Raw genomic sequence first — 72089 nt, forward strand, 5'->3', positions numbered from 1 at the left:
ATTCAAACATTTACTTTTATATAGTAAACGGTGCTGTGATGGTTCCTCTGGCCAAAGCCAATACAAGCAGAAACTTCCAGAGGAATCTGAACTTATTTCTGATGCAAATGTGTTTATTAGTTCTTTGGTGCCTATCAAATGAATTGATAAAGCAACTGACGTTGTTTGATACCTTCATCTTTTCGTTTTTGTCGAACTATATGCATAGAATTTTGCAAAGAGATTCCCGAGAAAGCTAAAGCCATTGTAGATGAAATAAAGAGCCAAGTAAACTCTTTGGGGCCGTCTGTAATTAATAAAAATGGTAAAAGTGTACAAGTAAAACATGAACTTTTTCTAACAATGATAAATGGAAAAGTGGCTCAGGCATTAACGGATAAGCCTTCTGGGTCTACATGTACAATATGTGGAGCTACTCCACGGCAAATGAAAGATTTGACCAAAGTGGCTTCTAGGCCTAAAAATGAAAATTCGTATCAGGTGTTATGATAAATGCTGAAAGCTTTAGTAGTTATCAATACGGATTGTCTTCATTTTTTTTTGTCTTTATCAGCAATCCTTATTGATTCCACAAGTTTTGCTTCTGCTTCTTCTCCTATTGAACGCAACGCCTGAAGATATGCAATAAAGATGTGCCCGAATCCATATTTCTTTAGTAACATGGAATTTTTTCTTTTTTTGCTGGATTCTGACGAATCTCCATAAGGCACGCACGGTCTTCCGCGTTTTTCAAAAAAAGTAGATGGCATGGAGTCGGTAATTGCCTCTTCTGAGTTCAATAAAGATACACAATATTTAGAATCCAACCAATCACTGTTCTTAGATAAAAAAGCATCCTTTTTCCGTGACACCTGTATCCCTCGTTTATTAAACGACGGAATAATGTGCCCTTGAATATCACTAATGGTGAAACACAAGTTGTCCTCAGAAAGTTGATAATTTTCTTTTAAAATTGTTGACAGTGCCTCACCTGCCCTTCCTCCATCAATATAGGAAAGCAATAATTTACACTTCGAACACTTAAAAGTTGTCATTTTAACAAGTCACAAAAGTAACGTACGTAATATTCAATAGTCAAACGAGTTGGTTCAATTTCCACTGAGATTTGTTATACTGATATAAATGTTTCAACTCTTTATATATTGGCAGTGTAAATTTACCACAAAATGAGTGCAAAAATACAAGAATGCCATGATATAAAAAAAAATTGATAATAAATTAAAAAGCATATACCAAGCTTTTGTTATAAATGAACAAAATTTGAAACCACGATAAAAAGCGGTTTACTGTTTTTTTTTTACTTTTATTAATTTTTTCCCGATAATTTTGGAAACCGTACGTTTCTGTAGCTCATTCTTATACATGTTTTTAATAAACACCTAGGCTACAATACTATATTAAATGTAAAGCGTGGGGAGGCAAGGGTAAATGCAAAAAGTCTCAATGAACTTAATGAATTTTTTTTTTCATTTGTTTTATTGCTCAAATAATTACTCCTAAACTGAATCATATAATTAAAAATGTATAATTTTCTTAAAATCTCCATAAGATGAGCTTTTCAAAAATGTATAATACTTTATAATTATTCCAAGAAATGGTTTGAATTGAGGATCCACAAAAGTAATAAACAGTTGGGCTTCACAACTTTTTTTTTTTACATAACATTATGTGAAATTCCTTCATTATTGTAATAATTGACTATTAAACAATTGAATAAAAGTGAAATATAATGGCTGTAGCGCCATAAGTAAAAAACATTTATGATACGCTGTTGCTCTCCAATTTTCCACAGTGCACCGGTTAGACTTCTTGGCTGTATTTTTGTATTCTGGATGAACAGACTTGTTCATTCCTCTCCAATTACGCGTCGTTGTAATAAACTGCTACGGTTTATTACAAAGAAGTGTAACAGTTAAGGATAGAGTAAATGTTACATATCACTTTGCAATATTAAAGTTCACAAGATATAAAACTACAATTTTTTTTAGCACTAGCGATGATGTTTGTATATATTAGCACTATGTATATATTAGATGCTATTTTATAACTTTTTTTTTTTAAACACTTGCACATTTAGACAACAACAATAGCATTGCTAACAAGTAAAGTTTCACTTGCTTGAAAAATTTTTTTTTCATAAATCTCCTAAATAGTGCATTTTTAATTCAAAATAATTAAGGTAAGTTTTTCAATTCCATTTCATAGCACTTTTTTCCATTATTTGAAGAACTTTAGTTGGTACAAATGGGAATTTGTGCTCATGAGATTGTCCTGACCCGTATTCTGTTTAATATATTTTACATATCATAATATATTCACTTCTTACCCATGTTTGCAGTTTATTATCCCATCTCTTTGTTTTATCGTTTCCATCCTAATAGCACGTTTTTCAGTTCTTAATATAACACTTACAGTAAATGGCTAAGGTGCATGCGGCATAAAGAACAAACAATATTAGGATTAGAGAAAAGTCTTATGTCGAAGTCTTAGAGACCCTCAGAATTACTGCTTTATAAACCATTTTTCTTTAAGGGTTAGTGAAACAACTGTTACGACGTTAGGTATTTCAAAATTCATTACTTGTTCTGGATTGTAAACTGGGATTTGAGTTTCGTTATTTTCGGCTCGGTACGTAACAGAAAATCTTTTTTCCGGAAAAAAGTGAAATTGTCCGACCAAGAAATCTTTTTTAAAAATATTCAGTAGTTTTTTTGTATAAAATGTATTTTGAATATAAAACCGTTTAATCAAAATTCCCTTTTTCCAGGTTTATCTTTCATTAATTAATAGATTTCCATTTGGCAAGTGTTTCAGTTAAATTCAGTTAATCTAAGTGTAGAAAATATCCAATTACTTTGAAAAGGTTCGGATTGTTTTTATAAGAGGGCGGTCAATTGAAAAGAGAACTTTATGATCTAAACTTAGTTAAATTGAGGTTAAAGTTGAAGTTGCATTTGTGGAAAAATTATAATTCAACAAAAAATAAGTTTATTATTTTCTGAATCAAGAGATTGGTCCAAAGAAGAAGGAATTAAATATAATAAAATGAAAACAATTAATGTTTCAACATATTTTACAACTAGAGCTCATATATATATATATACATATACATACACACACATATATTGACATATATATATACACATTAATGTTTTGTGTGTGGGTGTATTTATATCTGTATGTGTGTGTATAAATAAATACATATATAAATGTATACATACACACACATATATATAGACATGTGTGTATATATATTTTACATATATCTATAAATATATATATATATATATATATACATATATATATATATATATATATATATATATATATATATATATATATATATATATATCTGTGTGTGTGTATGTGTGTGTGTGTGTGTGTGTGTGTGTGTGTGTGTGTGTGTGTGTGTGTGTGTGTGTGTGTGTGTGTATGTGACTAATAGGAAAGGCCGATTCTAGCTCATCAACCATGAGCGAACCATTATTTATTCCGTGCAGTAAAGCAGCATGCCATATATCATGTAACATTAAATTACTTTTTTCTTGATATAATTAAAGACGTAATGAATAGAAAACGTAAAACTTTATATTTTTTTAATTTTTCACGTCGTGACGCGATTTTTCTTTTGATGTATTTTTAATTAGAATCAATTTTTTTCAATCTGTGAGCATTATCATGCGTATGTGTGCATTTTTTTCTTATGTGTTTGAAGAACCTAAGCATATTTTGTGCGCATTATTATGCGTAGCAATTAACTTGTCCAAGAAGCAGATAAAAGCTTCCGGTTTGACCCACTTGCGCGTCTCCAGAGTTTAAGGTGATGACTAGCCTTCTACCATTAGAAACACTAGGCATAGAGTCAGCTTCTCCAAAATTTCTATAAAACGAGATGATGATTGTTGAACCGATTGAAGCACTGGATTGATACAACAATCCAGACGACTTGTTGTTGTTGAACGAGTTTATGTTTGATCCGTTCCACGAGGACAAGTAAAAATCTTCCAATCCAGACGAGGAGAAGATGCACTTACTGTCGTTATTGTATCCAACAAAGTGAGTGTAGTTGTTTGCAAAGGGTGATCAGATCAGAGATTATATTTCCTATTCCAGAAGGTGTATGGGTATCAACATAATAAGAACGGTTTAGACACATTTATCAATTTGTGTGAGTTCAAATCAAGGTCTCCACTGAGCGTGCTAGATCCATCTGTTTTTACACACATGTTTGTGCTTACATCAACATAGTTAATTGTAGCAGCATCGTGCAAGCTTGAACGCTCATTCACATTAATTAAATTGTGAAAGTTCAAATGTAGGTCTGAAGTGATGCTGCTTGTAATGCTTCCTCCTCCAGTATCAGTTGTTGAATGTGTCGACGTAATTTTTAGTAGCAGCGTCATGTGAGTTGACGGGTTCAGCCACGTTAATCAATTTGAAAGAGTTCAAATCAATGTCTTCAACAATAGTGCTACATCCGTCTGTTCTTATAAACATTATTAGCCAGTGAGGGTGTGAGCATATCATAGTAATATCTTCCCATTTCTGTTCTGCCGAATTTTTCAACCATTTTTATGTATGCATTTTTTTAATTCACCAAAGCGTATTGACAACGCTTTGAAAGTCATACCCTTCATCAAGCTTTTTCAAGACGTATAGACACAAGTGACCGCAGTAAGAAGTGTCACCAAACTGAACTCTTTCGCTATTGTAACAAACTGGACTTTTTAAATAGTTTACGAGCTCGACGGGAGGAGGTTGAGCGAAAGAGTCGAAGCTAAATTTTTTATTTCCGTCTTTATACCAACATATCCAATGAAACCCACTTGTGCTTGAATCTCCCGTATTGACTATACCGCATTCTTTTTTCCTTACCTTTGTTTTGAGGTCATCTCTAACAAAAACACTTTTAAAGTTTTTTATTTTTAGTTTTTTTGCTGCCTCTATCAGCTGAAAGTTTGTAAGAGGCTCGTTTATGCAAGACAATTCTATCCTCTATATTTATAAATTTGTTCATCATTTTTTACTTCGTTGTTTTTTAAAAAAATCATTTAGTTTGTAATGACCGTATACCAACGTGTGTATTCCGTCTTCCAAGATGACTCTTTTATCACCATCTGCACTGAGCGCTACTTTGTTAATATCTTCTGTGTAAACTTCATGTAAATTGGATCTTATCACGTTCATGCTCCTTACCTGTTCTTTTTTACTTACCAAGCAGTCTTTGTAATCTCTATGTGTGATGTATTTCTTAACAACATTTGTCTTCACCCCTTTGCATTTTTTACATTCTTTTTCATGCAGTTTGTATGAATATAACTTTGATCTGACTCCAACAAATTCCTCAATCTGTTTTCCAAATGTTTCATCTTTAAACATTCCTAGGACCTTTTTGTTTACCTTAAACCCAACACTGTTAATGGCTGGATGGTTTTTATCAAATTCGATAGTGTTGAATTTAATCTCAACATCATTTGAAATGTCTTTGTAAAAATCAACTGTTTTTATTTGCTAGGCTCGATAGTCTGTGTCTGTGAATAACAGCTTTATGTAACCGTAGTGAAATTCATACATGAGTCTTGCTTAAGTCCAATATGCACATTCCTAAGTAGGTCGGTTTGTCATAACCCAGCTTTGTTCTTTTCATCTGAACTGCGATCAAGTTTTCATCAAATATCGTGTGACTTTCTTAATTAGGTTTGGAAGACAAATTCTTAGCGTCATCCCTTTTCGTCACAAGTCTCACATCCACTCTATTTTCAATATTCTCCATTGTTTTGCCAAACACCGAGTTGTTCATCAACTTGAAAAAATCCTTTTCAAAGTCGTTTGTGGCTTTAGTTCTTAAATTTGTATTAAGATCAATGTACTCTTTCATCCAATCTTGCTCTTTAAACTTTATTCCTCTGTGTATCTTTGCAATTTTTAATCCCAATCGCTCGTACAGTTTAAGATTCTCATAGTGAATGACAATTCTTCTTATCACTCAAGTTTGGTATTAGCTTGTCCACTTTGTCTATAGTCATTCTTTCAGGAGCTAATGGATAATCATTGTGATCGTCATGAAGACTTTCCGGATAATCCAAATCCACTAATATAAACGACTTAGATTTCTAATGTGTTAACTCGCTTTCGCTCATCCACTCAAACCAGTGTGTTGGAAGAGGCTTGCTCACAGCCCATCCGTAAAAGTTGTTAGCGTCTAAGTATTGAATGAACGTCGACTCTTCGCTTTTATCAAACGAATCTCCCATGTATTTATTATTCGAAATTCTTAATCGGTTTGATATCATGCTAATTCCTCCGCCTATCCCTTTCTTGATCATTAATATCATGTCAAAATCGCTAAGCAGCTCCAATCTTATTTTTGTTATCTTTAGAGCAGCATCCCATGCCAATCCTGGAGATGTATAGTACCAAGCAGGATCTAGTTTACAGTTGTTAATGCAAACATGCAAGTATGAACACATCTGAAACATTGTATAAATCATGATAGCCCCTAAACGTTTTGCAGTTAACCTCATCCCATACCGTTTTGGCAGGTGAGCAGTTTTCATCACTTATTCCTTCTTCGTTGAGTTTAGAGAAGAACGATTTTTTTGGTGGTAATTGTGTTTCAGAGAGTTTATCAATCGAGTCAACCCAATCGTAGGGGTACACACCTTTTCTAAGCAACAGATCAAACTAATCGCCAGAATAGTAACTGCTAATGCTCTTGCATTGGTCTTTTGTCAGATTTGTGGATAAACAGTCTAAACTGAAAGCCTTGAATCTGAAACTGTCGATGAATCTCAACTCTCGTTTTACTTCAACCACCTTACTCTCTTTTTTAAACTCACCCACTTTAGTTTCTTTAGAAAAGCTGATGTACTTTTCTTCATTGTTGGGGATGCAATTTAGTTTACCTCCTGAAAGTTTCTTTATGAGCAAATGACTGTCATATACTGACAAGTTGTGAAATACGACAGGAAAGAATTTAGGAATTTTATATTTTGTATTACAATGGTTATTAGCAGCACCTCTATACTTTCCTGTAATATGCCAGTGGTCGCGTACTTTATCACTTAAAAGATCTTCTCCACAAATGTGACACACTGTTGCAGCATTAAAATCATATCTATCCTCATAGTTCATGATCATCTTTTTTGGAAATATAATCATCTCGTAAATCTCCTTGATGTCTTCTTGCAACCTATCCGAATATTTCTACCCAACCAAATATTTTTGCAACGACATCATTCTCACTAATTGCAGTAAACGTGACTTTTGTCGAACCATTTTATGCAATAGCAGAATGAACTTGGCGTATGCTTTTGGTACTGCTCAGTATAAAATTTGTTAGGACCAGGGATGCATGTGTTGATCAGTGTAATAAAACTCTCAAAATCATCATACACCACAAACGGAACTCTCATCGATCTTTCTTTATGGCTGAACTGCATTAATGAAATCTTTTTTAGAAATTCGATTCTAACAGATCTGTGTGGGTTGCAATAGATTATATGCTTGAATAGCGCTTCTTCAGACTTTAGTCCCTGTAAACAATTTCTGCAATATTGTGTTTTGTGTTGAGTATTGGATGATTGTGAGGATATTAATTGACTCAAACTTTTGATAAAGCAATAATGAGCAGTCTCCTCGTTTGAAATAAGAAGCAAATCGATTTGATTCTTTCTAGTACTAATTTTGATATTCTCAAACGGTTGATGGATTTATTTTCATATTCAAAAACATTGACGCTTATATCTTAATTATTTTTCTCAAATTTCTTGATTTGTTGTAATGAGACTGGAAATTCTATCCCATCCCAATTCAACTCTTTCGACTTTTCTATAAGATCTTCATCAATTCTCTCTTGGTTTTTATCTTTCATATTCAAAGCCCTTGTGATACACCATTTAAAGCGTTAATTGTTTTTGTTGATCATGTTGATAATAGCCTTTTTGCTTAATAGAAAAGGGTCCAGAGGTATGTATGACCTTGCACTGATGGGATTGTAATCAATCATGTTTATATCCATTATTATGTTTATATTCACGATGGAAGAAACTCTGCAATTCGATCCCAACTTGTTGTACTTTGGTCATGTTTTCCATGATTGTTTCCTTCACTCTATCATTAAACTTTTCCAAATCAGTCGACTCTAACACAATCCAGAGCTAGATGAAAATGGTACTATTCGAGTTGTTGACTCTCCAGTTAAAATGTTAATGTGTTCCATCTCACATGTCAGTACAATGTACACTTTTTTAATTTCTATTTTCTCTCATTATTTTTAATGCTCCTTCTCTCGCCAAGTTTAAGAATGAAGAGGCGTCAAGCTGTTCGTCTTTGACTTTATACGAAAATTGTTTAGTGACACGATCCTCTGCATGCTTTACCAATTTAAACTCAATCTTATTTTTTGTCTTGTTTGCTGTTTTGAATACGAGCGATTTGAGAGATTCTACTCTTTTTTTGATTTCGCTTCCTGTATGACTCACTTTTTTCTTCACCACCTCTGGTACGTACTAGTGAATCCAATTACGATAATCGATTACCCGAGTACCCGAGTAATTGATACTTTATAAGCAAGTTCCGAGTAGTCGACTACTCGGAATATTTTTTTCGAGTATCGAGTATAATATTTAAACAAAAAAATGTAAATATTGCACATTCATTTAACTATTAATCAATCGAGTGTCGGTATTCTACCGTTTTTTTCTTCTTTTACTTCTATAATAAAGTTGCTTAGCAACCGTTGATTTTTAACTAAGTTTCAAAAGTTTTTTTTTAACTAAGTTACATAAAATAAACAACATTTGTAATTTGAAGTTGTACGACGTAAAATTTGCAAGAAAGTGAAATATTAAAAAAAAAATTTGTGAAATAAACAAAATAAATACTTAATTTTCTAATATATATAGCTGCCTTTGGTAAGTGAAGTGTTTTGAGTAAAATGTACTAAATTTCAAGTAATAAATACATATTTAAATACGTATAAATTTCAATTTTCAATTTTTATGTTGTGATTTTTTATTTTAGTGATTTATTTACCTATACCCAGAAATGTCTTCGAAAAAATCAGAGGTATGGAAATATTTTACAAAAAAAGAGAAATCGGAGTCAGTTTGTAACATATGCAAATCTATAATTCAACGTCCGGGATCTAATACTACTGGAATGATTAATCATTTAAAATTACATAGCATATCTTTACAAAAAAGAAATTTGGGCGACACAAATGAAACTGATGCGTCTTCTTCGAAATACAAAAAATCAGTTGGAAATGGAATAATAAATTTCATAAGTCGAGAATCATTGAATGAAATATTGGCGAAATGTGCGACAAAAGATGGATTTAGCATCAAAGGAATTACTTCATCTGAAGCCATTAGTAGGGTTTCGTAGCAAGTCGTAATTATAAAATGGCAAAAAGTGAAACAACGGTAATGAAATATATAATGGATTTTTATAAAGAAAAAAAAGAAGAATTAATGGCGTCGTTATTAGAGCAAAAAAAATCTGGAGAGAGATTCAGTATTACTGTCGATGAATGGAGTGATATAAACGTTAGAAGGTTCATGAATATCACTCTTCATTCAGCAACAAAGCCACCTGTAGTCTTGGGTCTATCTGCAATAATAGGTTCTTGTGATTCAAATGCCACTATCGATTTGGTAAAAGCAAAACTTAAAAATTATGGAATTGAAATGGATAATGATATCGTCGGATCCACACATGATGGAGCATCAGTCATGGTAAAATATGGGAAAAATATTTTACCATTTTCTCAGTTATGCTACAACCATGCTATACATCTTGCTGTACTTGATGTATTTTATAAAAAAAGTGGGAGTTTTATTACAAATGATGATGCGGTAATTGATACAAATTTCCAAGATGATGAGAATTTAGAATATGATGAAAATTTAGCAGATGATGATTGTGTTGAAACTACCGAACGAAATGATGAGGCAGCTGATGCATTTGCTTTTGATGGTAACTTAAATTTCCAAAATGATTTAGTTAGACAATTACCAATCTTTCGTGAAGACATTGGCAAAATTCTTGATGAAACACGAAAAATTATTAAATTTTTCAAATATTCTTCAGTTCGAAGCAGTTTTCTTGAAAAGCATATAATAGATCAAGAAGGCAAAAAGTTACGATTGCTACTCGATTGCAAAACAAGATGGAACTCAATAATACCAATGGTAAATCGTTTCATAAAAATATACGTTTGTATACAAAAGGCTCTAATGGAATTAGGTCAGCAAAAATGTTCACAAAAAAATATCAAAGTTTTAGAAGAAGTATCACATGTTTTACAACCGGTTGAGCTTGCTGTTAAAGAGCTCAGTAAAGATAATAATAATCTTTTAAAAGCTGAAGGAGTATGCATTTTTTTGCTAAACAAACTAAAAGAAACAAATACGCAGTTATCCATGGAAATGTTCACTGCTTTGAAGAAAAGAATTGAAGAAAGACGAAATGAGGATGTTGTATCACTCTTGCGTTTCTTACAATCTGGAAACTATCCTAAACCAGAGATTACCTGCCATTTTACTTATTTAAAAAAAAGTTCTTTTCATTTATTGGCTAAAGAAACTTTCAAAAGGCTGTTTAATGAAGATCCTGCAAACACACAGATGGATACAGAGTTAACAATTGAAAATGAAGAAATAATTTCAAATAATGGTTTGGTTTCAAATTATGATGAACTCCAAAAAACAATTGAATTAATTATGACTGTTCCGAAAGAAAATAATGAGAGAAAATCCACATTGGGAAAAAGAAATGAAGTTGTGGGAGAAAGATTGTTCAAAACGAGGTGACTCTATTGGAAAACTTTTTACAGCATTATTGGCAATACAACCAACGTCAACAGTAAGTGAAAGAGTGTTTTCGGTAGCTTCAGCTTTTGTCACAAAAACCCGAAATCAGTTGAAAATGGAAACGGTTGACTAACTTGTATTTTTAAAGTATTATTTTTTAAATAAAAAATAGATTAAAAACTAAAATTGTTGCATTTTATTTTAAATTTATATTAACACAACATGGTGTGGGTAAATTTTTTTTTCTTTACCCGGATACCCGGGTACCCGGGTAATTAAAAAAATAAATACTCGATTACCCGGAAAACGTTAAAATACGATTATTTGGACTCACTAGTACGTACGGATTTATCAAATTGAAAACATCGTTATAACTATTCATAATGAAAGAAGAAATACTTTTTGCTGTATTGGCCAATCTCGAAAAAATTCCTGTACTTTCAGCACCTACCGGTCTTGGAGCAGGAACCGGTCTTACAGTCGGTCTTGGAGCAGGTACAGGACGCGGAGCAGCCTATAAAAGTATACTCCTTTGAGATGATCCAGCGTTTAAGGCTCTAACAAGATCATCCTTACGCATTTTGTAAATATTATTATTATTTTTTTTTTATGCGTTTTGTCGCAACTCTTTTACATTTTTGTTTTCCATTTTTATAGCGGGTAATTCCATGTAAAAGTGGGACAAAAAATTGAAATTTTTCAGTCACCCTCTCAGATTTCTTTCAAATTTGAACTAGTGGTACCTATCAATATAACAAAAAAAGATATTAAAAATGAGCTCCCGAATCCAAACGGTTCAAAAGTTATGACATTTTGAAATTCAGCCTAAAACGTTCCTTTTTTTACGAAGTCCGTCATCACGAACTTTGTAGTAGTACTTTTAATTGAACAATTTAAGATCTAGAAGAAGAATGTGGCTAAAAATTGGTACCTGACCACTTTTGAGGGTGCTGAATTAAAAAATGTAGATAAAATAGTGAAATTTAAATTTTTTGATAGTTATTCTTTTATTTTGAAATGACCAGTCAAGTTTTTTGTCTTGTTACCATGGGTTGCGCTTTCATTAACTCCTGGAGTTGCTCGAGTCTCATGTATTCATTTTTTTTTCCAAATGAGTTAGGTGATCCTAGGCTATCTTTGTAAAAAAGATGGTTTTGGTTTCTTAAAGCATAATAAAGATATGTCATTTTGAAATTTAGACAAAAAATTTCTATTTTTGGGCGCTATTCTCTATTACAGATTTTACAGCGATACTTTTTGTGTGAATAATTTAAGTTCTAGAAGAGAAATATGACTGAAAGTTAGTACCTGACCATTTTTAAAGGTGTTGAATACAAAGATGAAGAGAAATTAACCCAATTCCAAATATTTTAGAATAATTTTTGAATTTTAAAATGTCAACAGTCCTTTTTTTTTTCCTTGTAACCATAATTTACATTTCACTTATTTCTTGAGTTGCTTTACTCCTATTGTGAAATATTGAATGAGAAGATAGTATAAATTGATGAAAACTTCTTGTCCTAGGAATATTGGTTGCTATTAAAAGTCTATCAGTAAGTTTGTTTCTTACTAGCTCCATTTCTTCAGCAGTGATGTACACAAATTTAATCCCACTGATTGACTTTTGACAGTATTCAATAATTGCTTGAGAAGACAGTATATGACCTGTGGTTGGACTCTGCAAGCTAACTGTCGCAACATACCTTTTAACAGTGCCATCTATTCCATTGCATGGAGATTTGCCATGGCTTGTTGCAAAGAAATTTCAGATGCAACATACAAAAAAATCTAAAGCATGGTGACATAAATTTTAAAAATGTTTGCAACTTTTATACTGCCCTGCACAGCCATCAGAAAAGTAATGAATTTTTGTAATTGTGGGACAAAGATGAGTTTTTATATGATTAATGGTTTTATGCATAACTTCATTTATAAATCCAACATCATGATTCAAATCATCTGAAATTACACAAAAAGAAGATATTTCCAAATTCACTTTCTTGTAGTAGATGACAACAGGATGAAGGGAACATTGACTCTTGCTCCAATAGTAACTCTGTATTTCGTCTTGTACAACAAAAGTGTAATTCTCTGCGAAATCTGCCAGTACAATAGCCTCATCAATACTAATTGTTTTTTTGAGATGCTTTAGATAGCTAGATTGTAACTTTTCTATAAATGAACGAGAAGTAATATTATCAAATTTTTCACACAGGAGCTCTATGAATTCATTTAATGGAAGTTTTATTGTTAATAGTTCAGTTCTATCTATTGTTGTCCACTGTTTGAAATCCATTGACTGTTCAATTTCATCACTGTCATATTGCTCTTTTGGACCATCATTTTGTGTGAGATACTGCTGAAAAAAATTTTGGGCAGATTGTATGCAAGGACAATTATTGCATCAGTAAATCATGCAAACTTTAGATTTTCTTCTGCAGACAATCTTTCAATGATTTCATGGTAAGATGTTTCAAGGCCTATAGCACTCAACATTAATTTACCATTTTGGTGTATTGTACACACAAACAGAATGTGTACCTTTTGAACCAAGAAGGATGCACCATTTAGGCATTTAGGACGAAGACTGCAAAGTTTAGAAAAACCAATCTATGGCTTGGGTACTTTGTCTTATATGCCACATAGAGCTCCCTTAAGTTACACAAAATCAATTTTTTCTACATGTATTTTTTTCCCCAACACTTACACAGTCTTTTTTACCTGGCATTTGCTTACAATACTCTTCGTCACAGTAAAAAAGCTTTACAAGTTCTACAACATCTTTACTGATTTGATGATGTTCAACCAAATCAGGGTATGGTATGATGCCTTTTTGGTCGCGTAAAAATTTTGTATTTTGAATTTTGTGTTTAGAAACTGAAAGCTCTCTTGCTGCTTTTCTGATAGACCAAGATTTTGGGGTTAATGTCAAAATTTGAAGCTGCTGCCATCTGTTAGAAACCTTAAGCTTTTCTTTCATGCATTCTACAAGGAAGTGTAGATCGCCAGCTTTGGTTTGAATTTCCTTTAGATCTTCATTTTTTGGTGCAACAAGATCGGATTCGGTTACATCCAGAGCAGTTGCAAGCTTCTTAATAACTGCTTCTTCAACTTGCTTTATCTTTCTCTTTCCAAGTGAAGGCTTGTTAGAGGTTTTGGGTAAATGAACTTTTAGAGGAGACACTTCAAGTTCGCATAAAGTACTGTTAAGCAATGATCTTGTTGATTCCAGTATAATTTCTTTTTCCATATTATCTTCAGTTATTTTTATCTCCGACTCGTTCTCTTCTGATTCTTCACTTGATGCTAATTTATGTCTGCATTGTGGACAAAGTTTTTCACCTGGAACTCCGAATTTTTGAATGTCTAAATTTCAAAATGACATATCTTTATTATGCTTTAAGAAACCAAAACCATCTTTTTTACAAAGATAGCCTAGGATCACCTAACTCATTTGGAAAAAAAAAAGAATACATGAGACTCGAGCAACTCCGGGAGTTAATGAAAGCGCAACCCATGGTAACAAGACAAAAAACTTGACTGGTCATTTTAAAATAAAAGAATAACTATCAAAAAATTTAAATTTCACTATTTTATCTACATTTTTTAATTCAGCACCCTCAAAAGTGGTCAGGTACCAATTTTTAGCCACATTCTTCTTCTAGATCTTAAATTGTTCAATTAAAAGTACTACTACAAAGTTCGTGATGACGGACTTCGTAAAAAAAGGAACGTTTTAGGCTGAATTTCAAAATGTCATAACTTTTGAACCGTTTGGATTTGGGAGCTCAAACTTTGCATTTTTTCATGTTTCATTAATAGGTATCACTGGTTAAAATTTAAAGAAAATCTAATTGGTGACTGAAATGACTGTCCCACTTTTACATGGAATTACCCTAGTGCAAGATTTTTATTTATATAATTTCAATTTTTTAACTTCTTTTGGTTAAAAAATTTTAATTCTATTCACGCGTTTTCGGCCAGTTTTGAAAAAAAGTCTTCATTAATGTCTCCTGAAATTGTTTTAATTTCGTAGTCCTTGTACACAACGTCGTTTGATTTAAGCAATTGAAGAGTGAACGTGATGCTGATGACGCTTTTTTTTTCTCTTTAAAATCCCAATCCAACTTAAGCACATACTTGTCGATAACTCTTAGCTTGTCTCTTTTCTTCAAGTTTCTCTAACTAATGATATGCTCTTTGATCTCTTTCTCAGATCGTGAAAATTCTGTCTCATCACTCCGTACGAGTTTGTAAAGCTTGAAAAATTCCGTTTTCGGAGACATAAATAGAATCTTTAATAATAACACCTCCTATTCCAAACGCAAGAAGCTCTAGATGCTTTTTCTTATGGATATCTGTTTCTCTCTTGCAGCATTCCAGAAGAAAAGGATAAAAATTGCGCATTTTTTTCTTCTTGTTAAATTATGCGATAAAAATGTTAAGTTTTTTAAACATGATTTTTTTAAAAAAATTTCTATAGGAAATTACCAGGAAAAATCTGCGATTTTTTTTAGATTCTTTAGATCAGCATTTTTTTAGCTTCTTAGAATTAAATATTTCGATTTTAAATCCATTATCCACCTTTCCATCTCGAAGCTCCAAGTACTTCCTTTCATACTTAGGATCAATCCTTTTTTCTATTTTTACTTTTTCAGTTTTTTCTTTTCTAGGTCTTCCAACAGGTCTCTTTTCTTCCTCTTCTTTCACATTCTCCATCACCAAATTTTTGTCTATCTAATTATTTTCAATAGCGATCGTCAACAGCGCTAATAAACTGTCTGACAATTTAGAAATCCCGTTTTCTTTTAACAATTTTTTCAAATCCTTTTTCGTATCTCATTTTTATTGTCAAGAAAAAATTTCTTTAACTCATTTTTTATTTATGAATTAAAGAAATTTAAAAAACTTGTTAAACTTAAAATATTTTTCATGAATTTCATGAGTAAAATTTAGTAGACAAAGCTCATTATGTTTCCGTCTGATTGAAACTTCATCATTCTATAATAGATTAAAACAGCAAAGGCATGAGTGTCTGCAGGAACGTTTGAGTTGAAATGAAGCTTTAATTTGCAAGTCCACTCCTGAAGATTTTAATCTCTCTGACTGCTCGTTCACATCAAACACCATACGTGGGCAAGTATTTTTGTTGTCCAACATAGACAAGCTCGGTTGTGTAATCAACTCGCTAGTTCCATAAAAATTGTTATCAAAATTGGTAGCATCTCTGTAAGCTCTCGAGTTTTGGTTGTTGGGGAAGGACAAGTTGTAATCAACATCAGGATATCTTTCACAATTTAAACTGATATACATGTTTTTCAAGTCTCAATTATCAAATACTGATGGGTTCAGTCTTTTCCACCATCTCTTTTTTTTTTTTTGGAATCCAACAATAATGTATCTTGGTCTTTCACTAGATGATATAGTACTTAGCCTCCAATCGAATGTAGTGTCTTGAGATACACCGGTTAATTTACACTGTATCGACTTGTATGCTATTGGCACAGTTACTTTAGGTTCAATCGTTTTGTAAAGATTGTCTCTTTCCATATAAGATGGCATGACGTGCGGCATAAACAATGACAATTTGCTCAATTCTTTTTTTCCCGCGGGTGTATCTTTGTGTCTAAAATTGGCATTATCATCGCTCTATCTAACAAGAGTAAGAGTGTGTTTAAATCCATAAACAACTTTATTATATTCATTGCAGAATCTAAAAATGTGCTTTAACGGAATGCCGAACAAAAATGATTCTTTTGCAACAGTTTGCATAATGATGTAGCAATGTCGTTTTTTAAATCCTTAGTTTTCATTAAGGTCTGCTTTATCTGTTGTGTCTGGTTGCCAAAGCTGATTCATTCCTTCTGAAATTTGAAAACCTGCTAAATTTTTTATATATCCTAGCAATGTTGTTGTTTGTCCTGGACTAAATACTATTTCCACTTTTCGACCCGACAATTTATATGATATTTATAAACAAGTGCGTTATACCATTGTTTTCAAGCGTAACTACATCTGTATCTGCATAGGATGTTCCGTCAGCTTTTAAAAGTCTTCCTTCAATGAAGATGTATGCTTCAGATGGAAGCGTGAACAAATCCTGCTGATAGATGTTGATTTCTATTTCTTCACTAGTATTTAAATTTGTGTTGTATGGCTTGTACTCGTGAAACTCAAATCTATCTATTCCCTCATCAACAGTCGGGATTTCTGTAAAATTTAAAATATCGGAAGTTGTCATTTTTTTATATCGCAAGATTTTTATTTATATCATTTAATTTTTTTCATGATAAATTAAAAAGAAAGTTTTCACGGATTTCAAGTAATTCTTTTAAAGAATCTAATAGACAATGCTCATTTTGTTTCCGTCTGATTGAAACTGCATCATTCTATCAGAAATGGCAACAATAAAGGCATGAGTGTTTGCCTTAACATTTTCATTAAATGTAGCTTTAATTTGCACATCGAACACTGAAGATTTTAATCTCTCTGACTGCTTGCCCACATCAAACACCATAAGTGGGCAAATATATCTCTAGTCTACAGCAGACAAGGCAGGCTGTGCGATTATCTCAGTAGTTCCATAAAACTTATTATCGAACTTGACAGCATCTCTATAGGCTCTTGAGTATTAGTTGTTTTTGATTGACAAGTTGTAATCAACAGCAGGATACCTCTCCAGATTTAGAGTGACATACATGAAGAAGAAGCTAGCACTTTTCCTGCTGATTTTGCTGCAGTGATCGCTTCTCTCCTCAACTCAGTAGCAGCCACTTTATTGAGTAAAACTAGTGATGATTCAGACGCTTTTGTTGCTGTGCTCTTCTTAAGAAATTCTTAATAGTATCGATTATTCCACTTCCACCAAAAACATGTTTCTTTGCTAATCTCTTATTGCTAATAATGAGCATTTTTGTAAATCTTTTTTTTTTTCTGCTCATCGAAAAATACTTTGCATTGCTTTATATTCCTCTCTATTTATCGTTCCTTGTCTTAAAAGCTCATCGCATATGGCTACAGCCTCATTTCTAGAACCTGTATTTCCAGTTCTCCATGAAGCAACGTTCATTGACCACTTATCAACAAGCGCGTTTGAATCTCCTTGAAGAACAATTACACCTGACGCTTTTTTACCCTTATTTTTAAACTTCTCACTCCTCCAAATGGGAACTATTATTTTTTTATACTTCACGCTTCTAGCACAACACTCTCGCATGCAATCACAACTGGAGCTGCGATGATTGTTGTTAAAAAATCCAATCCAATAGTTCCAAGTACAATTCCAACTGCTTGCAATGTGCTATTTACGGATGAGATGGTTCTTACAGCTCTGTGATACTTTTTACTCAGCATCAGCCTCTTCTCCTTCTCACTATCTATCTCTTTCTGTATTTCGCTGATTTTGTGAAGTCTATAGCTATGTCCATCTTCCACTGGCGCGTTTGGAAGAACTGGATACAGTTTATTATTACAATTAATATCACAATTATATTCCATTTTATAAAGTAAAGAAAAAAATTAAAAAAAATAAAAGATTTTTCCATGGATTTCACAAGTGAAATTTAAAAAAAATCAACTTATAAAATTTATAAAGCATAAACTCTCTCCTTTTTCGATGATTACGTCTGACTTGCTGTTGTTGATAATTTCCATTCTAATATTATCAGTTGACTCTGCTAATATAATATCATGTTTAAAATAATCTAGGTTTGATTCTATATCCTCCCTCAACGTCACTAAAGCTACACCTCTTGTTACTTGAAGACCAATCATTAAAGATAATTTCTGATGCTATTCACGATTGAGTTTAATGTCTTTTTGTGCAAATATCTCGTATCTCCATTATTCTTTTTATGATCAAGTTTTTCAGGATCTGGCACATCATCATCAGACTCAAAAAACTCACACACTACATCCGATTTTCCACCTATATTATTTAAAATATAATCCACTACAAAATCACTATCTGCATTTAGGTTAAACAGATTAAAGGTTAAACAGATTAAAGGTTAAACAGATTAAAAATGACATCTTTTTCTAATTTTTTATCAAACGACTTTTTCAATATTTTATACTCTGGCTAATGTCCAGACTTTGACAAAAAATTTAAAACATTATAATCCAACCACATCTCTCGCAACAACAAATTTAAAAGGTAAAAACATGCTGTTGTACCTTTTGCTCTTACCTAATTTCCATGACAAATCTACAGTCTCCATTTTTTTATAATGCAAAGAAATTTTTTTATTTATAAAATAAGATGTACTGCGTCAAATGTAGAAGAAAAACAGAAAAACAAAACTTGAGAAATTCTATAAGCAAAAACAATAGAAATATGCTTAAAGGAACTTGCGTCGTTTGCGGAACAACAAAAACAAATTTGTTTCAGTAAAAACAGGAGGTGACTTGGTTAATTCAATCAACTCGTTCACAAATAAAATAAAGCTACCGTGGGCAAAGTTCCCTGGAGAGATGCACATTCCTGGTATGAACTATGCCGGTCCAGGTACCAACTTGGATGAAAGGCTCGCTTCTACCAATGCATATAAAGATTGGAGTAAACCTATTGGCAGGGTTTATTATGCAGTCTATCATCACAATCTCGCCTATAAGTATTTTACAGATAAAAATATGAGAAATGAAGCCGATAATATGATGATAGAAGAAACTGATTCTGTAAGAAACCCAATACAGCGTGAAAAAGTAGAATCAAACCTATCATATCCGCCAAAGCAAAGTTTGGTCTGGGTTTTCAAAAAAACTACCAGCGATCAGTGAAAAAGAAAAAAATGAAGACCTGAAATGGACTGATCAACTTGCAAACGAACTTCATAAGCCAGTTATACATCATTTCAGAAGAAGAAAGTGACTGTAAATGATATCGATGAAATATGGGCTGCTGATTTAGTTGACATGCAATCTTTTTCAAAATTCAATAACGGTATAAAATACTTACTCTTGGTTATAGATGTATTTTCAATGTACGGATGGATTGCCCCATTAAAAAGTAAAACTGGCCTTGATGTATCTATTGCTTTAAGTAAAATCTTTAAAGAAGGAAGGTGTACTAAAATGTGGGTGGATAAAGGAAAAGATTTTTATAATAAGCATATAAAAGCGTTGGGCGTGCAGTTATACTCAACTGAAAATGAAGAAAAAAGTTGTGTAGTTGAAGGTTGGAATAGAACGATGGAAGAAAAAATTTTCAAGTACTTTTCAGCTAATAATACTAAAAAATATATTTTATATGAAATGGTGAATAGCTACAACAACACAAGACACTCTTCAATTAAAATGACTCTAGTTGAAGCTAGCGATAAAAAGAATAAGAATACTGTCTGGTTTAATCTCAATTAAAATGGATCCGAAAGACCAAATTCTTTCAAATTTTCTATTGGTGATAAAAAAATTGGTGAAAATAGACGCTTCAGCACGCATGATAATGCGCATTACGCATAAGAAAAAAATGCACACATACGCATGATAATGCGCACAGATTGAAAAAAATTGAATCAAACTGAAAAAAATACATGAAATGAAAAATCACGTCAGGACGTGAAAAATTAAAAAAATATATAAAATTTTGCTTTTTCTATTCATTACATCACAAGTTATATCAAGAAAAAAATAATTAAATGTAACATGATATATGGCATGCTGCTTTACTGCACGGAATAAATAATGGTTCGCTTATGGTTGATGAGCTAGAATCGGCCTTTCCTATTAGTCACACACACAGACACAGATATATATATATATATATATATATATATATATATATATATATATATATATATATATATATATATATATATATATATATATATATATATATATATATATATATATATATATACACACACATATATATATACATATATATATACACACATACATATATAAACACATATGTGTGTGTAAAGGCGCGGATCTAAGGGGTGGTCATTGCGGCAATTGCTACATTGTTTAAATTTATCGGCAGCCACGTTAATTATCGGTTTTTCTGCTTAAGGAATATCCCTAAAAATGTAAATTTGTATGCCATAATTTACCGATTTTGGTTATAGAGATTCCTGTCATGGCCACAACGGTTCTTATTATACGTAACCGACATTTTATTCAATCAATAAATGCTGTGAAAAAATATTAAAGTATCAATCTTTTATCGAAGTTTCAACTGTGAAAATAAAATTTGGCCACAGAGTTACAAATTCCTGGATCTGCGCCTGGTGAATGTGTGTGTGTATTAAACCTGGAAAATATTAGATGTAGGGAAAAAACTAAATAATTGATTTATGCAGCAATAAAATGATATTTTCTTATGAATGCAGCAACATTCAATTATCATTTGGTAAAGTTTGAGAAACTTTTCCTGCCAACCATATCCAAGCAAGGAAATTAAATTTAACAAATAGTCTTTATTTTTAAAATCAATTTCTAAACATTGCAATAAGTTTTATTTTAAATTGAAGAATAATATATATTCAGAAACTATTATATATTGTGTATTTATCTAGAGTATATATATCATTTACCATAGGGGAGAGCAGGGTTGGTTGTCATGCGGGGTTGGTTGTCACAAAGTTTATTACAGGAAATGTAGATAAGATTTAGAACTTTAAAATCATATAATCAAAGTTTTATATAAAAAAAAATGTTTTCCCTGTAATTTTCAGCTTTTTTTAGCGTGTAGAAAACAAGTTATTTTATAGGTTTTTGATATGAAAAAGTTAAATTTTGCTCACTTAAAAATTTTCTTTTACCTAACGAAAATTATTTTATTGTGCTTTGAATGTACATTTTAAAAGTTTTTTATACATTTGAGTAACTTAATTCACAAAAAAGTCTCATAAAATTCACGCGCTTTTAGGTAAATTTACAGATGCCTTGCAACTTACATAGAATGGGTAGCTTGTCACAAATATATGGGGATGGTTGTCACAATTGCCTCGACTACATGTGCTGCAAATTAAACGCCGCTTTTAGATATTCCTTGTTTATTTGTCCGTATTATTGAGGAATAATTTAATGTTTAAGATGTTATTTAAAAATCTAAAGTCAATGTGATATATTTGGTTAACTTAATATCCATAATCTAAATTACTTTTTATTTCAATGTGTATAACTTTAAATTTTGATCCAATGCTTAGTGTAGTTATAGAAAAAGGAATACAGAAGTTCAAACTATTTTCTTTGCTTTGTAAAAACATGGTACGAAATTTTAAAAGAAAAACTTAGGGAAGTTATACTTCTGGAGATGTCATTATGTGTGCTATTAAAGATGTAAAGTTCCTAGATTATTCAGATTTATTCTTGGTATTAGATAAACAAAATTTATTGGTACCAGTTATAAATATAATCAAAACATACCAAGAAATGTGACAACCAACCCCGTGGGTGGGGTTGGTTGTCACACGGAAGAGGCATTTGATAAATGATTTTATAGCAAAAAATATTTCACTCAATCTCATAAAAATATTCTTATAGTTACCGGAAATAGTTAAACTACTTTTGTGCAAACTTTGGCATTGATTTGATGAAAAATAAAAGCTGAGCAGTGAAAAATGTAAAAAGTGTGACAACCAACCCCGCTCTCCCCTACTTATGCGATTTCTTTAAAATAAATGCTAAGTAGCTAATTAATCCGGTTTGAATTTAATGAAAAAATCATTACAAACTATTCGGTTGAAATTTTGTTCAATTCTTAACATTCGATCTTAAAAATGATGTTATCTTTAGATGTAATTTTTAACCATAAATTGTTCTGAAGACAGTAAAAACTTTTTTTTAAGTTTAAACTTTTCTTAATGAGTTTTGAAAATAAAAAAATTTGTGCGATACCTTTGATTCGGAAGAATGAGTTTATCGATTAACCGAGTGTTTTTTTTTCTTTTAATTGCGATTAAATGGAATTCTTTCCAGACATTATACGTGATTAATCGATATTGTTCTGGCTTTCATTTCAGACAATTTTTTTACATCATGGAATAATTTTTGGAAATTGCTATTCGAGCCTGTTTGATCAAAAATTTATATGGTGTTGGTTATAGATTATTTTAATTTATAAAAAATTTAACGAAATAAACATTTTTACAGAAATAACTGAAAGTTATGTTTGATTTAATCGATTTAACGAAAAGTTTCCAAACAAAGTCATTGGTTGGTTCCTAAGATTTAGGGTTGGTTTGGGCTACATCAAAACAAATGCTGTTGCTTACAATATAATACCGTGTTATATATAAAATCGTCTATCTGCGTTACTTATGAAATCATTTAACAGTGTTTTCTCACTGATCATAAGCATTTAAAGAGTTCATATAAAAATTACAACCCATAACTCGCATTAGTAAACCTGTGACCATTATTTGCATATTTATTCAAAATAATTTGTAATTTTCATAATATCATATTTATAAGAGCTAATTATAACTGATCAAGTGTCATTGTATACAAATCTAATTTGTCTATGTTTTCAAAAAAAACCATGTGAACAGGATTTTATAAGCAGTGCCCACTATTGTGTCTACAGCAGTTTCTCACCATAAATATAGTATATATATAGGGGTGCCAGTTCATCAGTGAGTTTGATGAAACTGCAAATGACGCAAGAGGAGCAGGTTTTATCTTCTTTTTCTTCTCGGAAAAATTATAAAAAGATTTACTAGGAATCAGTCGTCATCTTAGAGCACGTACTACTATGGAAGGATTGAATTTATTTTCGAACCTATGTCTATGCTTTTGTTCACTTATTAATGGGAATCATTCAATCTTTTTCTGAAATCTTTTAAGAAACTGCTGATGCTTAGGTTTTATTACTTTGTCTTGATTGTAGCAATTTTACATGAAATTTGATTATTTAATTTTCTCCCTAAAAAGTTTTTAAGTCAGTATACTCCATAAATTCACAATAAAACCTAATATTAAAAGTATCTATTTATAAGAGTTAAAGTTTTTGATATAATATGGAAGATGGTTTACAAAGGTTTCTTCATACTTAAAACTCTCTGATAGGCCAATTTTAAATATCTATCTGCGGCACATATTTGCGGCTGTAGTAATATTATTTTTATGAAAAAAGATTTAAAGTTAAAAAACTGACAATTAAAAAAAAAAAAATTTAAATTAATAAAAATTAAAAGAATTTAAAAAATCAAAAAATATAAAAAGATTTGAAAAAAAATTAAAAATGAAATAAAAAACACAAGAAAATAAAAATAGAGTCAGTTGCATTTTGTTGCAAAGAAAAATGGTAAGAAATGTTTTGCTGATTTGTCAAATTTCCATTATAAGTAAACCACTAGCCGCTCTAAAAACTGATTAAAGGAATCATTTTTAGAAGAAATTAACAAAAATAATTTTTAAATCTTACCTGCTGTTGTGAAGAATACAACGTGGATAAAATTAAGTTTTCTTTTTAAAATGATATCTTGTAATTGATTATACAAGTGCAGAAAGTATTATAAGCAACGTCCTCTAAAATATTATTTAACTCTAGCTAACTATGTCAAACTAGACTAAAATTGAAAAATTGCATATTAGCTATTAAAATATTTTAATCAAAAGCTGAAGTTTTTAGTTGTGAAAAACGAGCGTTTAACGTGAATCTTAAAAGTTGTTTAAAATAACTTTTTACGAAACATAAAACGCATAGATGTTAGCTAATCTTCTAAGCTTAATCGCATTTTAAGTACCTCACACAAAGAGCATCAAATCTGTTATCAAAATTCACTCCATGGTTTGGTGTCTTAGAACTTTACGTTAGTAATTCTGATGGTTAGAAATATTTCATAATGAGACGTTTTTATTGACGACATAGGAGATTTATAAAAATCTCATTGACTAGCTATTATTAAACACGAAGATAATTTTTTCTGCAAAAACATTTTCTTTAATAATGTAGGCAAAAAGTCTCTCAATAGATTTTTTTACAAAGTTTAAAGTTTTTTGAAACTCAAATAAATTCTTATATAGGATTGAAGACATCCTGAATGATAATAAGAAATGTTTTGATGTATGTTTGATGAATGACTTTCTTAGCGTGAGCAGAATGCGAGCAGTTAACTTCTAAAAACGGATTAAATAATCATTTTTAAAAAAAATCAATAAAAATAGTTTTAAAACCTCACCTGTTGCCGTGAGAATGCTACGTACACAAAAGTAATATTTTTACTTAAAAAGATAACTTACAACTAATTAGATAACCTTTAAACGGCAAAGAGTTAAAAGCAACGTTCTCTATAATGGAAAAAAGTTGTAAAAGAAACATACAAGTCATTAAAATCGTTAAATCAAAACCTACAATATATAGGGAAAAGCCGGTTCTGGCGCATGAGCACAAAAAGCATGCACAACGCATCAATTTTTTTTAATGAAAGTAGTGTCTAAAATGCATATTTTGTTGTGTTTGAAGGTGATTTTGATGAATTTTCAGTTTTAAAAAGCGTGCATCCTTTTAAAAATGGTTTCTTCAAAAATTTAAAGCCTTGTTTTGTAGTGCCCAATGGCGAAGGTGGTGTGAGTGCCATCATTCGATAGGATCCTTTTGTCATCGTTAGCGCTGAGTGCGACCTTGTTGATTTCTTCGGTGTATACGTCATGATCATGGGATCGGAAAACGTTCATGGTTGTAAGCTTTTCTTCCTTATTTATTAGGCTGTCATAGTAGTCTTGATGAGTGAGGTGATTTTTGACCACGTTCTTTTTAACCCCTTTGCATTTTTTTTGTTCTTTATCTTCATCTTCTTTTTCTTCAGGGATGTAGTAAGAGTAGAACTTGGGTCGAAGTCCAACAAATTGCGTGATTTGCTTTTTACCGGTCTCATCTTTGAACATGCCAATAACCTTTTTATTTTTACCTACTTTGAATCCAACGTTTTGAATGGCAGGATGGTCTTTAGGAAAGTCGCTAGTGTCAAATTTGCTTTCTACGTCATCAGCAATGTCTTTGTAAAAGTCTTCTGTTTCAATTTCATAAATGAGCGAGTCAGTGTCTGTCATGAGTAATTTTAATCGATCACCGTATTTAGGTTTCATGTAGTCATAGTGGTGTTCAAACATGAGAGTCTTGCTCAGGTCGAGGATGCTCATTCCTAAGTAAACAGGTTTATCGTAAGTGACTTGTGTTTTCTTCATGTGAATGGCAGTGAGGTTTTCATCAAACAAGTGCGCACGACTAAACCTTTCCTTTTTGGATAGTTTCAAGACTTCTTTTTTTGTGGTAACCAGTTTAATATCGACATGTTTTAGAATGTTTTCCATGGTTTTACCAAAGACGGAGTTGTTCATGAGTTTGAAAAAATCCTTCTCAAATTCGTTTTTAGCGTCTTTTCTTTTATTGGTGTTACCATCAATGTATTTTTTCATGAAAGGTTCTTCTTCAAAGCTGATTCCACGATGAATTTTGGTGATGACAAGGCCAAGTCGTTCATAGAGTTTTAAGTTTTCGTGATGAATGACGTATTTTTCTTTGTTGTTTAAATTTGGAACGAGCTTGTTGACTTTTCCAATTTTTAATCTTTCAGGAGCCAAAGGGTAATCGTTGTGTAGATCGTGAAGCTCTTTAGGATAGCTCAAATTAACTTCGAGAAAGCAAGGAATGTTGCGCCAATGCTGAAGATCAGTCATCCATCTGAACTTTCTAACGGGAAGAGCTTTGCTCATAGCCCATCCATAAAGATTGTTGGCGTCCTGGTATTGAATAAATGTTGATGGTTTTGAAGGATCATAGTTTGACATGTATTTGTTGTTGGCTTTTCCAAGTCGATTCGAGATCATGCATATTCCACCGCGTATTCCTCTTTGGATCATGTGGAGCATATCGATATCGGTGATCAAGTCCAGCTCAATTTTAGTTTCTTTTAACATAGCGTCCCAAACCAAACCAGGAGAGGTGTAATACCAAAGAGGCTCGAGACTGTAATATTCCATGCAAGTGTCTCTAAAATTTTCAAAGACATCGGCAAGATTAAGAACGTCGGACTTGTTGTACAGCTCGTGATAGTCTTTAAAGGTTTTGCATCCAAATACTTTCCAAATGTTTAGAGCATGCGCATAGTCTTCTTCGCTGATGTGTTTATCGTTTAGTCTAGAATAAAAGGCTTCTTTTGACGGCAATTGCGTTTCGGAAAACTTTTCAATCGAGTCCACCCATTCGTAAGGGTAAACGCCTTTTCTTAGCAGCAAATTTCTTTGTTCTCCGCTGTAGAATGAATTGAGATGTTTGCACATGATGTCTCCTTTTTTAAATCTTCTGTGAGCGCAATCTTTGCAATTGGCTTTGCACTTGCATTTTTTGCCTTTCTTATCAAGACAGTCCTTTTTGCATGTCTTAGGGTCTAATTTAGAGCACTCCTCACACAAATCTTTAACAAGGTTGTCAGTTAAATCTTCTAAAGGGCTTTGCATGAACCTGCAGCTGTCAATAAACATCAAATCTCTATACACTTTTGTTGGCTTTCCTTTCTTATTAATCGAATCTTTTACTTTGATGCCTTTCGAGAAGCTAATGTACTTTTCTTCGCTGTTGGGTATGCAAGTTAGCTTTGCTTTTTTTCCACCTAATTTCTTGATGAACAAATGACTGTCGTAGCCAGACAAGTTATGAAAGGCAACGGGTATGAATTTTGGAATTTGATAATCAATGTTGCATTTTTTATGAGCAGCACCACGGTACTTTCCAGTCAAATGACAGAGGTCCCATACTTTATCACCGTTAAGATCCTTTTTGCAAATGTGACATTCAGTTGCATCTTCAAACTTCTTTTCATCCTCATCAGTCCTAGGTTTCTTGTTTTCCCATTGTTCTTTCCGTGATTCGATGTCGTCATAAATTTTTAAAAAGTCATCTTCAATCATAGTAACAAACTTTTCACCTACGTCATTGTCTTCGCTTTCGGCTGTGTACTTGACAGGTTTACTTTTAAAGCCATCAGGTCCTACGATGTAATAGTAGAACGAGCTTGGAACATGCTTTTGATATTTTTTGGTGTATGACTCTTTACTATCATATTCAGTGTTGTTATCAACGGGCTTGATGAAACTTTCAAAGTCGGCATAGACACAGTACGGAACTCTCATGGTGTTGTTGAAGTTTTTAAACTGAACAGTCGACCCTTCTTTTGGAAGATCGATTCTCATTGAAGCGTTATCGTAGCAGTATTTTCGATGGATTTGAAGCTTTTCTTCAAGGTCGTAACCATGCATGCAATTTCTGCAAAAGTATTGTTTATGTTGATGTTTTGATGCTGAAGAACAAGCAAACCGACTGAAATTGTTAATGAGGAAGTAATGGCTGTTTTTTTCGTTTGAGATAAGAAGCAAATCGATCTTGAAATTTCGATCATGAAATTTCGATATTTGCAAAGGTTGCGGTTTATTCTTTTCATACTCAAAGACTTTCACGCTAATGTCAGTATTATTTTTCTCAAACTTTTCAACATCAGTCACCTTTAGAGGAAATTCAATTCCTTCCCAATGAAGCTCTTTCGATTGTTTAATCAACTCATTATCAATTCTTTCGTTGTCTCTATTTTTCATGTTAAGAGCTCTGGTGACACACCACTTGAAACATTCATTGTCGTTGTTTTCCATGTTGATGATGGCTTTTTTGTTTTTCAACTTGACAGGTAGCTCCATGTAAGAAGATCCATTAAAAGGCTCATAATCAGTAAAGCTGATATCCATTCTTAAAATCTTAGACAAGACGCAATTAGATCCCATCTTGTTGTAATTGGCACTGCTTTCCAAGATTTTTTCTTCCATTTGACTCATGAGCGCTCTCACATCTGTACCCTTGAGTAATCTTTCTATGAAGGATGAAAAGTTTGCCGGCTGAGTAGTTTCTTCGCCTGTTAAGATGCTTACACGCTTCATTTCACAGACAAGAGTCATTTTTACCTTTGTGTTGATTTCTCCTTGCATGGTCTGAATAACAGACTCTCTCACCAAGTTTAAGAAAGAAACAATATCTTGATGTTGAGAAGACGGCTCGTAAGAAAATACTCTGGTGGAGCGCTCTGCTGAATGCTTAGTCATATCAAACTTTATGGTGTAAGATTTTTCACGCGGTTTAGGAGCAATAGGAGGTTTTACAACAGGACTTGGAGCAGCAAATGCAACATCTTTGATTGACTTGATCGTTTTTTCCACTCCGCTTTTTACGCTGTTCACTGCATTTTTCACCGTGGTTGGAATGAAAGAATCAACGAGAGCATTTATTTTGTCTAAGCCATCAGTAAGCACATTAATAGCAGTTGCCTTAAACCTTGAAAACCAGCCATCTTTTGCTGCAGTAGCAGGCGTCGGTTTTTGCAAATGAGCAGGTTTCGGAGCAATTGGGGGTTTTTGCACGACAGGTGGAATGATCGACGGCTTTGGAGCAATCGGCGGCTTTACAACAACAGGTCTTGGTGCAGGCAACGGTCTCGCCTTAGTCGTTCGTCTACGTGAACCACTTCCAATGATGGTAATATTTAAAGCTGCAATGAGATCAGCCTTTCTCATTCTTGAGACACCTTTGATATCATCACGACCTTTAGCCATCTTTCTTAATTCTTTTACAGTCATTTTGGAATAGTTTCGATCTTTTCGATCATTAACAGGCTCTTTGACACCAATGACAGGTTTTGTTGTTCTTATAGCTTCAACGAGCTGTTCACTTGTCATTTTGGTATAGCCTTTGATGTGCCTTTTTTTAGCATCTCTTCGTAATGATGCTATTGAGACTTTCGATTTATCTTCCATTTTTTATTAGTGAAAGAAAAAAATTTTCGGTGTTTTCTGAAGATTGGCGACTCATTTTATTTCCGCCGTGACTTTCCTTAAGTCAATTCAATTTTTTTAAAATCTCGGGACACTATCGGCTTCTTCGAAAAGTCTTCCGCAAAAAATTACGATGGTAACCATGACAACCGTTTTCAATTCTTAAAAAAGAATTAAAAAGGATCTTATGAAACAAGATAATTAGCAAAAATTTCGCTTATGGAGTCGTATACATGCGCTTGACCCGTTTCATCAAATCTAATCGTGTACTTTCTTCCCCACTCGTCATGTGCAGTAAATTCGCATCCAGCCGCATGAATTTCTTTGTCTTCATCGAACACCTGCGCACGACCCATTTCATCAAATTCAATCACATACTTCCTCTCCATTTTTATTGCCATGAAAATTTTTTAAAGTCAATTTAATTTTTCAGAAAAAAAACTTTTTAAAGCAGCAGGATCACAGTCAGATGTTTCAAGCAGCAGGAGCGCAAAATCGGCCCACTCTCCAAGAAGACGAAGAGAATTTTTCCCATTCTTCTGCAATAATATCATTTTCAGATTTCGACAAGTCATCCAACTCTCTTTCCAACATTCTTCCCATTTCTTCATCATCATCACCTTGCAAATTAATGTCTTCAGCTGTGAAACTGACAAGATGGTGATTGCCATCTCTGTACTCAATGACAATACTCTCTTCACCGAACTCTGTGTCTCCATATAAACTGTAAACATTAACAAGAACCTGGTCCCCTGATTCGTTCAAGACGACTGCATATGGAATACCATCTCTGTATTCAATGACAAGTCTAGCATCAAAATCAGAAAGTAAAAATACATGATGGCGATGACCATACTCATCCATCAAATACTCAATAATGTCCTCGTTGAAGCAGATATATTTTTTACCATTTTCATCAAACTCAACATCATCTTCAGGCTCTTCAAAAACAGTTATTTCGCTGACATAACCATGGAGCATTTCCACATACTGATGTCCCAAGTCGTCAACGCGAACGACATATTGATGTCCAGCCTCATCCGTTTGAATCAAAACCCTTTTTCCGAAAGAGTCAAGCTCATAAGGGAGGCTAAATCCATATCGACTTTCCCAAAGTTGCTCACCAGAGGGACCTGTCACGTATTGCCCATTTATTGCATCCATTTTTTTTTCTTGCTGCGTAAATGCCATTATTCGAATTCAATTTTTTTAATCTCGGCAAACTTTTTCAAACTTTTTTTTTCTTCATGTTCATGAAAAGCCATCGCTGTAAATCTATTTTTCAACTCTTTTTTTGAAGAATTGAAAAAATCAACGAGGGTAAAGAATTTCAAACTTGATTCCATTTTCAACCTTTCCATTTCGATTAGCAAAATATTCACATTTATGACCAGTTCCTTATACTGCCTTGTAAATAGACTTGTATTCAGTGACCTCACCTGTTTCAACGTTGGTCAATCTCACAGTGACTGGATTTTTTCTTGCTGAACGAAGCCATTCCCATTTTTGACTACCAACTGGCCTGCACTCTTTCACACTTTCCAAAAGATCATCTTTACTAATCAAGTTATTTTCAACTGCAAGCATCATCAGACCTAATAATTTGTTTGAGGTTTTGGTGACTCCGTTTTCCGTAAGCAAATTTTTCAAATACGACGTTGTATATCTCATTTTATTTACGGAAGAAAAAAAAATTTTTTAGATTATTTCATAATCCGTGGTGACAATGTCGCATTAGATTCTTCGAATCCATGGAAATTCTTTAAATTTTTAGATCCTTTCTGAAGGGTGTAAATATTCAAACTTGATTCCATTTTCAACCTTTCCATCTCGAAGCTTAAAATATCTCCATCCATGACCAGTTTCTTTCTCCGCTTTGTAAATAGACTTGTACTCAGTCACCTCACCCGTTTCAACGTTGGTCAATCTCACAGTTATTTTCTTAACAGGATCAGCAAGCTTCTTTTCTTTCGGTTCATGAATTCGCGGTCGACGTTTTCTCTTTTCTGTAGCTCTCTCCAAAATATCTTCTTTACTGATCAAGTTATTTTCAATCGCAAGCAACAACAACGTTGGCATATTTTTAGATGTTTTAGTAACACCGTTTTCATTCAGCAACTCTTTTAAAAACTTTTTTGTGTAGTACATTTTATTTACGCCGTGATTTTTTTTAAGTCAATTCAATTTTTTTTTCGCCAATAACAGGCTTTGTTGTCTTCACTGCTTTGATAAGATCCTCTTTTCTGTATAACCCTTTATCGCATGAGCTTTGCCTAATTCTTGCAATTCCTTTATCGTTTTGTTATCCATTTTTTAGATAAAAAAAAACTAATAACAGCAGTCATGTGAGTTCCATTTGAAACAAAATTAAGCATTTTATCAGATATTACCACGGCAAAGATAACGGTATTTGCAACAGTTGAAGTTCGAAATTTAAGGTTGATCACCAATTCAGCTGTTTCTGAAGCCACTCTTTCTTTTTGCTTGCTGATATCAACGAAGAACAAGGGATACAATTTTAAATAATGAAACAAGGTTAACCCAGATTGGCAAACAAGTTCGTTTGTGCCGTAATATTTTTCATCAAAAGAAAACGTATCTGCATAAGCCATGGTCACTTTCTTTTCTCCAAAATTCAAGTCGTAATTAAAATTTGGATACTTTATTCCATTGAAGGTCACGTTAAAATTGCTAATATCGCAATGGTCGAATATAGACGGATTAACAGTTTGACTGGATGGTCTGTTCGTCTGAAGTCCAAACAAAACAAACATCGGAACGCTTTTGTCGGTGATTCTTCCAAGCGACCAGGTAAATTCTGTTTGACCGGCAGGAATAAGCTGTCTTTCACATTTGTTTGACTTATAAGCTACTTCGATAGGTAACTTTTGAGCTATTAAACTCATGAATTCAGCATTTCTCGAAACACTCAATTCAACGCGTGGCATATAAAGCCTGAATTTTTTAAGATCGATCATTCCTATACTAGCGCTCTCCGCTCTGTAAATTGCATCATCGCATTCTTTCTTTGTAAAGGTGATGGTATGTCTAAACCCATAAACAACTTTATCATAGGTTTCACAAAAACCAAAAATGTGTCTTAAAGGTATCCTGAACGAAAAAGCGCCAACGGATGTAGTGTCTGCAAACAAATGGTCTCGTCTAACTTTAAATCCTTCATTTTCAACAAGATTTGATGTGTCCATAAACTACATTTGCTTCATACCATCTGTCATCTGAAATCCGTGAGGGTATTTCACTATTCCAAGAATGGTAGTGGCATGACCTGGATAAATAACTCTTTCCACTTGCTCTCCAGACAAGTCATAAGTCACGTCGTTGAACAAATACATCAAAGCATTATTCACCAAGGCGATCTTGTCTGTGGCTTCATAAAAGGTTCCATCACTCTTTTTCAACACTCCTTCAATAAGAATGTAAGCCTCTGATGGAAGTGTTTTAATGGATTGACAGTCAATCTCAAAAGTGATCGTGCCTGAAGAACTTAAATCAAGATTAGTGGGGAGGTACTCAAAAAAATCCAATTTTTCAATGCCAGTGTCATACTCTGGTTTATCAGTCAGTCTTAATCGATCAGTATTTATCATTTTATAGAAAGAAAAATTTTTTTATATCATTTCATGATCTGTGGTGACAATGTCGCATTATATCATTTCACACTCATCCTTCAAGCGATCTTCATTCCTCTTCCCATCTTCACTAGGTCTTGGATTCGAATCGCATTGTGTTTCGACATTTTACTAATGGATGAACCAGTCTTTAATTTCTCAATGGTCTTTTTACCTTTATCAACAGCCGCATCTTTAGCAGCAGAAATGGCAGAAAGAGCCAACTCTGTACCGGCAGATTTTGCAGCTGTAATCGCTTCTTATCCAATTTTGCTTGATGCAGCATTTTTAAGCATAGTCATTGTTGCTTTTGACATACTTGAAGCAGCTGCTCTTTTGATGAAATTTTTAATCAAGTCTAGAATACCGCCTCCTCCAACAACGTTCTTTTTCACATATCTTCTTTTGTTCACAATGAGCATTTTTCGTTAAGATCCTTTCATGTTAGATCATCTCATGGCGTTAAATTTTATCAATCGTCTTCATTATCGCTTTGTATTCACTTTTATTAATTTCCTTTTGTCTCAACAACTCATTGCAAATGCTTACAGCTACATTTCTAGATCCCGTATTTCCAGCATGCCAGGAAGCAATACTCAATTCAAGCTTTTCCACCAGCGCATTCGGATCGCTTGGAAGAATAATCACTCCACGACCTTTTTTCCCTTTTTCAATACGCACCATTTTTTCCCAAATAGGAGCAATAAGTTTCTGATACTTTGGTCTTCTTGAAGCTTTCGGTTTATTCGGCTTCGTATCAGATCGTATAGCATCACTGTCCATTAAAATTTTTTCATAATTCTCCAAATCTTCATCTGTATACTCGCTTGGTATTTCAAACTTTGTCATGAGCTCCCAAAGACCTTTTGTTCTTTCATACCTTTCATCACCAACAATAATGTCATCTCCATCCATTTCAACCTCCATTTTACCGATGAACATTTTATCTCCAACTTTATTCACTTCAAAAGGCATTTTGGATACAAACTTTTCTTTAAGCATCTTTTCGTTGCTTTCGATGAGCGGCCTAAACAGCTTGCTCGCATTAGCTTTAAAATCAGCATCTAAAATGTTGCCGTTGATGCTGTCTTGATGAATCCTCTTTCTTCTTTCATTAATTTCTTTCACAATTTCGTCCCTTTTATTAGCATCATATATTTTAAAAAAAGGCATCTTTTTAAAATTCGTTAATAAAAAATCATAAATCAGTTTTCACGTTAATGTTTATCAGATTCTTTGAATCCTTTGGATCCTTAATTTTTCTTGAACATATTGTTGAACGCTTGAATCGCGTCATCTCGACCTTTTTGGATCAAGTTTTCTTTCATCACTTCATTAATACCCTTTTTAGTTTTGGTTCGTATTTCCTCCATCAAGGTCTTAAACTTTTGAAGCTCATCAAGAATCAACTGAAACTCTGAATCGCTTATTCTTCCATCTACCAACGCCTTGTAAATGTGCTCGCTGATCGTGTTCAACTTTGACTCTGCCAGCACTTTTATCTTTTCATGCTTCTCCGCTTTCAAAGCCATTCTTTTGTTCACTTGACCTCCGATAATCGATAAAAAACCCATTCCAATAGCCGCACCTTCAAACGCAATCGCTACAGGACTAGCAATAATCGTTGACAAAAGACCTATTCCAGTCGCACCCAATGCTATGCATAATCCTTGCATCGTATTGTCCACATTTGAAATGATCCTGAAAACGCGATGATACTTTTTGCTCAAAGCCATTCTTTTCACTTTTTCAGTTTCTATTTCTTTCTGAATCTCGCCGATCTTCTGAAGACGATGGCCTTCATCTACAGGAGCTGATGGAAATTTTTTCATTCAATATCTCCATTTTTTCATTAAGAAAGATTATTTTAAATCAATGTGCGTAATCGTGCAGAGCTTTTCACCCTTTTTAACAATCACGTCCTCTTTGCTGTTGCTGTTCACGTCCATAATAACGTTTTCTACAGACTCTGAAATAATGACTTCGTTCTTTCTATAATTCAACTGCTCAGTGATTTTGTTCATTAATGTCACCACTGCAATACCTTTCTCAAACTTCAACCCAATGGATAAAGCTATCGTTGTATGTGAGAGAGCAGCAAATTTAATATCTTTCTGAGCAAAAATCTCATACTGTCCTTTGTCGTTATAATAGGGTGGATGATCCAACGTTTTCGCATACATAATAATATTATTTGGTTTTCTCTCTTCCAACTCTCTAATCCTCTCTTCTAAAAATTTTAGTTGCAATTCCAAACTGTGAACTTCAGCTGAGGCAACATTTCTAAAAAACTTGTGAGGAGCATGCATTTTCAAGATGAAGAAAATAATTTTAGATCATTTCATGATCCTGGAAAATCTTCGAATTTTTAAATCCTTTTTGGATCTTGCAAACTGATTAATTCATTGTTGTTCACCCACGAATTAAACGAGTCTGGATACCCTAACCATTTGACTAACGATCTGGTCTTTGTTTTACGAACGATTTTTTCAATCCTGAATATGTTTTGATGCGTCTTTTGCATTTCCTGCTCGTAAAAAGTACCTTGAATTTCTTCACCGTTAGCATCAGCGATTTTATACGTGGGAGGATTCGTATGCTGAACATTTGATACGGTAAAAACCTCCTCAGTCCATCTTGGCGTATACCCCTTTTCAAAATGAGACTTCTTTTTTACGATCCTCACTTGATCACCCATTAAAAATTTCGGTTTTGCTGGTAATTTTTGATCCTTTCCATACAGATTCCACCATACCCTACCTTTATTCTTTTCATCGCTAGCTTTCACTGGAGTCATTTTGATGGAAGAGTGACTTGTGTTGTTGTAATTTTTCACCATCTCATCCAAAACGTCAATGTATTTATTGGTATTGTTGGCCGAAAAATATTTAAACATTCTCTCTTTCATCGTTCTGTTCCATCGCTCGACGACACAGCTTTTTTCCTCGTTTTCAGTGGAATATAATTGTACACCCAGCGCTTTCACGTGCTTGTTGTAAAACTCTTTTCCTTTGTCCACCCACATTTTGGCAAATTTTATTTTTTCAAAAATTTTTTTCAACGCTTCAGCCACTTCAAGTCCCGTTTTGCTTTTCAACGGAACGATCCATCCATACTTTGAAAACACGTCGATCACCATGAGCAAATATTTCACGCCATTGTTAAACTTTGAAAACGATTGCATGTCCACCAAATCTGCAGCCCATATCTCATCCATGTCGTTCACAATCACCCTTCTTCTTTTAAAATGATGAATCACCGGTTTATGAAGCTCCTCTGCAAGCTGGTCTGTCCATTTCAAATCACTTACACCCAATCCAAATTTTGCTTTGGCTTTGATGATGGGAGCAATAAGCTTTCTCTCATTAATCTCTCTTTGAGTGGGATTGGGAATCGAATTCATCTCCTCAAGCATCATCTGATCTGCTAAATTTCTGCTTTTAACGTCGTTTAAATATTTATAAGCTAAATCATGGTGATACGCTGCATTGTCTACTCTGTCTACTGGCTTGCTCCAATCTTGATACATGTCCGTGGAAGTCAGTCGCTTGTCCAGGTTTGTGCCGGGTCCTGCAAAGTTCATTCCTGGAATATGCATTTCTCCTGGAAATTTTGCCCATGGAAGCTTCACTTTGCTCGATAGCTTATTGATCGATTCGACCAAATCACCTCCTTTTGTAGCAGATGATCTCGAAGAAGATGATCCATCGAGCGCATGCGAAGAAATAAATTGGCATTTGGTCGTTCCGCAAGAGTCGCAAGTCCCTTTCAACATAGGTCTATTGTTTTTTGTCATCTCCTTTTTCAAGTGAATGGTTTCAGTTTCTCTTTTGCATTTAACGCAGTACATTTTAACATATATAGATAAGTTATTTTAACATAAAAATGGACATTGTTGATTTGTCATATGATAAAGAAAGCACAAGAAATCATAACAAATTCTTTCCAAGAGACATTCGAGGACTCATCGTTGGAAAATCTGGCTGTGGAAAAACAACATTGATGTTAAACCTGTTATTAAGACCTGGATGGCTGGATTATTACCACTTGCAAGTCTTTGGTAAATCCCTTTTCCAACCCGAATATCAAATACTCAAAAAAGGCTTTGAAAATAACCTTCCAAAAGAGCTCATTTTCCAATTGCTTAATAAAATCAAGATGAAAAAATTGAATTTAAACCCTAAAAATGCGATTAATAAACTTTCAAAAAATTCTTTCCAAGGATCTGAAAACATAGAGTGTCAATTTTTCGAAAGTGAAGAAGATGTGCCTGACCTTTCCGAACTTGATAAAACCAAAAACAACTTGATGATCTTCGACGATTTAAAAGGAGAAAAGCAAAGCATGTGTAAAAAATATTACACGCACGGAAGGCACTACAACGTCGACATGTTTTACCTTGCTCAAAATTTTTTCGATCTTGACGGTCATGCTATTAGAACCAATCCTAATTTTATTTGTCTATTCCCTCAGGACGATAGAACTGTTGGTGAAATTTATAAAATACACGCCTCATGTGATATGGACATAAAAGAATTCAGAAAGTTTTTTAGAGATTGCTGGTCTAAACATCGTGGATTTGCTGTTATTGATCTCTCCTCTGAAAAAGATAATGGAAAATACCGAAGCGGATTTGACGATTTTTATTTTCTCGACTAATAAAAAGGATCTAAAAAAATTTCTCGACATAAAAAATGTCAGGTACTATAATCGATCTAGATGATAAATCAAGTGTTATCACGACTAATTTTTTAGACAAAATCGTCTTTGAAAAAGGAAAAAGCTACGAAATGGCTTTTCTCGGACTTGAGACCTATAACAGCATTCCAAACATAAACAGCAAAAATAATTCAATCAAATACAGCATGAACAATGGTGCTCATTGGGAAACCGTTATCATCCCTGACGGAAGCTACGAAATTAAAGACATCAATGAGTTTATGCAAAGGTCAATTTCATCCACCATACAAAAGGCTCAACGTGGAAGTTATATTATTGCGAATAAAATTAGCTACTCATCAAGCAACCTTCAAATTGCAGTGAATGTCAACACCTTAAAATCAACCATTAAACTTGGAGCGAATTATATAATCGACTTTAACGTGGATAACAGCATTGCTTCAGTTTTAGGGTTTACTAAAAGAAAATTAAACTCCAATTCAGAACACGAGTCAGATCATATCGCTAAAATTTTAAGCATCAACACCATTAGAATTGTTAATAACATCGTCGGATCATCCTACGTTAATGGCAAGCAATTAAACTGCATCTACTCCTTTTACCCGCAAGTTGACCCTGGTTACAAAATCATCGAAAGACCTATGCATTTGATTTATCTTCCATTTCAAGTTCCTGAAATTTCAACCATGGTTACTCGCATCATTGATAACAATGGAGATTTGGTTAATTTTCGTGGAGAGGATGTTACAATACGATATCATATTCGAGAAGTGAAATAAATAAATTTCTTAACTCTATAAAATGTATCAAAATATCAAACTCAACAAGGTCAAGCCGACAAAGTTAAAAAAGCGATGCATGATAAAACTGCAACCAGCATAAAACTCACTCATCAAGACTTGAACGGTGAACATGTTCTTGCTGTCACTAACGCGCAACTCAACCAAATTAGAAAGCCTACGAAGCTGGAAAAGGTGTCACGCTTAAACTCAGCAAAACTCAACTCATGCACAACGCAAAAGTAGAAGGAGGATTCATCGGTGCCCTTTTACCTTTATTAGGAACGCTTGCCTCTCGTGCAGCTCCAGTACTTGCAAAAGGTTTATTGGGCGGACTTGCCTCATCTGCCGGCTCAGCTATGGTTGATTCTATCGCTGGACGAGGTGTCAATAAACCCAAAACATTTTACTTGAGCAAAGATGGAAAAGGAATAAAAATAACCAAATTTGGCTCTGGCTTATTCTTAAAACCTTGGATTGGAAATACTCAAGGCGATGGACTCTTTGTTAAAACTGGAAAAGGACTCTTTGTTAAAACTGAAAAAGGACATGAAATAACAGGAGGATTCATCGGTGCTCTACTCCCCTTGCTCGGTACGCTTGCAACCACTCTTATTTCCGGTTCTGGTTTACTCCTCGGTCCCAATTCACCCTTCAATAGCATACCCATTTTAGGCTCCATTTTGTAGATTCTTCAAATCCATGGAAAATCTATGATTTTGTAGGTTTAAACTTTTTAACAAATTTAACAAATTTAAAAAATGATTAACGTTGAAGGAATTGTTTTACCCAACGAAGCCTTAACCAACTTTCAACTGATAAAGGCTGCTAAACAATTAAAATTAGAAAACTTTAGAGGTGTTCTTGTAAGAGACGAGTTACCGAAAAAACCGAGAAGAAAAGAATGCGGTATCGCTAACACAGGTGATTCAAGCACTGGAGGATTTCATTGGGTGTGCTGGTACAAAGACGGTGATAAGAAATACAGCTTTGATTCATACGCACAGCCTCCTCTTGTCGAACTGGTTGACTACTTAAAAAGCCCCGTTTATTACAACAGCGAAAGAGTACAGATTGGTAATACCTCTTATTGCGGTCATTTATGCCTTTACGTTCTGAAAAAATTGAATGAAGGTCTTGACTTTCAATGCATTATCAACACCTTGTGGTGATTTCCACTGTTTTTAAGAATAACAAACCAACAAACTAACAACAAAAACCACCCGCGCTCAGGCAAAAATGGATAAACATGAAAGCAGGCAGGCAGGCACTACAATGAAGATAAAGAACAAAAAAAATGCAAATGGGTTAAAAAGAACGTGGTCAAAAATCACCTCACTCATCAAGACTACTATGACAGCCTAATAAATAAGGAAGAAAAGCTTACAACCATGAACGTTTTCCGAACCCATGATCATGACGTATACACCGAAGAAATCAACAAGGTCGCACTCAGCGCTAACGATGACAAAAGGATCCTATCGAATGATGGCACTCACACCACCTTCGCCATTGGGCACTACAAAACAAGGCTTTAAATTTTTGAAGAAACCATTTTTAAAAGGATGCACGCTTTTTAAAACTGAAAATTCATCAAAATCACCTTCAAACACAACAAAATATGCATTTTAGACACTACTTTCATTAAAAAAATTGATGCGTTGTGCATGCTTTTTGTGCTCATGCGCCAGAACCGGCTTTTCCCTATATATCCTACAGTTTTTACTTGTTAAACTAATCTTTTAAGATGAAGGACAATTTAAAATATTTTTTTTACAATACATAAAACGCCACCAAAAGCAATAACCAAAAAAAGGAAAGTTTTTGAAAGCTTTATATAAAGATATAAAAGTTGCATTAAGTAAACTTTTGAAAGCGTAAAGCGAAGTGTGATCCAATAATAATAAAAATAATAATAATATTAATAATAATAATAATTACAATAATAATAGTTATAACAAAACTAATAAAAATAATAATAACAAAAACAACAAAAATGATAATAAAAATGATAATGATAATAATAATAATATAAACAATAATAACAATCATAACAATAATATAATCAATAATAATAATGATAACACTAATAATAATAAAAATAACAATAACAATAATAACAACAATATTAATAAATTATTACTATTATTATTATTACTATTATTACTATTATTGTTACTATTACTATTATTATTATTATTATATATGTTATTATTATTTTTATTATTATTATAACTGTTGTTGTTGTTATTATTATTATTATTATTTTTATTATTATTATTATTATTATTATTATTATTACTTTTATTATTATTATTATTATTATTATTATTATTATTATTATTATTATTATTATTATTATTATTATTATTATTACTTTTATTATTATTATTATTATTATTATTATTATTATTATTATTATTATTATTATTATTATTATTATTATTATTATTATTATTATTATTATTATTATTATTATTATTATTATTGTTACTATTATTATTATTAGTATCATTATTATTATTATCATTATTATTATCATTATTGTTATTATTATTGTTATTATTATTATTAATATTTTTATTGTTATTATTATCATTATTAATAATATTTTTAATACTAATATTATTATTGTTGCTATTATTATTATTATTGTTATTATTGTTATTATTATTATTATTATTTATATTATTATAATTATTATTATTGTTATTATTGTGATTATTAATCTTTTTTATTATCTTCATTATTATTATTATCTTGTTACCATTGTTATTTTTGTTATTATTAATGTTAACATTATAATTGTTATTCTTATTATTTTATTATTCTTATTTTTGTTATTTTTACTAATATTATTACTATTATTACTTTACATAGATATTATTATCATTATTTATATTATTATTATAGAAATTTCTAATTATTGAAATAATCGTATACCACAGTTTAAATGGTCATTTAAATTATTATAATGAAACAAAGAAACATAAATGTTTTAATCTTTAAGTATAACAAATAATTCTAATTTTAATTTATTTAGAGTTTGTTAAAGAAATATAAAAAATTTAAGTTATAAATAATCACATTTTAGAAAAAATTCTATAAATCAGATATATTTAATCATGGATCAATAGGGGAAATAGATAGAAGCAGTCGGAAGACTTTTAGTTTTTTTTTAATTTTGCCCACATTGTTCCTCTGTAGTTCCTGCGGTAGAATCCCGTAAAATATTCGTTTGACATCCCAGATAGTTCCTGTTTGGGTCTCGTATGGTTGTGCTTGCTGAGTCTGGTGTTCTATCTCCAACTTGACTATTGAAGCACAAATTTGACGGCAACTTACAAACGAAATTATTCTGCATCACTGTTTCTGGTAAAATAATTTAAAAGTAAAATTAGACCCTGTTTTTTTTTGTTCACAATTCCAAAGCCAGGCATATTTGTACGAACTTTTTACACAATTGTCAGGACTTCGCTTTTTAACTTCTTAATCAGGTTCTTTGATAGTGAGTTGCACGAAGCGGACTTGCAGCTTACTTTTCTTTTTGTTGCGAAAAATGGTAGCAAATTCTTTGAGATTGTAGTTATTTTTATCGTCACAAAAACGCTTATAACCTCTGAAGCAGTGTTTCTATTTAAATTTAAATTACGTTTTGATTACAGAGTTTGAACAATCTTGTCTTAAAATGCTGTTTTATATAAATTAGTAAAAGTTCTCGACTTTAAATAACATTCGTTAGGAATTCTTTTAAAGCTTTCTTTAAACTAATCACTACCTTTTCCTTCAGTTGAACCATGGAAAATGTCGGTGGTGATGCATAAAGATTTATTTTAGAATTTGGTTTAAGTCCTTGTTTGTGTGAAAAAAGTTCAGAGTTCAATTTTAAATGCTGCTTAAGTGTACCCTGCAGCAATACGCAGCTTATCTTTGGCGTCGGGTTTTTGCGCGAAAACTCAAAACTTCGGGGAATATGGGGTAAGATGACGAATGGGGCAAGATGAAAACATATTGTTATCTTCAAAACTCAACTAAATATGAAATCTGACTGTAGCTGAAAGGGTAGTAGATTACATCTACTAGATTTATTTATGCTCTCTTTATAAATATTATTTTGAGAATCAAAGATAATTATTAAAAGGGTTTTTCCTATATTAAGGGAAAATAAAAATTTATCCACTTGTATTTGATTTATTTCATCATTACATCACCAGCCAAAGGTAAGCAAGAATTTCTCATTCAGTTAGTTCAATTTGGAAGCCATACAAGTAGTATTAAGCTATGATAACTTACTTATGTAGAGCTCTGAGTCATTTTGAAGGTTAAGTAGCCTAGGGGTAAGATGAACGGGGCAAGATGACTCGTTTGTCGTTTCGCCAAAGTACATTTTTTACCATAACCTGTACTGTAATAACTTTTGTGTAGCTTAATCATTATTACATTGCTTTATTATGCATTAAAATATTTTGTTTGACATTTGCTTTATTTTGTTGCGTTGGAATTAGCTATGAACTGATTAGTAGACTTTTTTTTGCATAGCTCTATATAAATATATAGTTTAATTGTTTAAAAAATTACATAACCGTTTGTATTACATATCTTATTAACTAGAATTTATGATAAAGTCGCCATCTTGCCCCTCATATGGGGCAAGATGATAATTTGAGTTAACTTTGGTTAATGAATTTTTTCCAGACAATTTTTAATTTTAATATGTTTTTTTTTGTACATATGTGACGCATAAATTTTTTTTCCACTTTTTGATAAAGTTTTACTTATTGAAACAGTTATTGAATAAGATATAAGTGCTTTTCAAAACGTTCGTCATCTTGACCCATGTTCCCTTAACTGGTGAAATAAAAACCTTTCATAATATCCATTCTTCATTATGCAATTGTTTATAGAATTTCAATAAAGCCATGACACCAGCAGGGAGAATCCTGTAAAGTTTTGAAAACCATCTTTTGGTTTTCATTAAATGAAAACTTTTATGTGCTCCAGATCACTGACAAAAAAATAATTGTAAGTTTTTCTGGAGCTTTTTAAAATTATTTGCCCTTTTTTTAAACCTTCATGGCATTTGAGGCAATTTCATTTAAATACCCTCCTTCATTTTTAAATTTTATCAGACCAAATATTAGACAATAATACTTGCTCTTTCTCTTATTGAAATGAACGTTTAAAACTCTTTTTCACCTTAGAACGTTTATTATAAAAAGTAAAGAATTCCACAAGCATATTATATATTGCACTGTATATGAAAATCCGGTGTCACGTTGAGTAGCTTGTAAAGTAGACAAGATAGCTATCTACACATGCGTCTTATTACGGCAACTTATTTAATGCAGCCGTTAACAAAATTGTTCGTTAAAAGTAGAAAAATTGAACTATGTACGCATGCGTTGTATAAACAAACAAGCAGTCATTTATCATATAAAGTTTGGAAAATGCTAAACTGTGCACGCAATATTTTTTGCTATCAGAAGCCATTATTTGATGTTTTATCTTTTAGCTCATAGCTTTAATTTAAATTCTGAGTAAAACCCAGCTCGTTCATCAAAAAGAAATTTTAAAAGTTCATACTCTTGAAAAAAGATTTTTCAACTACAGAACTCATTTAAATGTTAAATTAGAATTCAATTTAAATTATATGAATAGATATACAAATTTGCAAATAAATGAGAACATAAACTCTAGATTGGTATTAACAGCATGAATTCGTGTACAACTATTCGGATACTTTTACAGGACCAGTTCGGGAGAAGTAAAATTAATTCAATTACTTTGCAGAAAACCGAGCTTTGTAAAACATAGGGTTCTTTAGAGCGGTTTCACCTAAACAGCCCGTGTTAAAAAAAACAAAATGTTACCTAAACTCTTTTTTTCGGTGTGAAGTACTTTAAATTAAAACGACGTTGAAGAAACTATACGGTTACTACTAAACATTTTATTTCCAAACTTTTATGCAAAGCAATTAGGTATATATATAAAATATTTATATATTCATTTCAATACAAAATTGGCTCAATGTAAAGTCAACCCTTGCTAAGAACGTTATCAAGAATATTGAACAAAACGCAATTCGTGCTCGAGGATTAGGATGACGCTCTTTTTCTGTCTTATTTATACCTCAAGTACAGTTAATTGTAAACTAATCAATCAAAACTCAAAAAACTAATTTGCTTCGATGTTTTTCCCTCCTGTTCAAATCCAAATGCAGACATTACTTTTGATACAGTGCTTTTTATAAACTCCAAACAAATCTGCTTTTTCTGTAATACAAGCGCCTGTTATAAGTCCTCCTTTGAAATCTGACTAAATGTCCGTCATTAAGCTTTTATTTTTTTATTTCTTAATTACGATATCTAAAAAAAAAAAAAATTTTAGAACATGATGAACCAGATGACTAATTAACTAAAAAACCACAAGAAATTCTTCATTTTGAAGATTTTTCTTTTTTAAAGCTGGTGTTCCTGGTATTTTGACCAACCCCTGTAAATGTAAAAATCTAAAAGACATTATCGATATTAGCAATTGAACATGAATGTTAAATTTTATTCAAATAATACAGACGAAATTTCCATTTATGATTATAAATGCAAAAAAAGAAAAATTCAAATGACAATCAATTATCATTCTCTTGTCTACACATACAAAAAGAATAACTGTCAAAGAAAAAGCAGACCTTTTATGATTGTCTTACACAGCAACAAAAGGAATCATCTTTAATTTACCGTTCTCAATACATTTCTGGTGATGTTGCCTCATTTCATTGTGTCTCCATAAAATCAAACTTGGATCAATTCGATTTCATAAAGAGGTTGCATTTGCAATTGCAAAAAGACCACGATCCATTTTGTCGTGTTTGACAATTCATTACTTCCACAGTTAAGTAGTTGCTTGTTTTACAATTCAAGTAGGAATGTGCAACTGTGTGCAGTGATAATGGCACATTATCTTTTTTTGAACTATTAAAAAGTGAATTATAGTACTGGACATAGGCACAGAGTCCACGGGGGCAACCGGGGCAATGGCCCCCCTGGAAATTTATACTTATAATACATTATGACGGATTATCATGAGGGCAAGAGTATCTATTCGCCCCTGTAATAATCCGTGATTATATTTTATTACTATAAATTTCTGGGGGAGCCACTGACCCTGTTACCCCTGTGAACTCGGCGCCAATGGTATTGGACACAGTTTTAATGTGAACCAACATCAGAGGACATATTACTTAAAAGTACCCAATTTCAAACACTAACTATTTGCATAAAAATATATCTTCTGAATGAATATTACTAACTGAATTAAAAAGAACTAAAAATAGACGAACTTTGAACCCAGATATTTAAGGAAACTAAAATGAAATTACTCGGATGATTTAAGGCCAGTCTAAGAATATTTCATTTTTTTCTTTTTATTTTTGTTTGAACGCGTGTGAAGTGTTTTTACCTCGCAGGATTGATCGCATAAAGAATTTGACGCTAAGTAAATAGTTTTCAATGGCCGACATTGTTTTTACAGAAACAGCCGATAATAGATAAAAATATACAGGCAAATATAAACATTTATATTTAATAAAAATAGTACTTTAATTTTACTAAATATAAATGTTTATATTTACCTACTATAAAGTGTATGATCTTATTGCACTTGAGGCTCCGAAATACACCATGCTTTTTAAAAATACTGCTCAGAAAATAATTTAATGGTTTACCAGCCAAACTCTTCTTTCGGAAAAAATTGGACAATACTCTAGATTTTCTGCAAAAGTATCTTTCTTCGATATGAATGTGAAGAAGCTGGGACCTTAAATCTTCATACCTTTTCTTTTTTTGAAAATGATAGATTTCTTTTAGGCCTCGTAAAATTTCAACTTTCATATAAAAACACTCAAACAGTTTAGTTATGTTCTTAGGTTTGAATTCAAATGTTCGAAACCGCTTCAACTATTTTTACTTGTTTTTTTTGCGAAATTCAAACTTTGCGCAGTAGAAATAGGCAAAGCGTAGTATATTATCATAATTTGAGCCTATATAAGTCTTCCGACTTCTAAGGGGCATTTGTCACTCAGCTATAATAAAAATAGGCTGAAGGTCGACCCTGGTGTATAATTATCATAATGTTTTTATTTTTTCACTTTTCATTACCCCAAGCATAGGTTTCATCCTAAACTTCGACTCAAACAAATCAGGAGATAATAACTTAATTGAGCTTAGGAAATAAAAATTTATAGATTAACATACAATATTAGTACAATATTTTCTTTTTAAAACAAAACACAGTTAAAGATTGTCTTTTAAGGTGGTAGAGCACAAAAAAGACACTTTTCATGAAAGATTTAAAAAATAGTTTTAAAAATATGCAGAAATGCTTCACTAAGAGAAATGAAATGTTTTTGCAAAAAAAAAATTTGAAAAACTTTACCAAAAACCCATAATGGCGCAAAAACAGTGTAAATAAAGATCTAATTCTTATGTTTTCAAAACACGTTAACTTGAGTTAGACTTAAGAACCATTAATTAAACTTTGCAGATCTGTTAATGAACTTATTTTATTCCATTTAACAGATAGAATTTTAATTAGTCCTTTTATATGTAAAGATATGACCTATTTTTTAAGATAAGTTAAATTTAGTACGATTTACAAGCAGTTTAAAGAAGTTAAAACTAAAAATAATGAGTTTTAAAAACAATTAAATAAAATCTATCTGTCAAATGAATTCTAATGTTGTTAGGAATATGTCCTGAAAATTTCAGAACAAAAGCTTTATTCAATCAGAAAAAATCATGTTTTGAAATCTTGATAAAATATGAAAAACTCAACTTGCAGAAAAAACAAAAATAAGTACAAAATAAAGAAAAACAAAATTCTCAAAATTCAAATTTCTTTAAAAGCAAAGTTGATAAATAAACAATAAAAAGCATGATAGACACAACAAAAAGACAAATTAGCTTGCAATTTTGCTCAACGTATATAATAAACGAGGGTATGTTTGTGGTTGCTATGGCGTTGCTAAGGTAAATAATTTTGCAAATGTAGGTTTCTAACACATTTCCAAAAATAGTTTCAGTTTCATACTAACATCAAAAGAAAGAGGATAAAATTTTAAATAAGATGAATGAAAAATTTTTTTTTCATATTTTGATCAAATATTTGTATTTTAATTGTGCTCTACCACCTTAAACTGGATAAGAAATACAATGCGCTTTACATAACCTTGCATAACTCACTGTGAGAATTGACACAATTATTTAAAGTGATCAATTATTGGAAATAAAAGATTAATTAGTATTTAACATCATTTCTTACTTTTGCAATGTATGTATGTATGTATGCATGCATGTATGTATGTATGCATGTATGTATGTATGTATGTATGTATGTATGTATGTATGTATGTATGTATGTATGTATGTATGTATGTATGTATGTATGTATGTATGTATGTATGTATGTATGTATGTATGTATGTATGTATGTATGTATGTATGTATGTATGTATGTATGTATGTATGTATGTATGTATGTATGTATGTATGTATGTATGTATGTATGTATGTATGTATGTATGTCACGGTTTGTAGATTTGGGGTCCTAATATCAATGAAATACCCTATGAAAATCCTTTTAAGGGGTGATAGTGCATGCCTATGGGAACCCAAAACAAAGGGTTTTGAAATCCCTCATTAATATCCAAAGCATAATTTTGGTCAAGAAGTTTATAAGCTTTTGCATACCATAATGCGATCTATTTAAATGCTTAAAATGCTACAAGACATGCTTTGTTTAAACAATATATATAATATAAAATGTAATGCATAAAAACAAAACTTTTTTATTTTAAAAGCTTTTATCCAAATATGCATTTTATTGCTGTTCCGATGTGTCATGAGAAATTCTCAAGTTCAAACTTTGCCCCTCGGTTAAAAAATTACCAGCCAATAATTTTTTCGGGAAATGGCAGTAATTATTCAAAGAAGAAAGCAAAATGGAAACACAGTGAGCGCTTTTTAAATAAATTTAAAGATGCCTACATTTGAAAAAACTCATGAAGATTGCAGAAAATCTGTTTGTGGTATATGCATGAAAAAGGGTGATCTAGAGTTGACTGAAAACTATAAGTTGAAAATTCTTCAACTGATTCAAACAGACATAGATTTCAGTGATGAAAGAGTGGCTTTGGCTACTTGTGTTTCATGCAGATCTCAAATTGGAAAACTTTGTGCTGGAAAAATCAATCATGTGCCTAAACTTTTTGACTTCAAGTCAATTTCTATTAAACCTACAACCAGAGTTTTGTCAGTTTGTGAGTGCCTTTTATGCCAAATTGCCAAGATCAAAGGAAAGGAGAAACATCCGCTTGACAAAGTCAAAGAATCCGAGGAAAAAATTCCAAAGCAAACTTCTCAGAGTTCTGAAAAGCGCTGCACAAAGTGCTTGTCAATTATTGGCCTAGGACTTCCTCACAACTGCACCATTGGAACTCGCCATGAAAACCTGAGAAGAATGGCCACAGATGATCCCGTTGGTGCAGAGCAAGTGGCTGCAGCAGTCTTAGCATCCAAAAGCACATCTCCAAATGGCACTATTAGACTCAGTCAGCCTTGTGGAAAACTTTTGTCATTGAGGAGAGGTAATTACTTCTATTGTCTAGTTAATTATCATAGTATCATTATGCTAAATTAAAAGCACTCAAAATGTTGATTCACAAACATCTAATTTATGACCTGTAATAATTAATTATGAGAAAAAGAAACCAGAATGCTTTTATATTAATTAAAATGCTAATTGCAACTGCTTTTATTGAAAATTCATCTCTTAATTAATTACCCTGCTTCAATTTTATTTCATCAACCTAATTTTACTTTAAATCATTCTCATTACAAGAATAATTTTTTTTTTTCCAAATGGATGTTATTTTATTGTTTTTAAAGGTCCGTCATCGGCTCAGCAGCTATTCAAAGAACCACTCACAACAGAAATTATGGTTCAAATTCAGCAATCAACCAAAAAAACGAGTGTTAAGCAGCAGATGCTGATAGCACTGTCACGAAACACTCCTGAGAGTTACCAGAATGTGAAGGCCATTTTCAACCTCATTCAAGTCAAAGAAAAATCCCAAACAGTTTCTTTGGTTGTCTCTTGTGACCTAAAGCTGGCCAACATTCTTTGTGGCATTCAGTCTCACAGTAGCAAACACCCTTGTTGTTGGTGTGATGCTGCATCTCCAGGTCTTGAAAACTGTGGACAACTTCGGACTTTTGGCCAGATCAGAAGACAGCATTCTGAATACATCCAGGCAGGAGGAGATTCAAGAATGTCAAAGGAATTCAAAAATGTCATTCATGTGCCTTTGATTGAATTTCAAAATGACAAGTTTTTCCTTGAGGCTATTCCACCAATGGAACTCCACTTATTACTTGGAGTTGTGAACCACATCTTTAAAAATCTTTGCGACCTGTGGCCAAGGGCCAAGGAATGGCCTCCATCACTTCATATCCCTATCCAGCCTTACCATGGGGAGCATTTCAATGGGAACGATTGCATGAAGCTTATAAGAGGTCTGGATAAGCTTCAACAGCTTTCAGAAAAAGAAGGTTTCAGTCCAGCTCTTGGCTTCATTCAAACACTCACACTATTCAAGACAGTGGTCACTTCGTGCTTTGGAAAAAGCCTGGACCCTGACTATGAATCCAAGATTGAACAGTTCAAACTTAGCTACATCAACCTTCCTGTTTCTGTGACTCCCAAAGTGCATGCAGTGTTTTACCACGTGCCACAGTTCATCAAGATGAAACAAATTGGACTCGGCCTCTTCAGTGAGCAGGCAACAGAAGCTCTACATTCCAACTTCAAATCTCACTGGGAGAGATATAAGAGAGATCCATTGCACCCAGATTATGCCAGTCACCTTTTAAAATGTGTCATTGACTACAACAGCAAGAGAATTTAATTTTTTTTAGAAAAGAAAATTTTCTTCAGAACATGCCTTTTCTCTGTAATCCATTAATGTAAATCCAAGGTTGTAACAGAGTTTGAAAACAAACTCACTTAGAAAATAAATTAGTTAAAGAATATTGGTTTGAATTTTACAGGCTAATATGTTGTGTTTTGTAAGAAAAAATGCAAAAAAATTTTTTTTCAACAAACTTTTTGGGCTACTGATAGCCTAAATGAATGGGTATTTCGTAGTAAAACATTTAAAGCTAAATAAGTCTGTTGGATTTTAATCCAGGATTTTCAAATCACTCATTTTGTGTTCCATATGACATGCACTATCACCCTTTAAAAGGGTTTCCATAGGGTATTTCATTGATATTAGAACCCCAAATCTACAAACCGTGGATAGCAAGAACTGGTTTTTGAAAGATTACCTAATTGGCATTGGCTAACTTCTGCTTTGTTTTCCTTTGTTCTTGGCTGAGTTGATCCTGAAATAAAATAAAACCATGTTCATTTTTCTAATTCATAAAAACCATCAACAGTTTCTAAGTGTTAGAGATGATAACAAGCTGTGCATGATTTCTAACGGTGATGTTTCTAACTTCATCATTAGAAATCGGGTAGACACAACTTTCTAAAAGTGCACTTAGCAATGATGGCTAGTTTTTGTTAACAGTTAACCATCTGAAATTGTGCAAGAAGAGGTTTGTGTTTATATATCTTTGTATAAATTAGGTTTTACATTACCGATGAGTTCTTGAGTGAAAGATGGCATTTCCAACTTGATTTTTTTTCTTCTTGGATCTTTTACTTCTAAAACATAATCAGTTTTAGTATCATTCACTTGTATAAACATTTAAGCAATCACAGAATTAGTCCTGCAACAAATACAAACACACTTCTGTGTTGTTTTTTTGTTTTGTTTTGTTTTTTTTACAGCTTTAACAATAACAATAGGGCAAGGAGTTGATTTGGGCATTTTCATTTTTTGAAAGCGTGTTGAGATTTGCATAAAAATCAAAAATCAAAAAGAATTTACCTCTGGATGTACAGGCAAGACTTTGGCTAAATAGGCTACCAACAGATTGAACAGCATAAGGTGAGAGCTGCTTTGCAAGAACAGTACCAGCCTGTTGGACTGGAACAGCTGAAACTGGATCAGATGAAAGAAACAAACTGGGTTTGGCCAATGTTTGCTGAAAAGCAACAAGGCTAGGAGTCAGAGGAACAGAAAAGACCTCTTTTGAAGGACAGAAAGCGACTTGCTGAGAAGGAGAAGCAGAAACAGGTTTGGCAACCACTTGCTCATTAAAGTAAACTGGAGAAAGTTTTGCATGGTGCTCAATAAAATCCGGTTCATCAGGAAATAATGTTAATGCAAGAGGAGAACAAGCTGTGCCAACAGGAACAGCTAGAGTCTGATCTACATCCATACAAACAGCTTGTTCATTAGGAACTAGTTGTGCAAGGGCAGGGGATAGTTCAAGAACTGGACCAGCGATTGTTTGTTCAGATGGAACAGACGAAACAGGAGTTGAGGTAGGTTCACATAAGAAATCTACGGCATGGTCGTTGCTATCCTCTAAAGGAACATTGTTTTCTACAGCTGGAGCAAACGGAGCCACTGTGGTACAGCTGAAAGTAGCAGCACATTCTTCAGAGTCAGAACCGGAGTCTAAATCTTCCTCAAAGATGTCCTCAACCTCATGAAAACCGTACTCCTCTGCATTAGTTTGGAGCCAGTCCATCACATCCTTCTCCTTCTTTGGTGGTCTCTCAGACTTTTCAACAGTCAAAGACTCTATGACTCCGAAGGACTCTCCGATGCCCAGGGCAAAGCGCAACTCCTCTGCAGCGTTCCACTGGGACACATAAAAGCTATCCATTGTGTTCCTGCTGTGCTTCATGTAGAGTGTAGCAAACCGCTCGCGGTCTTCTTTGCTGTTGTTGACAAAGTAAGTGGCTTTCGAACCGCGAATGCAAGTGGCAGTAAGACGCTTCATGGGAATGTTTACTTGGCTTTTTCTGAAGCAGGACGTCAGGCAAGAGGTGATAGCAGAGGAACCCATTTGGTAAACAGGCACTCTAGTTGCACCGAGTGTCACACATTCGTCTTTGTTGGGTCTCATCGATGGAAAAAGGGGCCTGTAGCAGTCGCTCAACTCCAAAACAGTCTTGGTGTCTGCAGCCATGTAGTGAGAGTCGTTGACAAGAAGGTCTCTGTATCTCAGCAAATAAATATCGATCAACACTTTCAAGTCGTTCGGCACTAGAATGTTTTTGGCTCCGTACTTGTATGCTGTTTTGTAGCGCTCTTGCACAATGCAATATCCACACTCACTCTTCTCAGCAGCCATGTAGTCTCTAATGTTTAAAAGAGCAATGTTAGATTTTCTTAAACTGTTAATTACAGTGACAGAGAGCAGAAGATGGTTTCGTAGAGACACAGCATTGTCTCTAGTCGGTGTAAGAGACGGCTTTCTAATCGATTCCACCAACTCTCTTACGTATGCAGACTTGCCATATTCGGTCAGCAAACTGTCATTGATGATGTTGATGCATTTTTTGCTTTTCACAAGGCTCCTCCTCAAAGAACGAAAGGGCCTCAGCACTTTTTGTAACTCCTCCACCTTGCAGCGCAAACGTCGGATGGCCTCATGAGAAAGTCCGAAATAGACGTTCCTGGCTTCACTGAAACGAAACAGGAGACAAAGGTAGACGAGGCGGTTGTACAACGTGTGACAAGACATGGCTTTTGTTTGGTCAAGTTCACTCAGCTTGGAATTGAGCTGAATGTTTTTAAAGTGCATGGAAAAGTATCTATCCTCCAAAACGTTGGAATTGGTGAGAGCGTTCGGGTGCAGCGTCAGCGTGCTGTCACAACATGTCAATATTTCAACAACTGCATTTTTGTAGATCTTTGCTTGTGACAAAGTGTTGTTGTTGGCTACCACAAGCCACTTTTCAAAATCTCTGAAGAGCTCATCTGCTGACTGGTAATAAAAGTGAAAAGCATCTTTGTCCAGCTGAAACAAAAGTCTCTTATCATCTGTCAAGACGGAGGAGTTGGAAACCAAGTGCTTTAAGGAATTAAAATCAGAGTCTAGGACGGATTCGGTTTTCAGCTCTTTGTTTTCTACAGAGGTGCAGTGGTTTGCAGAAGGAGCCTCGGACGAACCAGCAACTGATGAGGGCAAGCTTAAAAGAGGATCAGAGGAAAGAACCGGAGAAGAAAAAGACGAGGAAGGCCCAGGAGCAGAGGATGCAGAGCCTGATGCAGACGCTTGTTCAGCTACTGGCTTAATACCAAAGAAGGCAGGTCGAATAAATTGGGGGACATAGAGCTTCTCGTTGTCGTATCGCTTTGCCTCTGCAATCTTTTGTTTGATCATCTTGAAATCGTAGAAATGAGTCTCTTTCAAGTGTATGTCCAGTCGGTCGTAATATTTCCAACATTGCAAACAGGGGTAAGGTTTTGGACAGCCGGACTTGCGTTCGAGACGAGCATGCTGAAACTTCCTGACCATTGCAGAGTAAAAGATGGAAGCTTCATCCAAAGTCCAAGAATGATCTTTTTTAGTCAAGTGTCTTTTAATGCTTGTGGACGAATGTTTGCACAAAGGCATCGGACAGCTAACAGCGTACCTCTTCTTGGTACCATAGAAAGGTACAACCCTGTTTACGGACCCACACGCTGCAACTAATGCGGCCCTGACTTTGTTTTTGAGCTTTAAGTCTCTCTGTTCTTGTGACTGCTTTCTTTTCTTTTTTTTCGCTTTAGAGTTCAGAGAAGGGGCAACAACAGTGTTGTTTTCTTGTGAAGAAGACATGTTCAGGTGTTTGTTTGCAACGGTTTATGCTAAAAAAAGAAAACAGTTAGTGAGAGTTTTTTTCTTCTGCCTGCATCCCATCCTGGAATGTTCACAACTGCAGGGAAGAGCTGTGTTTTTTCGAACCCTCTGCAAAAGAGAAGGAAGAAAGAAAAGAGAGCGACAAGAAGAAACAAAGTTTCCACTAGCAAATGAAGAAGAATGAGAGCAACTAGCCTTACATGCATGGTGGCAGCAGTGATTGCTATTATGAGAAGGAGAATGAGAAAAAAAAAGAAAGAAACAAATAAATAAAGAGATGGAGTTTGAGAGGATCTCACAACCATATGACTCAAAGAAAGAAACTGTGTTGAAAAAAGGCAAGAGAGGGCAAATAGAACTTGCTAACAAGGACAAATGACAGACAAAACTACAACAGTAACAACTCTCATTGCAAGCATAATAACAACAGCATCAGCATCACTGACTCAGAGAGTGTTGACAAAACAAAACAGATTAAAAAAACAAGCAATGTGGCTGAACAGTAACAACAATCATTGCATGTATAACTACAACAACAACAAAAACAGCAACAGCATCACTGACTCAGAGGGTATTGATAAAAAAACAAACAAAACCAAAAACAAAAAAAAAAACAAATAAAAAAACAAATGAAAAAACAAAACAAGCAAAGTGGGTGAACAGAAACAACTCTCATTGCAAGCATAATAACAACAACAGCATCAGCATCAGCACCACTGACTCAGAGAGTGTTGACAAAATAAAATAGATAATAAACAAGCATATTGGGTGAACAGTAACAGCTCTCATTGAAAGCATAATAACAACAACAGCATCAGCAACAGCATCACTGACTCAGAGGATATTGATAAAACAAACAAACAAACAAACAAACAAAAAAAAACAAACAAAACAAGCAAAGTGGCTGAACAGTAACAGCTATCATTGCAAGTAAAATAACAACAACAGCATCAGCAACATCATCACTGACTCAGAGAGTGGTGATAAAATAAAACAGATTAAAAAACAAGCAAAGTGGCTGAACAGTAACAACAATAAATACAAGTAAAATAACAAAAGCAGCAACAGCATCACTAACTCACAGGGTGTTGATAAAAAAAACAAAAAAACAACAAACAAACAAAGCAAGCAAGCAAAGTGGGTGAACATTAACACTCATTGCAACTACAATAACACCAACAGCAACAGCATCAGTGACTCAAAGGGTGTTGATAAACAAAAACAAAAGCACAAGCAAAACAAGCAAAATGGGTGAACATTAACAACACTTATTGCAAGCATAATAACAACAACAGCATCAGCATCACTGACTCAGAGAGTGTTGATAAAACAAAATAGATTATAAACAAGCCAAGTTGGTGAACATTAACAAACACTCATTGCAACTATAACAACAACAACAGCAACAGCATCACTGGCTCAAAGGGTGTTGATAAAATAAAGAAATAAAAACAAAACAAGCAAAGTGGGTGAACAGTAACAACTCCCATTGCAAGCATAATAACGACAACAGCAACAGCAACACCATCACTGACTCAGAGAGTGTTGATAAAACAAAATAGATTATAAACATGCCAAGTTGGTGAACATTAACAAACACTCATTGCGACTATAACAACGACTACAGCAACAGCATCACTTACTCAGAGAGTGTTGAGAAAAAAAAAAACAAAAAAAAAACAAAACAAAACAGAAAACAAAAATACAAGCCAAGTGGGGGAACATTAACAAACACTCATTGCAACTATAACAACAACAACAGCAACAGCATCACTTACTCAGAGAGTGTTTATAAATAAAACAAAAAAACAAAAAACAAAAAACAAAAATACAAGCCAAATGGGTGATTACTAACAGCAGCAATAACAGTGTCTTTAGAAACAACAAACAAGTACAACAGCAACAACTGCTTTTACAGAGTATAACAATAACAACAACATGGCTGACACAAGTGTCAATGGCACTAACAACAACAAAAGGGTTGGAATAAAAACCTGTAGGCAAAAGGAGAGCTGCATTCAGACAAGATCGATTACAAAGAGGCTCTTCTTTAAGACAGAGGAGAAACTGCTTTTGAGGGACAGAGGGACTTTTGTTGTTGCTGTTGTGCAGAAACCAACAAACTTTTATTGAACCGAATATAACCGAACATAACCGAAAGTCTTGTTTGCTTCTGTTTTGTGCCATCAAGAAGGGAAAACAAAACATCACAAAACAAACGAAGCAAACGAAACAAACAAACAAACAAACGAACGAAACAAACAAAAAAAAAAAATTAAATAAATTAACAAACAAACAAACAAACAAGCAAACAAACAAAAACAAATAAGAAAAACAGAAAACTCAGTACCGAAACCTCGCCGTTTTTTATCCTTCCTCAAGCTTTCTTTGGGCGCCAAAGACCGAGAAAGTTGCGCAAGCGTGACGTTTAGGGGGGGGGGGGTACTTAAGGCCAGCAGACCGACCAATGGTACGCTTAGGAGAGACCCACGTGAATGCTACATTTTCTTTCTATGTACGCTGGATCCGCTCCAAGTCTGGAATTTCCAGCATTCACGTGTCATCACTCCAGCCACCAGATTGGCCCACACTTTGCACACTTTCAAGACTAGAACTTCCTTTAATCACAAATTGAGCTAAAAAAAAACTAAGTCTCGCACGGCGACAACTTTTCGAAAAGTAAACAAAGCAACGACCTTGCTTTCGAATCCTTTGCATTTCAAACAAAGGCAAACGAAGAAAAAACAAAAACAAATAAACAAAAACAAAACCGAAAAGGGAGAGAGAGAGAGCAAGTCGACTCATTTTTCTCGACTGCCTTAAACGAGAAGTCTAAAACGTTTAAAAGTTGAAAACTAAGTTTTTTAAATGAACTGCACCGAAAATACTTTACGACAGTTTAGCTGGTTAAAAACGCAGTGGAAAATATTTTATGAAACTTAAGCGTTCTAAAGGTGTCCTTTTTTGTTTTTGTTTTTTTTGGTTTGGTTTGTTTCTGGTTTGTTTTTTTTTTTAATTCTAGCGATCGAGCATATTTGAACGGTTTCATCAACCTGTTGGCGCACGTGCTCGAAAGCTAGAACTTTGATTGCTTTTGTTGTTGAGAATTGAGAATGTCCGAGCAGGTTTTTTTATCGATTTCATCGCTTGTGGCGAGGCAAAAATCAAAACGCTTTTTGGACGAAAGAAAAGAGATTAAAGGAAAATGCGAAGAAAAAAAAAAATAATAATAACAAAATAATAAAAACAAAAACAAAACAAGAGGTTATGTGTCATAAACATTTATTTTCTCACGCGATGACGTCTAGTTTTGTTACAGTAATTAAAATACGGTTTCAAGTTTGTAATTTCTATCTTATTTTTAGTTACGGATAATTGCCAATTATGTCACGTTTAGTATACACAACGCTGTTTTCTTAATAGCAATATGATACAAACAAGTTATAAAAAAAAAGCGTTCGCTCGATCTTCCTTAGTCAGTTGAACAAAAAGAAATTTTCACAACATATGATTGATTTGGTTGTCCTAGCAAGCTGTTTTAGCAAACGGCTAGAGGTTGCAACTGTTGTTGATTGAAAACGAAAAATCTAGCGTCCGCGAGAAATTTTTGAATACATAATGTATTCAAAAGTGGCACTAACAAATGAAAACGTAAAAAAACTGTTTACCTTGATGCCAGACTCGCAGAGATGTTGTCGCTCGTTGCTATCGACTGCGAACAGCTTTGTTGTTTTTCGAAGTGCCTCTTTATTCTACTTATAGCCGAAGTTTTGGCTTTGAAAAAAAATACGAACGTCGTTAAGCTCAACGAGCTGCTTTAATTGTTGTTCGTGCGAAAACGAAATGCTTAAAACGGATAAAAGTGTTGGCGTAATTACACTTTTCGACCGCGATGCAGTTTGTCAACTGTAGCGTACTTTTTTGGCTCGTGGAGCAAAAGCCTCATGATAATAGCAAAGGCTTAAAATGTCTTAACATGTCAGCAAAGGCTTAATATGCTTAATAAACTGTGGTTAAGCTTTTGCGGTGCAGTTCATTTACAACTTAATTTGCGACTTGCTGGCACAAGCAAACGTTTATGACTTCTCGTCTAAGGCAGTTGAGCGAAATCAGTCGACTCACTCATTCTCCCTTTTCTGTTTTGTTTTTGTTTTGTTTTTTTGTTTTTGTTTTTGATTTTGTTTTTGTTTTTGTTTTTGTTTGTGTTTTTGTTTTTCTTTGTTCGTCTTAGTTTAAAATATAAAGAATTCGAAAGGAAGGTTGTTGCTTTGTTTGCTTATTGAAAGTTGTCGCCAGTTGTGAGACTTAGTTTTGTATTTGTTTACTTTTTAAAATATCGAGGAAAATATTTTAGGACATCGCATTCTAAAGGTGCCTTTTTAATAAAACATCTAACGATTTAGCTTTTAACGTTATGCTCAAAAGAATGCCCGTTTCGGTTTCTTTTTTCTTTTTCTTTTTTTTTTCCTTTGTTTCAATTAGGCAGAGTGCTCATTTGAGCAGCCCGCCCATGATCCAAAATTATGAACTCTGTACAAGGTACTTTTCATGGACTGTAGAAATTTCAGGAAACCAACACAGTGACTAGTTGGTAGTGTGTGATAGTTGCACCTTTATTCACGGTAGAGCGGACCTGTTCGAGTACTCGAACATTGGGTCACGTCTGGAACGTGAGAATGCTAGAGTGCGTTCTACAAACAATTTTATCGCTTGTGGCCAGGAAAGCAAAACTTTCCGTTTTTGTCTTTTTCATTCTAAAGGAGCCTTTTTAATAAAACCTCTAACGATTTAGCTTTTAACGTTATGCTCAAAAGAATGCCCGTTTCGGTTTCTTTTTGTTTTTGTTTTTTTTTCAAATCGGCATTCTAAGGGTGTCTTTATAACAACATCTAACGATTAAGCGTTTAATGTTGTGCTCAAAATAAAAAAAGTGCCTTTTATATCTCTCAATGGTCTCCAATCATAAAACTGCCGACCAATCGCAACGATTAAACAGCCGACCAATGGCAGCTCAATAGTCTCCAACCATGAAACTGCCGACCAATGGCAGCTCAGTGGTTTGAGAAGTGAGATCATTCGATTTCGTTTTATTATCTCCAGTTTGAACTAGTGCTTGGCTTGTGGTGCAGAAACTAAAACTTCCCGCTTTTGTATTTTGTTTTGAATTCCTTTGCTTTGAGATTTTTAATCGATCGATAGCTTTAGGAGAAAAGAAGAAACCCCTCTGACGAAGTCTTGGCTTTTTTAAAAACGCTCAAATTTTGTCAAATAAATCTCATACGAAACGCTACTTTGATGTCAAGCTTTCGTTACTCCCTACTCCCTTCTAGCGGAGGGCGGCAAAAAGGTATTGCATCCTAGAGCTAAAAGGGAGGAGGGAAGCAAGTTTTTTTTTCGTTTTGTTTGCTTTTTTATGTTTTTTGTTTTTTTGAGGGGGGAGAGTTAGAGGGTAAGGGGGTTAGGATTAGAGGGGGTTGGGGTTACGGTTTGGAAACCTGGGGACGAGGATATCAAGCAGGAGTTTAGTGTTAAGGTTAAAGGGCCCACGAGGGGCGTCCTTCAATTGTAAAATGCCTTTAGACGCACGTGTCTAGTCGTCTCTTTGCATCAACCTAGAGGAGTTTTCTGATAGATCTTGCGCTTTGGGCTCAGTTAATTGGTCTGTATCCATTGTAAACACGGTCTCTGCCGTTAGAAAATCGTTAACTAGGCGTTTGTGAGCTTTATCAACCATCCCTTTGAGTTTAAAACGAACGTTTCTTCAAAAGCCACTCGAGATGGAGGTACTCACGGAGGTTTGTTACGGTAACAACCCTGTGGTTTGCCATCTTCTTCCTTTCCGCAGCGTCGCAAACGGATCGGTCGGTCTCTTAGGTCACAAAAAATCGTTTGGTCTCTCGACTCGAATGCTTAACCTGCTAAGATTTGTAGAGTTAGAACAAAGAGTCGCATCTGGCCACCGTAATTTTCTTCGATGATGTCTTGCAAATTTCGTGACGTCGTTTTCAAAACTCTAGGGTCGATTTTAACCTTCGACCTTAAAGTCGATTTTAGCCTTCGGTGTGACTCTCTACAACTTTAGCGGTGAAAAAGCTTGCGCGGAGTCTACAGTCGTATTTAGCCGACAGACGCTGGCAACGCAGAAACAGAATGACTCTTGGGCGGCGCAAACCGAGCGTTCAGCAAATTTGTCGCATTTTTTTGTCAAAGCGGACAATCTGCACAACAAATAAAGCTAACTCTCTCGTTGCAACAGTTAGTCACTGGACTTTGGACAAGTGTGTACAGCTGTTTTGCGTCGAAAGCCGACCGGTGGTCGGATGCGACTCTTCTTTTCACTCGAAAATCAGAACCTGGCCATCAGTCGTGTATCACCATTGAATGCTTCAAGGAATTAATAATCAGAGTTTTAGAAGTCTCTTACGTGCGATTTGAATATTTATCAACGGTACTTAATCAAACAGCCTCTCAGAATTGCCTAGTTTGAGAACGGAAGGCTAGGGACAACCTTAGTAGTGGGTCAGTTCAACTTTCCATTCAAGGAATTAGGCATCTAAGATCTGAAATATAAAAAGAAGAGCTCTTTGTTAGAAGTTCTTTTTTTTTTTTTTTTCCCCAATATCTATTTCTTCTCTCTTTTTTTTTTTTTTTAAATGATGGTTTTTCTTCTTTTATCTATTTATTTCGTTTAACTTTATATAACAGGCGCTTTAGGTAGTTTCTGTAATCACTAACTCTGAAATATTATTTAACACTTTAAATTGTAATAAATGTTTGATCAGAAGGAAATCCTTTTCGTAACGTTAAAATGTAATAAGAACATTTCATCTTTACAAAAAGCGCTTGTAAAAATAGTTTCACAAAATGTCTTTTTAAAAATATGCATTGAGATAAAAAAAAAAACAAAAAACACAAACCTCAAAAACATAAAATAAAGAATAGGAAAAACGAATAAGGACGCATAAAAAAAATAATGCCATGCCAAACATAAAAACTGTTGTCTAAAAAGAGCATTTTAAGTTCTCTTCTGTGTCTTTTACTTTAGTGCATCGTCGTTGGGTTTTTTGCGCGCAATTATTTCTTAGTTGCTGTGTTTTTTTTAAGTAAAGGTAATCAGGGTCTTTTAGGCAGCTCCTGTAGCTTAATTTTTAACAAAAAATCCTGTTGTATATTTTTACATTAAAATATATGTAACATTTACATAAAATAGAAAAATTAGAAAGTAAGACAGAACAAAAAACCTCATTGTTTAGCTGAAGAAAAAATGCACGGTTAGAGACAACTTTTTAAACTCGTGTGTTACTTTGCTATCTCTGTTAGAAGAAGTGGATGACTAGATACCACTTTTTAAATTCGTAAGCTATCTTTATCGGCTTGAGGTACTTTTTGAATATTTTTTCAAAGAAAAGTTAGCGTAGTTTTCCTCTTTTAAGTTTAGATTACGTAGCTTGACAACACAAAACACAAAGCTCAAAAACGCAAGATAAAATATAAGATAAATGTTAAAATATAGATGAGATAAAAGTTAGACTGCATAAAAAAATAGCATAATATTCTTCTATATCTCTTCGGATTGAATTAAGTGAATTCCTTAGCTCAAAAATAGGTAAGTTAGAGAGTGAAAGTGCATAAAAAGCCTTGTTACTTTACTGAAGAAGAAGATGACTAGATGCAGCTTTTTTAAATTCGTGAGCTATCTCTATTGGTTTGAGGTACTTTTTGAATTTTGTTTTCAAAGAAAAGTCAGCGAAGTTTTCCTCTTTTAAATCAAGCTTATGTTTAAGGTAGTTTTTGAGTACTTTTTCGAAGAAAAGTTTGCGCAGTTATCCTCTTTTAATGCTTAGATTTTTTAGCTTGACAACACAAAACTCAAAAAGGCAAGATAAAATATAAGTTAATCGTAAAATAAAATATAGACGAAATAAATGTCAGGCTGCATAAAAGAAGGTACATATTTAACTTTATATACTTGTTTAAACACATTTATTGTGTTTATAGTTGGTACATGTGTTTATATTATGTTGTTTCCGTGTTTTCAAAGTGCTGTGACGTGTAGAGCAAGATTTGTCAACTTTGCCAGCCAAGTGATGTACTTATAACAGAGGGTTACACGATAGTGTTTAGTGTCAAACTGTTACTGCTTTAGGTCGCTATAATCTCCCTTCACATAATGAAGTTGCAGCTGTAATTGTTGGTGAGGATGGTGCACTACCTACTTCCAGGGAAGATGTTTTTTACCGAAGAGGTCATCCTCTTAAAACTATATCAAGTATTTCTGCCAACTTAGATCCTATGGTTTATCCTCTATTTTTTCAGAGGGGGTGATACTGGTTGGCATAATCAATTAGTTCACAACCCTGAACGTGCTACATTGGTTAGAAATCATGTTCCATTATCTCAGTATTACAATTATAAACTTTCAGTTCGACAATTTTTTCTTCACTCTTTTATGGCAAAAAACTGTTTCAGCAATATGCTACTCATGCGTAAATTGAAGGCCAGCGCCTTGCTTTCATCAGAAATAACCAAAACAAACTAAGAAGCGAGCAGTATAATGTCATACATGAATATGTAAACAATTAAATGCAACTGATAGGTTGTTAAAATACATTTGCAACAACTTTCCGTTCAGAGGAAAAATCATTCTTTTTGGTGGTGACTTTTAGCAAATTCTGCCTGTTGTGAAAAGAGGACAACCAGCTGAAATAGTAGAATAGTGTATAAAATGTTCTTTGCATTGGCAATGGGTGCAGAAGCTTACATTAACTGAAAATATGAGAGTACAAGATGGGGAAGGTGAATTTACCCAATTGCTACTAAAACTTGGGAATGGAACAATACCTGTCAAAGAGGAGGATCCTTTTAAAGGATGCATTGAAATACCAAACCTGTGCATTATTTGAGAAAAGGAATCGGTTGTTGAAAAGATTTTTGGATTTTTGGATGATTTTTGGATTTTTGGTTGTTGAAAAGATTTTTGTGCTGATCAAAATGATTATTCTAAACGCGTGATTTTAACACCAACTAATGTTGATTCATTATCAATCAATGAAGAAGTGCTTGAATGTCTGCCGGGTGGGGTCAAAATTTATTTAAATGCTCATTAAATTGATACTGATGACCTTAATGAAAGGAATAATATTCCTATTGAGTTTTTGAACAGCTTAACTCCTTCAGGTATGCCACCTCATTGTTTAAAACTGAAAATTGGTTGTGTAATTATGCTACTTAGAAATTTAGATCTCAAAGCTGGGTTATGCAACGGCACTCAAATGAAAGTTTGTGCTCTTCAAAATAATTATGTTGATGCAGAGGTTTTGACAGGTGTTTTTGGTGGTAAATGGGTTTTTGTTCCTCGAATTCAGTTGGCTCCATAAGATTCTAATTTACCTTTTGTTCTAAAACGTCGCCAGTTTCCTGTCAGATTGGCTTATTCAATGACAATTAATAAAAGTCAAGGTCAAACATTTGATAGAGTTGGGGTATATCTCTAAAAATCGTGTTTCTCTCATGGTCAACTATATGTTGCATGTTCAAGAACTAGGGCATTTAATAGTTAGTTTTTCAAATTTGATAAACATCTCATTCAAGGTATGGTAGGTGAAAAGTGTTACACAAATAATGTTACATTTTCTAATGTTCTTAATTTATAGTCTTTATATTTTCATTTTGAAAATTTACTGTTGGTAGATTTTGAGCACATTTTGTATGTATAACTTTATTTATTATTTTAATGTTTTTTTTCATAGTTTTTGATAAATATATGTCATATAATATTGTTATAAAATGTGTTTATATGTGTTATATGAAACCATAATTTTTTTATAGTTGTGCTTATGTTTAAATTATGTTGTTTCTATGTTTTCAAAGTGGTGTGAGTTGGCATTATGTTGAGCAAGACTGATAACCTTGCCAACCAAGCGGTGTACTTATAGCAGAAGTGTGACTTGGCAGCATTTAGTGCCAGGCTGTGTTAATACTTTAAAGCTAGGCTGTGTTGTCTAGCCTTTTTTAATTATTCTGGAAACACATAACAATGTCTGTTAATGTTTAGCGCAATGTGTATGAGAGAGTATGCAACCTTGATCTTTAAATCTAGGGTGTTTTAATGTCCTAAATTTATAGTAATTGAATAACTTTTATTGAATATAAAAACAAATATACTTTTATTTATTTATATGTTTAGTAAAGAGATAAATATAGTTAACTTTAAATTGGTTTTAATTTAATTTGGTTAGTTATTTTCGCTGGATTTTAGGAATAAGTGTGTAAATATTCTATTGTTAGGTGTTATTGTTGTGATGTTTTGTGTTGATATTCATTTTTAACAATAGACACCTTCACGTTGGTGTCTATTGTTAAAAATGAATAATAGGTTGTTTCATTATTGGAACTTACTGCTCTTATTTATTTACTAAAAGCCAAGACAACATTATGCTAAAAATGCAATTTATATCTTAATTTGATTTTCTTTAAATTTTTTTTTTATTGTATTAATGCTTTTGTACTTCGAAATAGATTTTATAGTTACATTTTCGATAAATATTTATATTAACTGCCATGTCAAAATAGGTTACTATAAATAGGTAAATCGATTTTCAGTTTTTATGTGGTGTTTTTTTTTTTTTGTTTTTTTTTTTGTTTTTTTTTGTTGTTTTTGTAATTACAGTATCATAATTTCTTTTTTTTTTTTCTTTAAGATTTACGATTGACGCATTTACACGATTTATAAGAAAAAACCTGATTACCTTTTATTGTAATATTTTGTCAGTTAAAATGATATAAATATATGCAATTAGTTCAATTTTTTTTAAATTTTCTCTATTTTATGCCTAATAATTTGTTGTACGTAACTTAGGGGATCTTTTTAAACGGGGGGGGGGGGGGTGAATATTGTAGTTGTGCGTATTTGGCAAATATCGAGTTTCTTAAATTTTATAAGGGGTTTAACTAATTAATTTGCTTAGTTTGCATTTGCATCACTTTTGGGCAAAAAAGAAATTCTTATATTTGTTAAATTCTTATATAAAATAAAAAGAAAAAATACTTATACATGTAAATCATTGTTTTACATTTTATTATTCTGGTAAAAGGTCTTCATCAAAAACTTGACCACTCTTAATAAAGATAACTCGATTCTTCTGACCACCATTAAGGCAAGAATGGGGAAGGGAGGTCCTTAATTAGTGTCAAAATATTTAAGAGAATTAAATTTCGAGTAACAAAAGGAATTTTTAGTAAATGGTACCAAATTACCGTTCACTAAAAACTATTGAAACCACGGGGCCATATATAAAAATGGTCAGAATAGTATCATATAAAGTAGTGGTAAAATGGTCTGATATTTTTTATAAATTTATTTAGTTGTGTGCATTTAACGTTTTAAAGACAATTTCCTTTTTTAAAGAAATGCCAAATATTTAGTAAATTCTTTTCGATGCAAATTTTTTCAAGTATTTAGCTGTTGTTGATCCAACGAGATTGTATTTAGCAGTGCTTTCAGAGCTATATCTTCATTTATTGGAAATAATTGGTTTATGATTGGTTTAAATTATTAGGTATAAAAATTTTGAAAATTCTCTTGACATTGTTTTGCATTCATAAATTCATTTATCTTTAATATATTTTGAGACTTCCCACCTAGCGTAAGACGTACGCTGGCGGTATATTTGAAATGAAAAAGACATATATATATGTATATATATATATATATATATATATATATATATAATACACATTTCGTAAACTTCTAGCATTAGCTTTATTTCATTTTTGGTATTGAAAATTAATTCTACAAAATTAATTTAAAAGTTAAAAAAACTTTGCCTTTCAATTTATTGTAAAGATAAACTTTGATGAGAACTCAAGTCTAAAATGCTAAGTTTACTGAAGTCTAAAGTTTACTTCAGCCGAAAATTTCGAAATATTGGTAATGAAAACTTTAAGGTTTTCCTTACCATTATTTTAAATTTTTAGACATAATTAAGACTTAATTTCAGACTTAATTTACACAAGAAACAAAACCTTGTGCGCACGCTTAGTTTGATTAGGCCTGCGCATTGTAAACATTCACAGAACATCTTCTTGTGCTTTCGCAGAAATCAAGCCGACGATGTTTTCTGATGGAACATAAGTTAATTTATTTTATTTGTCGGACGGACATCGGGCCGAGAAGTAAAACGATGCCGATGTAATGCTAATATAAAACATGTCGGCAAGATATCGGGCCGACGTCCATGTATTATCTGGGATAGAAATACCGCTTAATTGTATTGTTATTTTGTGCACACCTCTCTCTCCAGTAATTTTTCCAGTGTATCCTAGACATACTTGAAGATAGGACTAAGCGTCTGCGTTTAGTTATCGAAATATCGAAACTAATCAATACTTGTTCCGTAAATGAGTTTCTATATGATTCGATTTGTTTCGATATGGAATGGAGAAGATATCGTTTAGGTTTTGACATTAACGATATCATTGTTGTGTCGTATCGCTAATTAAAATAGTATCAATTAATTTTTCGTTAAAAATGTATAACGGTATTATTTTCCCGTTTAAAAATAGATGACAGTATTTGTCGACACTTCAATTATTTACGATGTTTTGTATTAGATATTACTTAGTATTAAGTCAAAAACATGATTATTACTTCTTTTGCAAAAACTTTTTAAATCTATTTATTAAAATATTGATAAAAGTTAAAATTTTTCAATTATGATTTCAGGTCATGTTTGCTTCTTGCATTCCGCTCATGTCAAAAATGAGACTTGAAAGTTTATCTCTACTTTTCAGAATTTATCAAAATATTTAACTTTTGTTTTTTAAGAGTTTATCAAAATATGTAACTTTTGATTTTATAAGATGATTGTTGTTAAGGATGGTTTACTTTATTTAACACTTAGCTTTAAAATATGGCTTTAAACTAGAGGTGCTAAATGCTTTAGACAGATAAAAAAAGTTAGGCAGAGCTTACAAAATACGTTTTTGTCGTTTTTTATTCTAAGTTATCGTTTACGACTGTTGTTTAGAAAAAAACTAGCAAAATGTGAAAATAGAAGTTTTATTTGGCACCCAAAAATGTTTGTTAACATAACGAAAAACCTCTCAACTTAGACACTCCACAGTGAAACTAGATTTTTCAAAGAAAAATTAATAAAGCAGCTAAAAGTCCGGATTTCTTATATGAAAAGTTATCGATATTCTGAATTAAAGTGGCTTTCAAAACTGCGTGAAATATCGCAAAATCGGGTTTTGCCTAAATTCGCCTAAATAACTGGTTTTCGGTATAATTAAAATCCTTTTTTTATTTCAGCATAAACTAAAATTCTTTTTGCTACAAGATTTTGAAAATTTTTATGCAGTCATCAAAAGTCAATTGAGCACTTGGTCCTCAAAACATTCAAGTGTTAGTTGGTTTTACGCTTTTTACATAATGTGAGGGCGGCGGATTTTTTTTTAATTAATCTTATTTTATGTTAATGGATGATGATTATTAAATGTGACTGTGGTGATGAAAGCAGCAATGTGACTGCGGTGGTTGGTTCTACGTAAGTGTAATGGTAGCGCAAATATAAAGAGTGATAGAATGTGATGTAGGACTGTCAGTGTGTAACGCAGATGTGGTAAAAGCGCGATAGGAGCATCAGACTTTTTAATAAAAATTTTAACGCATAAAGCAATAATCAAATTACTAATAATAATAGTAATGCCTTATTTAAAATGCAAACAAAAGTAAAAATACTTACGACTGATTTTTCTTCTCTTACTTATTTTTCTTAATCAATATTCTCAATTATTTCTCATCAATATATATATTCTCTTAATATTAACTCATACAAATAACAATACATTAATACTTATAATAACGCAAATTGAAAACTACTCAAATACATTTCCTTACCAAATCCTTCTCATAAGTTCCTCTTTAAATTGTCCATAAATTCTTTTCATTAAATTCTCTTTAAAATCTTCAAAAATCCTTTTCTCATAAATCCTCTTTTAAAATCTCTTAAAACTCTTTTAAATCCTTTTCTCATAAATCCTCTTTTAAAATCTCTTAAAACTCTTTTTCTTTCTCTTAAAATCCTTTTTAAAACTCTCTTTAAAACACTTCATCAAAATCTTCTCGAAAATATCTCTCCAAAGAGAGGTCTCAAGAAAATCTACTAAAAAAATCTCTCCCAAAAGAAAACATAAAAATCTCTTCCTCTTAAGATTTTCTCAACCGTTCCTTTTCTATCTGTCCGCAGGTGTTATTTTGAATTCTCGTCCAGACAATAGATTTCTTTTTTTCTTCAAGTTCGTTCAGTATTTTAGTTTCAACTTCTGAGTCATGGTATTCTTTAAAACAAGTTTTACTGGTTTTCTTTTTATTAGTCTTTATATCAGAGTGGCTACAGAACTTTCTAGAACTTTACTAATTAAAATCATATCATTGTGTTACAATTCGTGTTTGCAAAACAGTTTTAATCATTTATGGTGTGACTTATTCATTTTTCATGTTATTAGACATGTGTGTCCACCTGGTGTTTTTTTGGTTGACTCACTCTTTTCCTCGTTCGAATGTAGCGTGTTTGAGTCGGGTAAAACTTAAAGATAATGTTTACAATTTTCTTCATCTTCCCTCCTCACAATAAAATGCGTAAACAAGTAAATAAAAGGCTTTAATATTTGTATTTCGTGTTTCAAAAAAATAAATCATTTATAAATATAACTTGTCTCACATAAAAGGAATGTAAGAGCATGTATTAACTTTCTCTGTTGTCATGTGCAAGGGAAATATTCTAATAGACCTTAGTCATAACTTTCTCGTTAAATATTTGTCATATGTGTTTTAGAAGACTTTAGTGAGTCAGTTTATTATTGTAAAAAGAGCTCTTAACAGAAAAGCTTTGCGACAGAGTGAATGAGACTCTTAGCACTTGTATTTAAACAGCTCTTAATACCCTGAATTACATAACTTTGAACAGAAAGCAAATCATCAAAGAAAGTAGTGGACGGGTAAGCGATTTGTACTTTTGTTTAAGTCCCAAATGAAAATTAATCAAATTGACTTTTTTCTAATACAGAAAATCCCCTGGAAAATATTTTAAGTTATAAACAGCAGTGAACACGCTGGTTAAGATGTTTTTTTTCATTTAATTTCGATAAATTTTCTAGTTTAACAGGATAATGTAAATTTTTCCTTCTAAAACTCAGTTCGTTAATTAGAAATATTTTCAAAGTCTTACTTAATGTTGCTAATATTTCTATATAAAAGCAAGCCAAGAAGTGGGTTTTTTTTAAAGTGCGCGATTCTAAGCATGCTTTACAAAAACAACAACAAAAAAAAACATCAGATTAGTTGCATGACCATTTTTAATCCACTTTCAATTTTCGTATAATATTAAGGAAACAAAGAAAATATTTACCAGTGACAGAATATATTTACCTGTGTCTACTATTGAATTTGATTGTTTAACAATTGAATATTTTTAAGTTTCTCATTTTTGCCATTTGCTATTGTTTGTTAATTCGCAGCCATCTGGAGCCTTAGGAAAACAGGGAGTAACTGTATATTTTTATCAAACGGTTTTACAATTTCATTAAGCATATAAAACAACCAATGATTTTCCAGTTTAACTTATACTGGGCGGACGCTTGCAAAAAAAAAAAAAAAAAAAAAAAACCCAGGTCAGAAAGCATTATGAACAAGGTAACTGGGAATCAGCAAAAAAGCAATCAGGAACACGAAAAATGGAAAATAAAAACTACTTTCCAACAAAAGGAGAAACGAATAACTAAGAGTTATCAAGATTTTTCTGCAACTCATATCTCTTCTGGAAGATCAATAATGCAAGATTCTATTAGATAGGAGATTCCAGTAAAGATGATCCAAACTGTCTATTTTGTTGGATTCACAAACCTATCCAAGTTTTTGAATAGCTTAGCAAAATTAAGAATTTTATTTTCCGAAAAATGAATTGAATGAATGAAAGCAAAATGTCATTGAGCAGTTCATAAAATCATTGGTGTATTTTATTTGCAAAAAAAAAGAACATCGAAAAACTTTGTATCAACTTATGTTCTTGTCATAGAATAAAAGTTGATTTCTTCAAGTTCAAAAGTATAATGCTGTAATTAACTGTTAAATCTAAGTGCACCTGAACAAAAGTTATAAGTTTTACCCAAATTAAATATTTTTGATTCATACTTGTTTTCCTAAATTTTTAAAACATGCTGGAAAACCTTATTTCCAGCATGTTTTCAAAAATAATGTAGGGAAAATTTAGGCTAGCTGGGTACAGTTTTAGTTGGAGAACTCTGTGCATTTCAGGGTGACAAAATACAAATAGTAGTATATTTCCTGGGTTTTTCAGGCTTAATGGGATAGAGCCCCATTCTGCTGGTACACAATTTTACCATCAGAGTTGAGCTTAAAGTTGATTCACAACCCTACATGGTGTTTCGAGATTTTAATGTACACATCTGAATAGATTTTGACTCCTGAATTAATAAAAATGGAAACATTTTCAGCCCATTGGGAGGCAACAGCTTTAAAAATTCTTTCAGAAGCAGGGAGTTTTGTCCTAAACTTGAACCAAATGGTCTATAGAACATCTTCTGGCTTAGAGGTGCTAATTTAGCAATCAATCCAGCTATTTGATACTAATTTCACTTCCAAGATTTTTTTTATATGAGAACAGAATTATTGATTAACTCATCTTAATCAGGGCGAATGTTTCTTACTTCTCTCAACTCATTTGGTCTTAACTTCTTGAGTATGAAGTGTCCGCTGCATCTAGCTCTAAACTCGCCTTCAGATCATATTTAACAGCATTTACGATTGTGTGCTTGCTCAGTTAGAGTTCCTAAGCCATCTCTCTCATTGATCGGAGTGGATTGCGCTGAATTCAGTCTTTGATTTCTCTAATACGCATTGAAGTCTTCACAGTTTTTGAAGTACCACCATTTGTCTTCCTTCTTATGTAACCAAATCTTTAAATAAAATTAAAATATTATACGCAGATTGCTAACTCATCCCAACTCTTGCAATAATGTCCTTGGGGCAAACACCCAAGAGATGAAAGTCATAGACAATCTATTTTTTGGCAGCAAAAAAATCACAATTTTTATTTTATTGCTTATTTATGCAAAAAGATTCCAAAACCATTTTTACAAGTTAAAACAATAACTCTTTCAGAAAAACTAAATAAAATTGAGCACTTAAGTGATGCAAATTATATGGGTACATGTTGCAGTTAAAAACAGCAAGAAAACGAATGAATAAGATCTCTTGAAAAAGTAGATAAAATTTTCAGATCCAGTAATTTTAAGTATTTGACAATTGCCAAACAATGTCCTGAATCTCTTAGAGGAGCAAGACATTACATCAATCAGGATGAAAATTATTGTACCAAAAAAAAACTTCCAACATAGACTGTGTTATTTGCTATTTTGCATTAGAACTACATTTTAAATCCCCGGCTTTTCCTCAGTTAAGAAATTCGTCCCTTTAAATTTCGAAAACATATCGATGTGCATCGCAGAGAATAAACATCAGTCTCATGATTTTTCTTAAAGAATTTGAACTTAAACTTTCATGATTCAACCAAGGGGACAAATAGTACCCCAGAAAGCTTAATA

The 72089-nt window shown here is 33.0% G+C and overlaps 4 protein-coding genes across 4 annotated transcripts; 1 reads left to right on the plus strand and 3 right to left on the minus strand.

Moving 5' to 3' along the window:
* Positions 1–11416: 11416 nt before the first annotated feature.
* LOC149890452 (uncharacterized) lies at positions 11417–24333 on the minus strand. Its single transcript, XM_090085756.1, has 2 exons — positions 24187–24333; positions 11417–14183 (listed from the first exon to the last, which is right to left on the minus strand). The coding sequence occupies exon 2, from the start codon at positions 14065–14067 to the stop codon at positions 13486–13488; it is 582 nt and encodes a 193-aa protein (XP_089941882.1). The 5' UTR covers positions 14068–14183; positions 24187–24333; the 3' UTR covers positions 11417–13485.
* Positions 23105–28850, minus strand: LOC149890453 (uncharacterized). Its single transcript, XM_090085270.1, has 4 exons — positions 27519–28850; positions 26162–27380; positions 25631–25906; positions 23105–23169 (listed from the first exon to the last, which is right to left on the minus strand). The coding sequence occupies exons 1-4, from the start codon at positions 28848–28850 to the stop codon at positions 23105–23107; spliced, it is 2892 nt and encodes a 963-aa protein (XP_089941396.1).
* A 19846-nt stretch (positions 28851–48696) lies between these two features.
* On the plus strand, positions 48697–50623 carry LOC149890454 (uncharacterized). The gene is made up of 2 exons (XM_090086366.1): positions 48697–49303; positions 49605–50623. Exons 1-2 carry the CDS (start codon positions 48697–48699, stop codon positions 50621–50623), a joined length of 1626 nt encoding a protein of 541 aa, XP_089942492.1.
* A 365-nt stretch (positions 50624–50988) lies between these two features.
* Positions 50989–54978, minus strand: LOC149890455 (uncharacterized). Its single transcript, XM_090085271.1, has 3 exons — positions 51653–54978; positions 51361–51426; positions 50989–51101 (listed from the first exon to the last, which is right to left on the minus strand). Exons 1-3 carry the CDS (start codon positions 54441–54443, stop codon positions 50989–50991), a joined length of 2970 nt encoding a protein of 989 aa, XP_089941397.1. The 5' UTR covers positions 54444–54978.
* Between the last annotated feature and the right edge of the window lie 17111 nt (positions 54979–72089).

The sequence above is a fragment of the Hydra viridissima genome, unplaced genomic scaffold (assembly GCF_058129835.1).
Source record: "Hydra viridissima isolate aposymbiotic clone 2 unplaced genomic scaffold, HvirCarnegie_v1 scaffold_4, whole genome shotgun sequence".
NCBI classification, from domain to species: Eukaryota; Metazoa; Cnidaria; class Hydrozoa; order Anthoathecata; family Hydridae; genus Hydra; species Hydra viridissima.

Coding starts and splice junctions, on each gene's coding strand:
- LOC149890452 (XM_090085756.1), bottom strand. CDS start 14,067: ATGGAAAAAGAAATTATACTGGAATCAACAAGATCATTGCTTAACAGT.
- LOC149890453 (XM_090085270.1), bottom strand. CDS start 28,850: ATGACTAAGCATTCAGCAGAGCGCTCCACCAGAGTATTTTCTTACGAG. Junction 27,381..27,518: donor AGGATCTTAACGGTGATAAA/GTATGGGACCTC, acceptor TTGTTCATCAAG/AAATTAGGTGGAAAAAAAGC. Junction 23,170..25,630: donor CATGTTCAAAGATGAGACCG/GTAAAAAGCAAA, acceptor TAATGGTCACAG/GTTTACTAATGCGAGTTATG.
- LOC149890454 (XM_090086366.1), top strand. CDS start 48,697: ATGCCTACATTTGAAAAAACTCATGAAGATTGCAGAAAATCTGTTTGT. Junction 49,304..49,604: donor ACTTTTGTCATTGAGGAGAG/GTAATTACTTCT, acceptor TTGTTTTTAAAG/GTCCGTCATCGGCTCAGCAG.
- LOC149890455 (XM_090085271.1), bottom strand. CDS start 54,443: ATGTCTTCTTCACAAGAAAACAACACTGTTGTTGCCCCTTCTCTGAAC. Junction 51,427..51,652: donor TCTTGCCTGTACATCCAGAG/GTAAATTCTTTT, acceptor ATTATGTTTTAG/AAGTAAAAGATCCAAGAAGA. Junction 51,102..51,360: donor TTTCACTCAAGAACTCATCG/GTAATGTAAAAC, acceptor ATTTTATTTCAG/GATCAACTCAGCCAAGAACA.